General features: G+C 38.7%; 7 protein-coding genes across 11 annotated transcripts; 3 read left to right on the forward strand and 4 right to left on the reverse strand.

The window, feature by feature from the left end:
- The first annotated feature begins 1,762 nt into the window (after window positions 1-1,762).
- Window positions 1,763-4,067, forward strand: LOC9327333. The gene is made up of 6 exons (XM_021014799.1): window positions 1,763-1,936; window positions 2,039-2,124; window positions 2,225-3,094; window positions 3,175-3,399; window positions 3,477-3,604; window positions 3,689-4,067. Exons 1-6 carry the CDS (start codon window positions 1,919-1,921, stop codon window positions 3,748-3,750), a joined length of 1,389 nt encoding a protein of 462 aa, XP_020870458.1. The 5' UTR covers window positions 1,763-1,918; the 3' UTR covers window positions 3,751-4,067.
- A 6,981-nt stretch (window positions 4,068-11,048) lies between these two features.
- LOC9327334 (serine carboxypeptidase-like 44) lies at window positions 11,049-14,451 on the forward strand. The gene is made up of 9 exons (XM_002891226.2): window positions 11,049-11,590; window positions 11,883-11,990; window positions 12,090-12,182; window positions 12,293-12,474; window positions 12,555-12,833; window positions 13,153-13,286; window positions 13,361-13,453; window positions 13,553-13,670; window positions 14,059-14,451. The coding sequence occupies exons 1-9, from the start codon at window positions 11,326-11,328 to the stop codon at window positions 14,224-14,226; spliced, it is 1,440 nt and encodes a 479-aa protein (XP_002891272.1). The 5' UTR covers window positions 11,049-11,325; the 3' UTR covers window positions 14,227-14,451.
- Window positions 14,452-23,373: 8,922 nt separating this feature from the next.
- LOC110225070 lies at window positions 23,374-24,528 on the reverse strand. Its single transcript, XM_021013759.1, has 2 exons — window positions 23,718-24,528; window positions 23,374-23,625 (listed from the first exon to the last, which is right to left on the reverse strand). Exons 1-2 carry the CDS (start codon window positions 24,148-24,150, stop codon window positions 23,600-23,602), a joined length of 459 nt encoding a protein of 152 aa, XP_020869418.1. The 5' UTR covers window positions 24,151-24,528; the 3' UTR covers window positions 23,374-23,599.
- Window positions 24,529-25,799: 1,271 nt separating this feature from the next.
- On the forward strand, window positions 25,800-28,597 carry LOC110224547 (meiosis-specific protein ASY2-like). The gene is made up of 5 exons (XM_021010741.1): window positions 25,800-26,547; window positions 26,625-27,359; window positions 27,404-27,564; window positions 27,644-28,322; window positions 28,419-28,597. Exons 1-5 carry the CDS (start codon window positions 25,935-25,937, stop codon window positions 28,595-28,597), a joined length of 2,367 nt encoding a protein of 788 aa, XP_020866400.1. The 5' UTR covers window positions 25,800-25,934.
- A 21,686-nt stretch (window positions 28,598-50,283) lies between these two features.
- Window positions 50,284-59,114, reverse strand: LOC110225374. Of its 5 annotated transcripts, XM_021014948.1 has the most exons (14): window positions 59,039-59,114; window positions 58,134-58,193; window positions 57,951-57,955; window positions 57,767-57,777; window positions 57,385-57,389; window positions 53,075-53,657; window positions 52,787-52,990; window positions 52,624-52,713; window positions 52,429-52,545; window positions 52,099-52,338; window positions 51,968-52,012; window positions 51,586-51,885; window positions 50,571-51,497; window positions 50,284-50,486 (listed from the first exon to the last, which is right to left on the reverse strand). In XM_021014948.1, the coding sequence occupies exons 6-13, from the start codon at window positions 53,645-53,647 to the stop codon at window positions 50,772-50,774; spliced, it is 2,295 nt and encodes a 764-aa protein (XP_020870607.1). In that variant the 5' UTR covers window positions 53,648-53,657; window positions 57,385-57,389; window positions 57,767-57,777; window positions 57,951-57,955; window positions 58,134-58,193; window positions 59,039-59,114; the 3' UTR covers window positions 50,284-50,486; window positions 50,571-50,771. The 5 variants fall into 5 exon arrangements, with proteins under 5 accessions (XP_020870607.1, XP_020870606.1, XP_020870608.1 ...); XM_021014947.1 differs by lacking the exon at window positions 57,385-57,389 and having other exon boundaries at window positions 57,767-57,771; window positions 57,951-58,009; XM_021014949.1 differs by lacking the exons at window positions 57,951-57,955; window positions 58,134-58,193; window positions 59,039-59,114 and having other exon boundaries at window positions 57,385-57,394; window positions 57,767-57,944.
- Window positions 54,708-55,652, reverse strand: LOC110224433. The gene is made up of 3 exons (XM_021010494.1): window positions 55,301-55,652; window positions 54,802-55,200; window positions 54,708-54,731 (listed from the first exon to the last, which is right to left on the reverse strand). Exons 1-3 carry the CDS (start codon window positions 55,625-55,627, stop codon window positions 54,708-54,710), a joined length of 750 nt encoding a protein of 249 aa, XP_020866153.1. The 5' UTR covers window positions 55,628-55,652.
- Window positions 56,160-56,836, reverse strand: LOC110225375. Its single transcript, XM_021014952.1, has 2 exons — window positions 56,753-56,836; window positions 56,160-56,717 (listed from the first exon to the last, which is right to left on the reverse strand). Exons 1-2 carry the CDS (start codon window positions 56,794-56,796, stop codon window positions 56,234-56,236), a joined length of 528 nt encoding a protein of 175 aa, XP_020870611.1. The 5' UTR covers window positions 56,797-56,836; the 3' UTR covers window positions 56,160-56,233.
- Window positions 59,115-60,948: the final 1,834 nt, after the last annotated feature.

The raw sequence follows: 60,948 nt of genomic DNA on the forward strand, positions 1-60,948 counted from the left end.
TTTATATCATAACTTTCTATTTTATACATTTTATTATAGTCTCGTGTTTTCATAATAATATATGTATTTAGGTTGAATTTTTCATTAAATATCATATCAAAGATACTTTGGACAGTCTCATATCATATCAAAGATACTTTGGACAGTCTCATATCTTTATCATAATTTTTTTGTCAACGGGCCACAACTGACCGACACATTAGCCAAATCCCGACATTTGTAGAGATCGGGAATCGATCAATGGTATGATGGTGTATGTTCTCAGTGGACTTATCATTTGCCACTGGACTACGATCACTTTCACATCTTTATCATAAAATTTTGTTTACTTAAAACTTTTATTACAGTTTAGTCATATATTTTGAGATGTATTTATTTATTTTAAATATATTTTATATCTATTATCACACAACCGTATATTAGAAATGAATTGCATCTTTTACTAACATGGGTTTATTTATCAGACATTAATTATCAGTTTTATATTCACTTATATTGGAAATATATAATTATATTCATAAAAATATGTTAAATTTTACATAATATTTCAAACATTCCAATTCATTATCATAGTAATTTAATAAAAAAAAAACGCAATTAACTAAATTTTAATAATAAAATATTTATTTAAAATGAATTTCCCTCGCTTTCATGGGTTTTACAATCTAATTCAAAAAACAAAATTCTCAAGGTTTTTTTTGTTTTGTTAAAAAGTTTCTCAATTTTTGATTGAATGTAAGTGAGAGACATCAATTTAAATCATAAGATTATTGTATTCAAATGAATAAAATATCTTGTAATTGAATTATCCAATCTTTGGTTACACACATTTCCAACCCTTAAAAGGTTTTATATAAAAAAACTAACTAAATCACTTAATAAACATGAAAGCGAAAAATGAGGAAATGTTTAAAAATTTCAAACTTTCACTGGGATGTGGGAGAGGCGATTGTGGCCGAAGACGGAGATAGTTTAAGAGCTCCGAAGTTAATCACTGCATTTGAATCCCCTGAGATTTGAATTTCGGATGACTTGTTTTCAAACTTTTAACATTTTCTCATTGAAATTTTCAGTAAAGATTATAACTTTATCACTCAATTCTCCTCTCAATTTTGACAGTTAATATGTTTTGGGAATTTAGATACCGACTGATATATTAATATGTATGTTTGGGAATTTGGTATTAATAATAATTTTTTCATTGAATTTGATTTATTAATGATTTAATATATTTTTAAGATATTATTATTGTTTAGTTACTATTCATCATAATGATACATTTTATTCATTCTTTACATTCTTTTTTTTTCATTCCTCAAAAATTGCTTGCCCCATTCCGTATTGTCTTTTTTGTTCTTTTAGTAATTACTAGTTGAATCTTACATGTGTAAGCCAAATTTATTTTCTCAATTTTTTTATTAAAAGTACCATGAACCATATTTATAGGAAATTTAACTACAGGTACGATAAGCAATATTTTATTTTCAAAAATTTTATGTTATTAAAAATATTTCATACCTTGAATGATTTAAGGAGGTATGAAAATGATCATCCAGTTAAAATATAAAAATATATATACAAAAATATATATTATATATGCTATTTCAGATGATTTCAAATATGATTTTTTCAGATCCAAATAAAAATACTTTGATAAAATTCAGTTTTACATTTAGCAATAACCAACATTTACTCTATTTACTATTTAAAAAAAAATGGAAGATGCAGCAACCCAATATTTTAACTGGGTGGGTGAAAATTATACAGCGTAATCGGAATGTTGGTTAATATGGGCCGAACATAAAAAGCCCAAATTTGTTCTAAACCCTAAACCGGAGCAAAATCGTTAGCTCATGATATCTCTTCCTTCTTCTTCTTCTTCCTCTGATCCTTGCAAAAGCTCACACTACTCTCTCTAATGTCTTTACATATCAAGGTACATAAGCTCTATTGCTTACTTTTGATGCCAAATTTCACTCAGGGCTGCTTTAAATCTGGAAAATTTTGATCTTTTATAAAGAAAGCTTTTTTATTTCAGGCACCTGTTTGTCAAACTTGTGGCGACATTGGTTTTGAAGAAGCACTAGTCTTTTGTGACTCTTGTAAGATTGAGTCTATTCACCGGTGAGTTGGGTTCTCGATTTTCCCCTGTGGTTTGATTGAATTTGTGAATACAATTTTGTTTTTCATTATAAGTTTCGGTGTTGTTGTTGTTGTTGTTCAGCTATTGTATAGGCATAACACCGACTCCTTTTACGGAATACATAACTTGGATTTGTGAGGACTGTGATGCGAGTGACAGTGATTCTTATTGCAATGAAGTTGATCAAACTGCTAAGCTTACACATATCTTGAAGAAGAAGAAGAAGAAAAAGAAGAAGAGGAGAAATCGCACTCCACTGGTTTTAGCTGAGGACAATGGGCTCCAGGATGCTACCAATGTTGAACCTGTGGAGGGTTCTTTTTCACCAATTCAAGAAACAGTGGGATCTAAGAGAGAAGAAAGCTCAGGTAGCAGAAAGCCTCATGAATTGACTGGTTTAGATGGAGATAGAGCATCTGTTTCGGAGGCGGATAAGTCATCTAGTGTACCAGATCATAGCTCTTGTACCAGCAAAAGGAAAGAAGTTGATCAGACTGGACATAACTTGGAGAAGAGTGAGAAAAAGAAGAAGAAGAAGAAGAAAAAGAGCAGCAATCATTCACCACCGGTTTTAGCTGTCGAGGAACATGAGATTCGGGATACTACGAATGTTGAACATGTGGGGGTGTCTTCTTCTTCACCAACTAAAGAAATGATGGAGTCTAAGAGACAAGAAAACTCAGATAGTAGAAAACCTCATGAATTGACTGGTTTAGTTGGAGATAGAGCATCTGTTTCGGAGACCGCCAATTCATCTAGTGTGCCTGATTATAATTCTTGTGTCACCAAAAAAAGAAAATTAAGTTCTGGAAGCATACCGGTTGCTGAAAATAGACAGTTAGCTGATGGGAATAGTTCTTGCAAAGTGGCTGAATCAAATACGCCTCAAACGACTGAGAGGTTGTCATCTAGGCATTATAGAGCACAACCTATCAAAATACCGATATGGAGGTAAAGAAAAAAATGCTCTTTAGTTGTATCGCTTTGCATCATCGCTTGCTTGAATTCTGATCTGCTTTGTCAATTTCTAGGGGATTGATGTCTGTTAAAGGAGGAAACAACTGTATCATGGATGGAATTGTTGCTCATGTATCAAGCTTAGCATGTCCTAAAGTCCATGAAACGGCGAGTTCATTAAAGGGCTCCCTCTCTGCTGAAGTACTTCCCAGGTTGGAAGTATGGCCAAAAACCTTTCTTAAGAATGGAGGACCTAAGGATGAAAGTATTGCTCTGTTTTTCTTCCCTTCCAGTGAAAGGTATACATGAAACACTGATTTTGTTTTCTCTCCCTATGCTATAAAAGTGTCTGACCATTTTTGTTTTCGGTTTCCAGTAATGATGAAAAGGTTTTCAATTCCCTTGTTGATAAAATGAAGACGAATGATTCCGCGATGAGATTTGTGCTTAATGATGCAGAACTTCTACTGTTCACCTCTTATATGTTACCAAAGGATTCTTGGAGTAAGTCAATGGAATTTGTTTATCTGTAATCATTCATTATTCGCATGAATCGGTAAAGCTAAGAAGGGTGATTATCGTTTGCAGCTTTTAACTCGAAGTATTACCTGTGGGGCGTCTTCAAGCCCAGACAGACTTCTCGACATTAGTCACTCTAGACTCGCTACCTTTAACAGTCTCTGATTCAAGGTTAACACGAGATGGAAGTAGGACTTGCAGGATTCTCCTTCAACCTTTTTGAGTATATGTTAGTTCTATTTCGGGTTTTGGTTGTCCGATTGTTGATAGTTAGCCAGATGCTGTATAGAATCGAACCAACTTGGCATCCTTGATAGCATATCTTTGTCTTTTGGTGGATTTGTGTGACCGATTTCTAAAATCTGCGGTCATATTATATGATTCATGCCACTTTTTGCCCCAACCTCATAATGTATTCCCGCTTTATTTCAATAAATGACCTTAAAAATATTCAAGCCCCTAGTTTCTTCAATTGAATTTTACTTAGATTCAATTACAATTCCGATTTAGCTACATAAACCTTTTACACGTAAATTAACATGATCTCATAAATCGCTTTGCAATTCTTTATCATCTCCTGTGTAGGTAAATTTAATTCTTTTACACGTAATTTAATTATGAATGTGGTTCTTTTCCTTCTGGATTTAGATTTATCAATTAACTCAACTGAAATTATGGATTTTAAATATCCAGTTGTATTAGTTTCATGAATTAGCAAGTCATGTCATGTATAAACCACATTCATGTACTCACTTTGGCCAATATCCGGATCCAATTTGCCTCGACCAAGAATTTCATTACAATTTCAGCAACAAAATTACTAATACATATCTCTTGTTTCTTTCTATTTTATTTTTGAAGTATTAAATCTTCTCTGTTATTTCTATTTTTTTTTTTCGGTTTTAAAATCAGTTTCTTAATCAATATTGTATATACTAAGGGATTTGAATCCTTGATCTCAATAGTGCTACTTAATCGTTTGTGTTTTAAAATCGTTGATGGTTGGAAGATTTTTTTTTTTTTTTTGTTCAATATTGAAAGAGTTTTTCTTTCTCTAAATTTCTTTTTTACAGTTATTTTTTCCTCTTAATGTGATCTTTTTCTTCAATTGGATAAGTCGTTGGTGGTCCATAAATCTCAGCAAATGGGACTATAAATATGTTATACTTAAATTGTTTACAAATAAATAAAAATATATTAGTATATTCAATATTGTATATAACAAGAGTGTAGTGACGTATTTTAGAGAAACCCAGTTCATATCCATATTATAACAGAAATTTAATTTCATTATCTTGCAACAAACGAATGGTTGAAAGATTTTTTTTATAAGATTATCTATATTAGTATTTTTAAAGTACATTTTGTATTGGGTGCATAAAAAGTTTATCCGAATTTTTTTGATATCTGATCCGGTACAAAATTAACTTCAAATTTTTACACCGGACATTTTATATTTTTCTTTGGATCGGATTATAAGAAATTAAACTCTTACACTAGATATTTCCTATTTAACAATATAGATATTTAGAAGATTGAGTTAAGATTTAAAATTATGATTCTTCTATCATTTTGTTTGATTTTTGTTAACTGTTTTATATCATTATATAATACACAAAATTAAGAAAAATCTCAAAAAAAAATTCGGCATATATTGTGATTCGAAATTTAAAAAGCGGACATATATTACTCAATTAATAAAAATGTGTGTTTAACGTCTAACATCGACTAAAATATTTCAACAATGATTCAGAGTCATATTATAAATAAAATCAAAATAAAATCCGAATGAGAAGGGAGCTTAACTTAACAAGCATCCAAATTTAAAAGTTTGTATACGATTTAATTCGGTTTTTTAGTTAAACTGTTTAATTTTACCGAATATATTAAATTTTAAACTTTTATAATGTTTTTAATATTATAATTTATATATTTAAAATCAATAAAATTTTATAATATCTATATATACATTTTTTAAGTACATTTAGCAAATAAATCCTGAAGTTGAGAAATATTTACAATAGAATACCATTGTCATAAATGTTTATATATTACAAAATCTTTTCAAAAAAAATCTTTTAGAAACTGTGGCTTCCAAATATGGTAACAAATCGATTTTATTTTTAAATTTTCCTAAAACATCTCTACCAAATATAAACATTAATATATAATTCTTCTATCACTTTTATATGATCTTATAGTAATTTATTTTGAATTTATATAAAATACAAATAATTAATAAAATAATAGATTTTTTCTGCATATAATGTGATTCAAAATTTTAAAAACGGACATATATTACTCAATCGATGAAAAAAAGTATGTGTACAATGTCCCATATTGCTTAAAAGTTTGGACAATGGTTCAGAATCATACTATAAAAAGGATAAAAATGATTATAAATACAAAACGGAGTTATATGGTGGGACGGGTTTGAGTCGATATTAATACGTGAATGTATACCACGGGTGAAACCTAGAATTAAAAATAAAAATATAATTATATAATCTTAAATATTAAACAAACCAAACAATATTAACAAAAAAAAGTATAACTTAAATTTAAAATTTTTAGTTTAAAAAATCGACCCGCAATATACCGCAGGATAAATAGTTTTGATATAAAATAATATCAAATTATTATAATAGTCCATAATTATAAATACTTGCAAATATTAACACTATATCATTTGTACATCTACCAATCTTCATAATTAAATGAAGATTAATTACACATATTTCAACTATATTAATTATAATATAAAATAATTAAATGAGATTTTTTTTTTAAATATTAATTTAAAAATACAATAAATTATAAATTATTATATAAAATATATAAAATACAATTTTGCCCCGCGGTATACCGTAGGTTAAATTCTAGTTATGAATATTTGAACATAACAAAAAAAATTAAAATAACACAGACGGGTTATATTGCAAGCATGTATGGCTGGATGAATTTAAATCAACATTAATAAAAATTTAAATATCATTAATCCACCTTTTTAATACGGGTTAAATTCTCATTTTATTATTTTTTAACACCATCAATATTAGACAAATCGAATCAGTCTGATTTTGATAAGATTATAATTACATAATAATAATTATAAACTATACAATATAAATATCTTATAAAATGATACAATTTGTAAATTTTTATATATAATAAATAAATATTGACTTTTAAAATCATTACTTTTAAAAAACAAATCTTCTCGAGATGTAATGTTGATTAAAATTTAGTTATTAAATTGTATTGAAAGATATTTTTCCTCCTAAATTTCTACAAATGGTATCTTGTTCTTTTATTGGATAAGTCGTTGGTGATGCATAAATACTTATAAGATTGTAGTGACGTATTTAGGAAAACCCAGTTCAATGTAGGCGGTGATTGGCTAATTTAGTTTGCAACAAAAGAGATGATGATGTTAAAGGTTCCTTGGGAAACCAAATAGGATAATATTTGAAAGGCACGTGTATGTGAATTTCTGCTATATTACTTTTGCTTGGTTCTATACTGCAAGTCTGCAAGTTTGTTTACCTTTTTTTTTCCGTTTTGGTCGGCTGATAATTTACCTTAATCACTTTTCATTATTTTTTTCTTTACATTCTTACATGTTTGTGCCGGAAAAATCAAAATTTGAAATATTATATAACACAAATTGAATTCCCAAATATATAAAGAAAAAATAAGGCTCGTCACTCTATATGCAACGTATATCTCTATCATTTGCATTGTGATGTGACAAGTCTTAGTGACTAAACTTCTACAATCAAATTATTAATGTGAACACCTTTGTTAGGTGCATTATGATATGTCCAACCTTTACTAACAGAAACATCTATAAATCTATTTATTCAGTCTACCGAATAACTATCAGTTTTTCTTTTCTTTTTTTTTTTCTTTTTTTCTAATCGTTGATACACATCATAAGTGTATAATATTGTACAAGAAATCATCTTTTTCTCATGTAATTTCTTGAATCAAGATTGGAAAAAGTTGGTTGGGGGAATTCTGCAAAATGACTACACGTCGGACTTAAGGAGATCCTTACTATTCTTACTGGTTCGTCTCTCTCCAGTACACTGCAGTTCATAATGAAGTACGTTTTTTAGATCTCGATCCATGCCATATGGCGTGAACGTACCAGACGAAGACATGGTGAAATTGCAAGCTCTCCGTCAACACTCATTAAAGCTTATTAGAGTTCCACATTAGAAGTTAGTAAAAAAATTTGGATAATATATAAATGTTTGATAATCTTCTTCTTTTGAGCTAACTTTTAAATGTAGTTAGGTCAACACTAATATGGTATCAGAGTCAAGGCGCAGTCTTCTCAATTATAGGCTATCACCTGTAGATATCCAATCCTACAAATTTCACGCTTCAGACGTTAGTATTGAGCGTGAGAGAAGTATATTAGAATCTCATATTGAAAATTAATAAAAAAATTTGGATAATATATAATTAAGTGTGTCGCAATCTTCTTCTTTTGAATTAGCTTTTGGGTATGAGTTAAACGTAGACTAATAAATATAAGGTTCTTGAGTTGCATTGATGGTGGTGTAAGCGTGTTTCTGCTTTATTTGGAAATAACAGAATTTTGATGGGACTCATCTCTCATAAACGAGATTTCTTGCACCATAAGATCTCGTCTTTACATTCTCTTGAGTGCTTAACCCAACTCGCCGATGGTTGAATTATATATATATATATATATATATATATGACAATTTGTTTTTGTCAAACATATATATGACCATTTAGAGCATTCTCATCGGTAAATATCTAAAAAAGAGTATCTAATGAATAAAATATATTATTTTTGTTATGATTTTATTGTTTAAACAAAATTTAAAATATCTAAATAAATTAGACCAATAGAATTAATACATCTGGCAAAATGAAATTGTCACATTATTTCAGAGTTTCTCTCTCTCATTCCTTTTTTTCTATTTCTTTTATTATTTTAATTGTGAGAAACTGTGAGACATCTCCCCAATGGAGATGCTCTTAAGTTCGTTTTTTCCAACTATAAACATCACAAAATCATTATGTTAACAACATGTATTATATGAGTTTGAATATTGATGGTAACCCAATGATAACATTAGTACAAATCGAGGAACTATATATATTATGGTTTGTAAACCTATATATTAATTTTAATTAAGATTAATCAAGAACTAGAAATGAAAACAATGTATGAAAAAAGTTCTTTGGACATACAAACAGACAGTAAATTAAAATAAAGGTTGGAAAATAAAACATATAACTAAAGCACCATCGCAAGAAGAACCATTAACATAAAACTACCACAAAAGATAACCTCCCGAGTGATAGATTAAAAAATACATATATATATATATATATATATATTAAAATATACAGATCTGAGAACCAAACCGAACCCAACCTAAATCGAGAGATACATAGCCAAAACATAACCGACATAAATACCTGAACGAATCCTAGACTCCTATATCGAAAAATTTAAACCAAATGGATATTTGAAATACCCGAAATACAATTATACATCTAAAAATTATTAGTTATACTAAGATATGAAATAACTCAAATATCCAAAAATACAATTATAAATCCGAATATATTAATAATTGTTATACTAAAATAACTGAAATGTACAAAATAACTAAAATATATTAATCTGCATCTATTGCCCAAAAATATATATATATATATATACCAAAAGGTGTCGTGTAATGAAATTTGGACTCAATCGGTGGATGTGAGCGTGAGAAAGAAACGATTATGCGGCTATTTTAATATATTTTTTTCTTTATACCTTTTTAATTTATACTTCATGTTTTATGTTTAAAATAATTAATTCAAGTTCATAATTTTTCTTAACAAAAAAATTCTGCATGTATCATGATTTTGATTTTAAAAAATCATGGCATAAACTTGTAAGAAGAAAATTTCTTGTATGTTAAACTTTTTGTGTACATAGAATACAAATAAAACACTATACAATAAATTGTAATAGTATAGAGCGAGACATGGTGGTTAAGATTGTAGTGATTACTGTGGAGGTTATGGTGGTTGCGGTATAACCGAAGAGATAATATATAGGGGATAAAAAAAATCAATCTTAACGCAAGCGAAAGAAGAAAAACTTTATTTTTAAAAATATAATTTAGGAAATCCAAATAGTCGAGTTAAACGCACGTCAACAAAAAAACGTTATACTCTAAAGGGTATAAGTGTTCTAAAAAGCGGTCCCCGACTAGGCGCTAGGCTCTCATACGATGCCTAGATGACCGTCTTGACCGCCTAAAATTACATAGATTTTATTTAATGTATTTTTTCAATTTCCAATTAAGTTTTATCTCTATATATATATATATATATATATATATATAGTTATAAATATTTATATATTATTTAATATAAACATAAGTAAATGTTTTATCAAAGTTTTGTATATGATTTCATATTTTTAGTTTTTCTTATTGATATTTTATATAAATTTTATATATAATATCATATTTATAATGTTTTATGTTATAATGTCTAAACCACCTAAAAATCGCCTACGCCCCGATTAGGCGTTCTAGGCGCTAGGCACTAGATCACCGCCCGATTAGCGCCAAGCGTTTTCTTGAACACCGAATAACATATAGAACCCTAACAATCAAGTTAAACATATGTCAAAGAAAAAACGCTATAACCTAAAACATATAACACATAAAACCGACATAAATTATCGGCTAGCAAAATTATTGGATAGAAACGTTTTACCCTAAGAAATTATTGAACGCTATACCCTAGAATGGTTTGTGTTCTATATAGAGTGGCGAAAGTTTTCTTGTAAATTTGTTTTTCGATAATTAAAAATATTATTAGTTTTCTTTGTCCTAATCTGTAATTTTGTATAACTGAATCGAATGCTCATCCAAAATGTAATTTTCACCCACGTTGTATTTTTGCCAAAAATAACAAATTAACAATGACAAAAGCATGCAAATACAAATTCTGATAAACTGTAATCAAATTATTTATAGAATAGTATTTATTTCTTAACTGTGAAAGAATTAATGTAGAGTATGGTTTATATATATAATGATGTAAAATAAAATAATATTACGTTCTATATAATATATATATATATATATATATATATATTGTTCACATCGTTCTATATAGTATTAAACTTAATATTATTTATTCATTTTTCAAAAAAGTTGAATCTGTTTTTTAGTAGAATTTGCAAGTTTGATTCGAGTTTATTTTTTAAAATTTCCAAAGCAAATATGATAAGAGCTAGTGGGGAAATACTAAGAAAAAGGAAGAAAGTGAGAAGTAAGAAGTACACATATGTGGTGTGTGTACATGTGTTAGGGGATGAAGAGGGGAAGTCAATAATGCTTGCTCATGTTGCATCGAAGGAAAAATATAGATTATATATTACACAATATGAATATCAAAGCCAACTCATTTATGTGATTACTCTCTACATTATAATATCTTTTTGGTTATAGAATGCAATTGTCCATTATTTTATTTTACACGTTACTTAATTTAATTATTAGAGTGAAAAACTTTTATAGAAGTGGTTGTCTATAAATAACGTTACCAATACATGTACACAAGGCACAGAAACATAGAACGGAAGTTAAAACACAGAGAGCGAGCCTCCCCAATAAGAGAGAGAGATAGAGAGAGAGAGAGAGAGAGAAATGGCGGGAGGTAAGTGGCGGTTCCTAGAAGTAGCAGTCGTAGTAATGGTGTTGCAGTGGTGGTGGGGTTATAATGGTAATTTAGCTGAGGGATTTCCAATAGAAGATCTTGTGACAAAGCTGCCTGGACAACCGGAAGTGGCATTCAGACAATTCGCGGGTTATGTCGATATCGATGTCAAAGCTGGTCGGAGTCTCTTTTATTACTTCGTCGAAGCCGAGAAGCAACCCCACTCTAAACCTTTAACTCTTTGGCTCAATGGAGGTTTGATTACTGTCTAACGTTTTTCTTTAAAATTTGTTTTTTTCACCAATAAGATGCATTATACGGATTTGAACTCGGATAATGGCTATGTGACATCACTCAACAAAACTACGTACTTTTTGAGAAATGATCAAATATATATTTAGTTTATTTATATATATATATTTTGATGAATAAATTTTACATTCATTCAAAAATATATATATATATATATATATATTTATATATATTGCGAGTTAGAATTATAAAATTTATAAGGCCACCTCTAATAAAAACAGAGGAATTGTTGCAGGACCAGGCTGTTCTTCCATAGGAGGAGGAGCTTTTACAGAGTTGGGTCCATTTTACCCCATCGGAAATGGTCGTGGCCTCCGTAGAAATCCCAAATCTTGGAACAAAGGTCTCTCTCCCTCTCCACTAGTATCTCTTAGACTGAAAAATGTAAATTGTGTTTAACAATGACAAAGTTTGTGTTGTTACTTTAATTATTGTGAATTAGCCTCAAATCTATTGTTTGTGGATTCACCGGCTGGAGTAGGATGGTCTTATTCGAATACAACTTCTGATTACACCACTGGCGATGAATCCACTGGTATTACATAATATTTCAAATGATTAAATCATCTTTTGTCATTATTTAAAATTTTTAAATTAATAAAGGTTTTTAATAGACTTGTTCTTGAATGATGTTTTCAATAATAGCCAAGGATATGCTGGTGTTCATGTTAAGATGGTTAGAAAAATTTCCACAATTCAAGACTCGAAACCTCTTTCTCGCTGGCGAAAGCTATGCAGGACACTACATACCTCAATTAGCTGATGTGATACTTGAATACAACCAACAACGCACAAACAGATTCAAGTTCAATCTCAAAGGGATTGCAGTAAGCAATAAGAACAAAAAAAGTTCTATTCAAATCTCTGTTTTGCTCTGTTTTTGATTGATTCCTCTGCTTTTGATCAGATCGGGAATCCACTTTTGAAGCTTGACCGCGATATTCCAGCGATGTATGAGTTCTTCTGGTCACACGGGATGATATCTGATGAACTTGGCCTCACTATTATGAACCAATGCGACTTTGAAGATTACTCATTCACAGGTTCGCACAACATAAGCAAATCTTGCGAAGCCGTGGTGAGTCAAGCCGGAACCATCATCACTCAATATGTCAATTACTACGACATCCTTCTCGATATCTGCTACCCCTCCCTCTTCGAGCAAGAGCTCAGGCTCAAGAAAATGGTAAGAAAAAAAAAAGGAAACGAGTAGTTTGCCCCCAAGACTTCTACTATGTTGGTTGCATTTACATTTAATAATTTATATCATTACTTTTTTCCAAACATAACCACAAATTCTAATGAATTAATTCAAGGCTGAAAATATATTTTATTTCAAAATAATTTTGATTATTTTTTCACATGAAAATGGTAAAGCCGGCATTTCAAATGGATAAAGATATATCACCTAATGGTTTCTGCTAGTACCATATATGCGCAATCAAATATGTTCAAACTTCATAATGTTGTTGACAAAAAAAAAACGCTTCAAAAATGATTTTCAGGGTACAAAGATGAGTTTTGGGGTGGACGTGTGCATGAGTTATGAAGAGCAATTGTATTTAACTCTTCCTGAGGTTCAAAAGGCTCTCCATGCTAATCGAACTCAACTGCCATATCAATGGTCTATGTGTAGCAGGTATAGAATAACTTGAACCATCTCTAATGTTATATATCTCATAATTTATTTAAGATTATGTTTCATCCTCACAGCCTCTTGAAATACAATTACACTGACGGGAACACCAATATGCTTCCAATTCTTAAGAGAATCGTGAAGAGCAAAGTCCATGTTTGGGTCTTCAGGTATTGATTCCATTTTATACCCTTTCTTAATTTATTCTTCTACTTTTGCAATTTGGTGGTAAACATACAAATTTTTTTTGTTTAAATGAAAACATGCAGTGGGGATCAAGATTCTGTAATTCCACTTCTTGGTTCAAGGACTTTGGTAAAAGAACTTGCAGATGATCTCAACTTCAATACCACAGTTCCCTATGGAGCTTGGTTTGACAAAGGACAGGTTTGTTCCACAGAAAACATTAAGTATGCTCTGCCCTTGGTTTGAGCATTCGGTATTTTTCGCTTGGTTTCGATTTCATTGGCTTTCGATTTGGTTTTATGAAAAGTAGGTTTGGTTCGGGTTTTTTTTCGTATAAAAGTGGAAAAATAATCTAAATAAAGTTATGTATGTAATTTAAACTAAGTTTTATATGTTATGTATAATGAAATTTATTTTTTGGTATACAGTTTAGTTTATAATGAATCTTTTGATAGACTAAATTTGTTTTGATTTTGACTTCGTTTAGGTGTAAGAAAATTACTACCGTTGTTTTCAATTTAAATTTTTTTAGTTTGTTCGGTTATGTACTTATGTCTACCCCTAATTGTAAACTTATTGACGTTACAAGGTTGGCGGATGGGTAATAGAGTATGGGAATCTAGTGACATTCGCAACGGTGAGAGGAGCGGCTCATATGGTACCGTACTCGCAGCCTTCACGAGCTTTGCATTTGTTCACCAGCTTTGTGCTTGGCCGGAGATTGCCACACAAATCGCCTCCTGCTCTTCATGATTGAAGAGGAAGGCTTATATTTCTTATTGTTTTCGTTGGTAATTTTTCTTCTGTCTTTTCTTTAGAGATCGGTTTCGTTGTTTCAGTTAAAAGCAATTATTTGAATAATATCATTATGATATATGTGTTGTAGTGTCCTATATATATTCTACAAAAGAAACACTAAGATATGAAAGATATCACAATGCTCTTTAGTTTGAAAAATTATTATCGGAAGTGTAGGAGCGTAAAATGCGAAATTTATTGATAACTGATACAAGACTCGGTGGTGAGACTTATATCGGGATAGAGATGGTGGCTTCACAAGCTGGCGGTCGCTTCTCTCTTGTGAAGGATTGATGATCGATGATGTAGATCTGACACGATGGCGGTCGCTTCTCTCGTGTGGGATCGAAATAGAGGAAAGTGATGGCGGATTGAAGTACACCACAGAGATGTGATTGGTCTATGATACAGTACACGAACTCAGCCTTGGTGAATCACACACACAAGACAAAGAACAAGCTTATTCTCTTAAGAACACTTAAAGAGAAGAAGTAAGAAAATTCGGGTTCTTTATTGATAATCAAAGGTGAAAATCGTACAACTGCTGCAGGGGGACTTTATAAGAGTCCTTCAGCTAGCCCTAGGGCCGAAAATAAATGCAAAAACACAAAAAAGGAAGCAAATAAAAGCAAAACACAAAAACCATTGTTTTTAGAAAGAAAATAACTAAATAAGGAAACTACTTAAACTCTCTTGAGGAGCACGCTTTGATGACGAGTCTAGCTGTTGTGTGGGCTTATTGGACCTGCAAAGATAGTATAAATTGAATAAAACTTACCGGGATGCGTTTTAGGCCCAATAGACGTTCTCTGAGTCACTTCCTGTAGTACTCGCTGACCTACTTCAGGAGTCATATCTTGTGCTCGTTTACTTGTTGGTTTCTTGAAGTAGGGGCCTTCCTGGAGTTCCTCTTGAGTATCTTGATCAGTGTCTTGGAGCTCTTCCACGTCCTTGGTGTCTTGGAGCTCTTCCACGTCCTTGGTGTCTTGGTCTTGATCTTGACTCTCTTGATCACTCTCGGAAGTGAAGCTTGTCTCGTACGTCTCCTGCAGCTCTAAAGTCTTCTCTTGGCTTCTAGGGGCTTCTGGACCTGTCACAGAAGATTTCATACCTTGGGGAGTAGTTCGTTCAAGACTCATTTGGGTGAAAGCTTCAGCAAGCTCTTCTTCGGTTATTGGATCATATCCGGTTTGGGGTGCTACGGACCAGTTTACTTCCTCCTGCTCTAAGGAGCTTAGAATGTCTTGCACAACTAAATTGAACCTTTTCTTGAGTTTTTTAGACTTTGAACGTGTCATGGGACCTTCTCGGACTTCTGGTACAGGATGTAGTGTAGGATGTAGTACAAGATGTAGTTCAGCAGTTTGGTTAAAGTCGATGTCCGCATCATTCCCTCCCTCTTCAGAAGGTTTTGTCCTCAAAAATGAATCTCCTGGATCATAAGCAGACAAGTCAACGACATTAAACGTATGGGAAATTCTTACCTCACTCGGTAGCTCAAGACGATAGGCATTATCGTTGATCTTCTCAAGGATCTTGAATGGACCGTCGCCTCTTGGTGCTAGCTTCGATGCTCTCTGCGTTGGAAACCTCTCAGGTCGCATATGTAGCCAGACCCAATCCCCTGGTTCAAATAACATTTCCTTCCTTCCCCGATCAGCTTTGCGTTTGTTGTCGGCATTTTTCTTTTCCAAGTTGTCTTTGGCCTTGTCATGTAACTTCTTGATGATTTCTCCACGTCTTAAACCATCTTGGCAAACCTGTTCTTTCTGAGGCAAGGGTACTAAATCCAGTGGCGACAAGCGGTTAATTCCATAGACTATCTCAAAAGGAGATAGTTTTGTAGCCGAGTGAACCGCACGATTATAAGCAAACTCGATAAAAGGAATGCAATCAAGCCATGTACTCATATTTTTACCGAGAGTAGCTCTAAGTAAGGTTGAGAGAGTTCGGTTTACCACTTCGGTTTGTCCATCCGTTTGAGGATGACAAGTTGTAGAGAATAGAAGCTTGGTACCTAACTTTCTCCAAAGGGTCCTCCAAAAGTGACTCAAGAACTTGGTGTCACGATCAGAGACTATGGTCCTTGGAATTCCATGGAGGCGCACTACTTCCTTGAAGAACAAATCTGCGGTTTGAGTCGCATCATTGGTCTTGTCACACGGGATGAAGTGTGCCATCTTGGAGAACCGGTCCACAACAACAAAGATTGAATCCTTGTGTCTAATCTTGGGCAATCCTAAGACAAATTCCATAGAAACATCTACCCAAGGGGCGTTAGGAATAGGTAAGGGTAACACTACAAGAAATATCTACATTGTTAGCAAGAGAAAAAAGCTATTATATGTCATCAATAGCGTTTTCATAAATGCTGTCTTATGCCCCTGTTATGGTAGACCCTCCATATACGATGACGTTTTTAACATGCTATAATAGACCCCCACATACGATAGCATTTTCATATTATAGCATTATTCAAATGCTATAATATACTTTATTATAACACACGTTTAGTGCTGTTTTATATAATGTCGGAACATTTTTTTCGTTATATAAATAAATTTTATATTGGAACCCAATTTTGTAAAATTTACTTAATTTGACAAACACGTCATATTATATATAACTTTTATATTTTATAAATCATCAACAAGTAATATTACATTAACCAATTAGCCAAACAAGTCTTACATAACATCATATCAAATCTTATACTATCATTATAAGTCTTAAACAAAATAGAACTAACATCATATGGACAGAGACAAACTTCGATCTCTTCAATTTCTTCTCCTCTATCTATTTCGCCTCATCAAAAGGAGAACGCATAAAACTTTGATTTGAACAATTGTTCCTATTAGCACTCCCGTCGATAGGCTACATGAAACAAAAGAACAAGGGGACAAAAGACACCATCTTAGAAGCCTTATTCACTAAGATGAAAAAAGAAATCGACACATGGGAATACATCTACCAAACATACACATATGTATACTACGTACTTGGTTAGCTTGGACATAATCATGATAGCCTTAGAATTAAGGTAATATGGAGTTTAAAACTTGAAAAAACGTCTTACCACTTAAGCTCCTACAACCACATGCAAGCTCCTTCTCCTAAACTATTTATTCTGCAAAACCAAAAACCAAATTAATAAATCGAGAAGAAGGTTGATTTGCAGATGGGAAGAGTAAGTATCTTAGTAAGTATCACCAACAAACAATTTATTCTGAAAAAATTAGCTTAATGAAGTTAAGAATCAGATTATACTGCAATAAATACACATTACAGTCCCATTAGAATATATACCGAGGAATAAAAAAAAGGGAGATTAAGAAAATACATACCCATTCCAAAGGCAGGAAGTTCGACATCATTGTACTGCTGCATATACCTCTAAACAAATCCAATCAACAAAAACTCAGTTACATCAATCATCCTAGACACAAGTAATAACCACAAACACCTAATTCCGAAACCAACACACCATGAGAATAAGCTAAAATAGGATGATCAAACTTGCAGCTATCTCCAAATTTACTTGTTCTTGTTTGCATATAGTGGGTACAATCTTTCTCTCTTGAAAATAAATTTGGGGTGATAAATGTGGGAGATACTAAAGCAGAAACCAAAATATAGCATCAAGAATCAATTGTATCTTTAGTTAAACTTACAATAAGAAAATACGGTTTGCATATAGTCATTTCTCAATGTCTATTGGAAACCATAGATTTACAACAAAACATAAATTATCAATCAATTCTGCAAAATCACAAGTGTTCCACTAAAAACATTGAGGTCAAATTTAAAAACAATTGTCTTTAGGAAATTCTAAAGTAACAAAGACTTAATCAAGAACACTACAATAAGCTATATAGGTTATAGATGTAACTCGATCTAAATAACTAAGCATCCCCTTAGAGATGATTCTAACTTTCAAGTTTTGCGTTGTCCAAACTCAAAACAAAGCAATTGGTCAAACCAATGCAACCTAGATTTCAGCTAACGAGAAAGCATAGAGGAAGACAAAGCAACATCCTTGTGCTTGACCAAATGTAAATCAAAATCTATACTAGGAAAAGTTAAGCTAGAGACCATGATTAAAGCTGATTTTTTTATGCTGCAATTGAAGAAACAATCATTTCCGCTACAGAACTAGAGAATCACGATGAGCAGATGAACTAGAATACAAGCCATTTGCCTATAGATCCTCTCGATCGAAAGAGATTGTTCAAGTCCAGAAATTTGAAAGCTTAGAATACGAGTCACATATCAATCGAATTAAACTATGTACCTTTGTGAGATTGACGTAAAAGAACAATGGTTTCTTGGTGTTTGAAACCTGAATCCGATTTTACTTCTGGGAATCAACGGCCAAGTTCATGTTGTTCACTCCATCGGTGATCTCTTCCATGGTTGCTAATTCGGATCCGTAACCCTAACTTTTTCCGAGGTAAGGGGATGACGAGTAAACAAAATTAACAAGAGACATATACGACGAGGAGAATCAGCGACGACATCGGCGGCTAGGGTTTAGAGATGAGAGGAGACGATTCTTCAGGATGGTGACGAATCACCTGAGACTGGAGGAAAGATGAACGAATGGAGGCAAAATGAGGCTGGCGAAGAGTTTCGTGGAGTCTATGGCGGATTGGAAGAGATCTAGGTTTTTTTGTCGTGGAGTCTATGGGTAATTTTTTTTTGGCTTTGGTATATATGATGGCACTAAAATTTTTTAGATCTGATATATATAACTCTTAAAGTGGATTTTTTCCTAGAAGTATTGGCATAATAAATGATTTTAGCTTTTCGTTTAGTAATTTTTTTATCTTAGCGTTATTTCAATGCTATTATATAGTAATCAAAATAAAACATTCATCTTTTATAGCAGTGACGGAAAATGAGCTATCTTCTTGTGCTATCAATGTTGATATTTCTTGTAGTGTAAGTAAAGACCATGAGGATGTAACCTGGATTTGGCTTTGTGGCAAACAATGCAACGGGCACAAAATCTCTCAACGTCTTTCTTGAGGTGGGGCCAGAAGAAATGTTCCATTACTACGGCCAAAGTCTTGTCAACACCAAAATGACCCATCAAACCTCCACCATGCGCTTCACTAAGTATCAAGTCTCGCATAGAACCTTGAGGGATGCACAACCGCTTGTCCTTGAATAGAAACCCATCTTCCAAGTAGAATGCTTTGTAAAGTCCTTTGCCATGATCTTTGTAGCACTCTCCTAGTTCTGGATCATCCTTATACATCTCCTTGATATGCTCAAATCCCATCACCTTAGCTTCCATAGTAGCTATAAGGGCATATCTCCTCGACAAAGCGTCAGCTACCACGTTCTCCTTTCCCTTCTTGTACTTTATCACATATGGAAACGTCTCAATGAACTCCAACCATTTGGCATGTCTTCTCTTAAGCGAAGTCTGACCCTTAAGATGCTTGAGAGTCTCATGATCGGTATGGATGATGAATTCCTTGGACAACAAGTAATGTTGTAATTCAATGCAGCTCCACTTAGTTTCTCACTAAAGAAAGCTACGGGTCTCCTCCTCTGATGTAGTACAGCTCCAATTCCCAAACCTGATGCATCACACTCTACTTCGAACATAACTTCAAAATCTAGTAAGGCTAAGACCGGTGCTTGTGTGAGCCTCTCCTTCAATGTGTTGAAAGATTTATCTTGAGCTTCTCCCCATGTGAAAGACACATTTTTTTTATCACAGCAGTCATTGGCGCAGCCACTGTACTAAAATCTCTGACGAACCTTCTGTAGAAACTTGCTAGTCCATGAAAGCTACGAACGTGTCCAATAGATGTTGGAGTAGGCCATTCACGGATTGCCTTGATCTTCTCCTCATCTACCTGTAGGCCATGTTTACTTACTACAAAACCTAAGAACACACACTTGTCAGTACAAAAGGTGCACTTCTTCAGGTTAGCATAAAGGCCTTCCTTCCGAAGCGTTTTTAAAATCAACTCTAAATGTTGAACGTGATCAGAATAGAACTTACTGTAAATAAGTATGTCATCAAAGTAAACAACAACAAATTTACCAATAAATAACCTTAGAACCTGGTTCATTAAACGCATGAAGGTACTTGGTGCGTTAGTCAGCCCGAATGGCATAACAAGCCACTCATAGAGACCTTGCTTGGTTTTGAAGGCTGTCTTCCACTCGTCTCCTTCTCTCATTCTAACTTGATGATAGCCACTCCTTAAGTCAACTTTGGAGAAGATGGTTGCACCACTAAGCTCATCCAACATGTCGTCTAGTCTCGGGATGGGGTGTCGGTACTTGATGGTGATATTGTTGATGGCACGACAGTCTACACACATCCTCCATGTACCGTCCTTCTTTGGAACTAATAGGACAGGTACCGCACACGGGCTGAGACTCTCTCTGATGTATCCTTTTTCCATTAGATCACGCACTTGCTTTTCTAGCTCCTTCGATTCCTCCGGATTCATCCTATAGGCTGGTTTGCTAGGTAAAGCAGAACCTGGAACGAGATCGATCTGATGCTCTATGCCACGAATAGGAGGTAGCCCTGGTGGAGTCTCCTCCAGAAATATGTCTTTGTATTGATCTAGTACAGCTTGTACCTCAGCGGGTAACTCGATGTCACCTAAACCTGTACTAAGACATTCTTTGAAAACCATTAGTAGCACGGTGCCATTGGCACTCATGGTTTTACAAACATCATTAGAGCTTAAGTAAAGACTAGAATTCCTTACCTCTTCCTCTTGTTCATGTGAATTTGTAATTCATGAACTTCTGAGGGACTTAGGGGGGCAAGGTTATACTTACGGTCCTTGTAGGTGAAAGAATAATGGTTGGTACGTCCATTATGACATGTAGCTCGGTCAAATTGCCATGGTCTTCCAAGGAGAAGATGGCCGGCTCTCATTGGCACTACGTCACAAACGACTTGATCTTGATATTTTCCCACGCTGAATGATACAGTCACTTGTTCAGCAATTTTTAGCTCGGTGTCGTCATTGAGCCATCTAAGCTTGTATGGTCTCGGATGCTTTGTTTTCTGAAGACCTAACCTGTCTACCATGTACTTGCTAGCAACATTAGTACAATAACCTCCATCAATAATTAAGTTACATACCTTGTTCTTGATGGTGCATCTAGTGTGGAAGATGTTTTCTCGTTGCACCTTCTCTTCGGGGTTGACAAACATACTCAATGTCCTACGGATGACAAGGAGTTCTCCTACATCCGGGTACTCAACGTCCTCATCATGTTCATCTGAACCCTCCTCTTGCTCATCTTGTGACTCGTAGTCACCACTAGAAGTGAGAATCATCACCCTTTGGTTCGGACATTCTCTCGCCATGGGTCCCCTACCTTGACATTTGAAACAAGTAATGTCACGAGAACGAGATTGATTAGTACTAGGGAACTTACCTGGTTTAGGCTTAGAGGTTTTAGGCGCCTCATTAGACTTGTTCTTGAACTTAGAATCATTGTCTACGGCTTTGCCTTTATCCAAGGTTCGGTTGTTGCTTGTATTCCAAGGCGTGTTGTTTCTGAACGGTTGCTTAAGGATGTCTTACGCCTGATTTGTTGCTCCACTTGTACAGCTAAGTGTAACAACTCGGGGAGTCCATTGTATTTAGCTCTCTCCACCTTCCTTTGAATCCTCTCTTGTAGTCCGTCTATGAATTGAGCCATGAGAGATTCGTCGGATTCTTCTATCTCCAAGGAGTTCATGAGCTTCTCAAACTCCTCAAAGTACTCTTCCATGGTCCTTGTTCCCTGAGAAAACTTTCTAAAACGTTTTTGTAAGTCTCTATGATAATGATCAGGGATATACCTCAACCTTAAGAGGTATTTCATGTCTCCCCAATTGCTTATGGGATCAAATCTTTGTCTCCTCCGGTCAGCTACTGTCCTATCCCACCAAGACAAAGCATTTTCGGTGAGCTGAGCGGCTGCTAAGGCCACCTTTCGAGCTTCTCCATATCAATAGCAATCGAATATGTATTCCATCCGTCTCTCCCAGTCCATGTACGCCTCTGGATTTGATTTTCCTACAAAAGTAGGAGGTATTAGTTTGATATCTCGGTTCTGCTCACGGGGCTCCACTCTCCGTGCATGGTTCCTCATCAATGGATCTTCTCTCCGTTGATGTTGACGTCTCACAGGATCGGGTGGTGGATCATCATCATCATCCAAGTCAGGAAACTCGTCCGCCTCTTCGCGGGCATTCCTTTGAGCCTGATCCGGTCTAACTTCAACCCTGGGTTGGGGCTGCTCCAAACGGCCTAGCCTTTGCCCTAATCCTCTTATCTCCGCCATCATAGTAGCCATCATTTGCATCATGGCGTTTTGAGGTATAGCTGCTTCGTCTCCCATAGTGTATGCCTAAAAGTGATCTGCACTTAGACAAAAACAACAAAGGAATCAACGTACCACAAGAATTGAAAGGAACAAGTCGTAAACAAGAAAGCTAAAACTTGCTGACGCACTTCCTGAGGTACTTCTTGACTCACTTGCTAATACAGAACGAAATTTAATAACTAAACTTTTTTTTTTTAATATTATCAAATTAAAACAAATAATTGACAGGTAATACCAATGCAACAAAAACTGAAAGCAATTTTTTTTTTTTTATGAAGAAAATAGTACGCAAAATGAATTAAACAATTAATGGAAACAAACTATGATTTTTTTTTTTTTTTAATTAAATAAACAGAAACTGAACTAGTACAGAAACTGATTCAGAAACTAATGCAGAATATAAAGGAAACAATAGAACCTGGCAAGGGTAGAGCAAACCAATGCTCTGATACCAGATGATACAAGACTCGGTGGTGAGACTTATATCGGGATAGAGATGGTGGCTTCACAAGCTGGCGGTCGCTTCTCTCTTGTGAAGGATTGATGGTCGATGATGTAGATCTGACACGATGGCGGTCGCTTCTCTCGTGTGGGATCGAAATAGAGGAAAGTGATGGCGGATTGAAGTACACCACAGAGATGTGATTGGTCTCTGATACAGTACACGAACTCAGCCTTGGTGAATCACACACACAAGACAAAGAACAAGCTTATTCTCTTAAGAACACTTAAAGAGAAGAAGTAAGAAAATTCGGGTTCTTTATTGATAATCAAAGGTGAAAATCGTACAACTGCTGCAGGGGGACTTTATAAGAGTCCTTCAGCTAGCCTAGGGCCGAAAATAAATGCAAATACACAAAAAAGGAAGCAAATAAAAGCAAAAAACAAAAACCATTGTTTTTAGAAAGAAAATAACTAAATAAGGAAACTACTTAAACTCTCTTGAGGAGCACGCTTTGATGACGAGTCTAGCCGTTGTGTGGGCTTATTGGACCTGCAAAGATAGTATAAATTGAATAAACTTACCGGGATGCGTTTTAGGCCCAATAGACGTTCTCTGAGTCACTTCCTGTAGTACTCGCTGACCTACTTCAGGAGTCATATCTTGTGCTCGTTTACTTGTTGGTTTCTTGAAGTAGGGGCCTTCCTGGAGTTCCTCTTGAGTATCTTGATCAGTGTCTTGGAGCTCTTCCACGTCCTTGGTGTCTTGGTCTTGATCTTGACTCTCTTGATCACTCTCGGAAGTGAAGCTTGTCTCGTACGTCTCCTGCAGCTCTAAAGTCTTCTCTTGGATTCTAGGGGCTTCTGGACCTGTCACAGAAGATTTCATACCTTGGGGAGTAGTTCGTTCAAGACTCATTTGGGTGAAAGCTTCAGCAAGCTCTTCTTCGGCTATTGGATCATATCCGGTTTGGGGTGCTACGGACCAGTTTACTTCCTCCTGCTCTAAGGAGCTTAGAATGTCTTGCACAGCTAAATTGAACCTTTTCTTGAGTTGTTTAGACTTTGAACGTGTCATGGGACCTTCTCGGACTTCTGGTACAGGATGTAGTGTAGGATGTAGTACAAGATGTAGTTCAGCAGTTTGGTTAAAGTCGATGTCCGCATCAATAACATAAACGAATTACAACAGTAATTTAAAGACGTAACTTAAATAATATAAATCATGGAGGCAAGATATGATTTTTTTTTTTCTTAATTCAATAAATCGGCCGTAAGTACTTTCGGACAATCCCGATTTATGAATCACAGGATACAAACGATCACGAACTAATACTCGAGTACATGAGTGATATACTTAAGCAAACTTGATCTACGATATACTCTCGAAACTACTAAACTAAGAACTTACTTTTAAGAAGCAAGAGAGAGGCGTGATTTTAGAACTGAGAGTGATTTCTGTTTGAGAGCTTGAGAAATAATGAGAGGCTAGGTCTCTTTATATAGTATAAGGAGGTAGGCTTTGAGAGAATATTCTTCGAGTATTCCCCAAGTTACTTGGAGTGAATCCCAAGTTACTTGGAGTGAATCCCAAGTTACTTGGAGTGAATCCCAAGTTACTTGGAATGAACTCCAAGTTTTTGCCAAGGAGATAGGCTTTGAGAGAATATTCTCAGAGTGTTCCCTAAGTTACTTGGAGTGAACCCCAACTCCAAATCAATAAAAGAGGGGTTGTTGTTGTTGTCACGGTTGCAAAATAAAGTAAACAAGAAAGCGAGAGAAAATGTAAGTGAATAAATAAGACAAGCGTTGGGAATTCAAGGGATCGCAGGGGGTTCAATGATCTTTCTAACTAGAAAGTAACTTTATGGGAAACGTAAACACTTGAGATCAAGATTTAGGTCATGAATTTAACTACATGCATTAAGGGAAAGCTTAACTAGAAAGAATACAATGTGTGGATGTCGGAATTCACACACTCAAGTATTTTTATTAGTAGGAAAGATTATTCTTGAGGGACAAAAAATAAGAACGTAAAAGGCTTATGAATTGCTACAAAAAATTGCTATCGTATTTCTTGTTCAAGAGAGAGATCCCCCTTACATGGCCATTGGCCTTTATATTTATACATAGAAAAACGACATTAAAATGAGTAATTAAGTACAATTATTCCTTCTTAAATGTGTCCGTTTTGATTCTTTGACTTTAATGCTCAACGTTTGAATTTGAGTTGACTCTGATCTTCATGGGCCTCGCCTTTTGGCCCAAGTGTCCTTGAACCGACTTACCCGTGTCTTCTACACCGAACTCATGTTAAAGTGCAGCCATTTCGGATTCTCGAAGTGGTGACAACCACTTCGATCGTTCCTTCGGCTCATGGGTCCAATGGGCTTTATCCTTTATGGGCCATTATCTTGACTACGTGGTAATCTTTGGTTGGTCTCGGACTTCTGGTGCGGGATCCGACACCAACAATTAGCCCCCCAAGTTCTTCGACGTGCTATTCCAATTCGGAGGAATTTAAATGCTTTAATGACCAAAGATTGCGTTCCGAGGAATCTTCTGATTTTTTTTTTTCCCGCCAAGATCCCATCAGTCCTTTAATTTCGGTGCTACCCATATTTAGTTGCGTGACATCTGTCGCCATTATGACCGTATATCGATTATTTACTATTAAAGCGGGAAAAAACCTTCCCACTTCTTCCACGATTGCCAAGACGGTTCCATCATTATCACCTAGCTTGCGTGAGGTAACCTTCTTTTTCATTCTTACTTTTACTCTTGATCTTTGTGGTTAAAACTCCTTCTACTTCTCTCTCCAAATTTTCTTTTTCCCGAAACTTGAATTTTTCATTCTTCCCAATGACTTCCGATTCCGATAGACCCGAGTCTCCGTCTTTCGATGAGAGGCGTTCTAGCAATGATGAGTGCACCCGCCCTAATGATATTGCCGGTCCGCACTATAGATCCACCTGCACCCTTCAATCCCTCGAACGATTGAGGGAGCTCTGCCGAATCCCACCGGGAATTATGGCGGAGGCGCAGATAGCTGATCCTACGGAGTCCCCAGAGTGCCACCGCGACGACTACTTCTTTGTATACGAGATCTATTTTAAAGGTTGCGGGCTGACCTTTCCCCTTCCCGAAGCCCTAGTTCGATACCTAGCGGCTCTTGAAATTGCTCTTCCTCAATTAACCCCTAATCTTCTTCGTACCATCCTCGGAATTATAACAATCGCGGCGGAGGCCGGATATGTTATCGGAGTCACTGAACTAAATGAGCTTCTAAGCGTAAGAAGTTCATCGAAGAAGACGGGGTACTTCTCAGCGTATCTGAATGCTAATAGAAACATCATCTCGCACCTTCCGAACAAGGATGAAAATTGGCACCATCCTTGGTTTCTGATTAAGAAAACTCCCGCTTCGATTGGAAATCTTGCAGATTTACTCCCATCAAAGTGGTCTGCGAAGCCTGGTAGAGATTAGGTCGCATATATCTTTTTCGGTTGTTTTATTATCTTTATTGACTAAAACTGTTGTTTCATTTCGCAGCTTTCATCGCTTCCACTCTCCCATCTGAAGGGTTCATCGAATTCTTCAAGATAATTCTCGAAGGGGAAACCCTTTGGAATTCTTTCACTCTTGAACGATTCCTAGAAGCTAACCACAGACTCAGGATGAGTCCACCGGGTCAACTTCACCAACTTCCGCCTCCTCCCTCAACTCAGGGGATGTCATCTCGGGCCCTTGCGGCCAAGCGTAAGGTGCTTTCCAAGCCGATAGCTGAGGCTTGTGAGGGGAAGAAAAAGTTTCTCGCGACTTCTATAGATAAGAAGGACTACAGTAGGACCCTGCTGGTTGATGATGGCAGCACCAAAGGAGCCAGATCCGTTGCTTCTTTTAGATTAACTCCTCGTCGTGATCGTCGTGACTCGCGTTCTCCTCGGAGGGACCGATGTCCTCGCCGTGATTCACCTTGTCCTCCCCGAGATGATTTTAGCAACGAACCACTTAAGAACTTGGTTCGCAGGAAGAGAGACAAGTCCTCTCGTAGTGATTCTTCCCCGCGAAGGGAGAAGTCAAGGGCCCGGACTGACCGTTCACCTCGATCATCCCCTCCTACTGAACCAATGAGTCCTCCACGACCGGTTGATATGTCTTCCTCTTCCCAGCCTGACAGCGAAAAGACTGCCCGGAGCGCATCTCCAAAAAAGGGAGATTCTGAATCTCGAGATTCTTCCTCGAGGTTAAAGCCTGCTCTTGTCCCTCAAGTCAAATCGCTTTCAGGTTTGGTGATTTACATAGTCTTAAAAGTTTTTGTCTCTATTCAGATTCCAATTTTTACAACTCTTCCTCCTTCGCAGCTATGGAGAAGGAAGGCAGCGTTTTCCGATGCTTCAAGACCCGATCGGGTTCGATCTTGCCAGACTTCAACAAGTGGCGCCCTGCGATTCGTGAACGCTATTTGCTTCATGCTTATCATTCATCTCGGGTTAGTTCCGCTTTATTTTTCCGATTGTGCTGCCGTTCATCGAAATGCCTCACCATCTCGATTTCATGCATAATGGCAGGCTAACGGTGAGCTTAATGACATGATTGAACATTATGAGGGGCTGGTCCTTGGTCGGGAAAAGGAGATTGACGCGTGGAAGAAAAAACTTTCTGCTCTTGAGGCTGAACTAAGCTCTTCTACCGGCTCCAAGCACGATCTGGAGGACAAGGTCGACAGTCTAACATCCGAGCTGGCGAAGATTAAGGGGGAGCTGCAGGACCAATACGACCAAAATTTGAAACTCCAGGATGAGCTTTCTGGTGTTCAGGGTAGGCTTTACGAATCCGAATCAACCGCCGATACCCTGAATAACCAACTCATTGAGCTTAACGCGAAGTACAAGGCGATTGCCAAATTGCGTGATTCCGAGTTGGCAAGGTTGGCTTCGAAAGCCAGAAAGGAGGTTAAGGGACGCGGGATGGAGTTGATCCAAGGAGCCATCCGCTTCATTCAATCCGAGAAAGCTAGGTCAGACCTGGAATCAGATATCAAGGAGCATGAGGGCAATCTGATTTTGTTGGATCAAATCCATGAAACAGATTTCTCCGAGGTAGAAGAGAGGACCGAACTATCGGCTAATCTTTCTGAAAAGCGGAGTCGCTTGGCAGCTCTTCCTACTTCGACCTTCAACCCGCAGGACTTCGAGGAATTCTTCACTGAATCGCCTCCTATAAGTGAATCGGGTCTAGACTGGGCAGGTAACGCTTGGCTCCTGACTCTTACTACCTTTTCCTCACTTTATGTTTTGTTTTTTTTTTTTTTTTTTTTAAATTGACTGGAACCGTCCTTCCTAGGCCCAAGTGAGACGGAAGATGTCATCCCACCCGAAGTTCCTGTGACATCGGAGGTCACCCCGGAGGATGGTTGTACTGTGGAGGGCGGACCAGGAGTGCCATCTGACCAAGCACCAGCTAAGGAGGCGAATGAAACTCCAACTGTCGAGCCGGAGTCCGAGGTGGCTGTTACTCCGTAGTGGTTGCGTCCACTTTAAATTGGGAATTATCCCATTAATTTTAAAACTTAATTTCGAACTTGTTTTTGCCTAAGGAGGCTTTATTATTTCTTTTGAACAAGATATTTGCCTGAGGAGGCTTTTAAACCTTTCTAGGTTTTGACCCCAAGGGGGGTTTGGTTAAAATTATGTGCGGGTTTGCAAAGTCCGCTTTTAACCCTTTGTGGCCTTGTGGTTATGCTTTCGAGATTTTTAGGCTGATCAGACCTTTCTCTTTAGAATGCGAGAACTGAGCTCGGCTTAAAGCGAGTTCCCCACTTCGGGTTTAGTCAACTCGATAAATTTATTGGGCTTGGGCCTTAGAAACTTTTGTAGTTAATGCGACAGTTGCTCTTTCCCTTCTTATTTCTTAAAAGTAGGAAAACGGCTCGTCTTTAATGCAAAAGCTGCCTTTTCTTTATTTCCAAAAATGGTTTAAACCACTCGGGCATACTACCATTATTGGATTTATGGTTCCAAGACAAACTCTAAACCATTATAAATAAAAGCTTACCTACCTCTAAGCTTTCTTTAGATACAATTTTAGAATCTTACTTGAGAAATATTACGAGAATGGAAAACGAAAAAGTAGCCCCCATTGATCCCGGCAGCCCACTCTTCTTGTCCGGCGACGGCTTTGAACCGGCCGGCGTTCTTTTCCCTCACGCCGTCTTTCACTTTCCTTCGAAGGAGAAGAAAGAGGCTTGCGACTTTATTGATAAGGTTTATATCTGTCGTCTTCGATTAAAAACTTTTTGTTTCATCTTATTCATTCATCTTTATGCTACGTTGCCGAAAAACACTGTCGCTTGTGTGAAGAGAGGCAGCGGCTGGGCCTCAAAAGGCAAACGCTCGAGGCTCGCATCGCTCGGGTGGAGAGGATGATACGAGCTTTGGAAAGTGATCCCTTTCAATGGGAATGGCGGAACTTTGATTCTGTCGCTGAGATCCCGAAGATGCTCCGGATGTATCTCCGCGCTAAAGGAGTCCCGGGTCCCGTGAATGCCCCGGTCTATGCCGTTCCATCTGACAGCGAAGAAGAAGACGAGGAGGAGGCCAGCACCTGTCGAAAACGCGTTCGAGATTGTCCCGAAGTGGATGCCAAGAACAAGGCGTCCACTTCGAAAGTTAAACCGGCAATGAAGGAGCTTGTTCCCGAGCCTCTTCCATAAATGTTCTCTAACTTCTTTACTTATTTTGAACTCGTAATGGGCTTCGGCCCCTTTTTTATTTATGGAAGCATTTGCGATTTTCCTTATTCTTCAAATATTCTCGGAGATGCGTCTTTTAATGCAGGATCGGTTTAAAGGCATAAATCTCTCCGCGAATCACTCCATTATTAGGATAGAATCCGCAGCTTACTAGGAATATGATACTCTTATAAATTATAGCCTCAACTTCTCTTTTCTCCTTACCACTCTTTTTCATTTTAGCAGGTATGGAGTTCAACCTTTGATGTTCAGAATCTATGCCCGACTTCTCCAGGATCGGAATGATACACGAAGATGCCCGAAATGAGCCAAATAGGAGGCCTCTTCCACTTCGCAGCTTCTTAAGATCCCAGATCCGAGCTCCATGTGCTTTGATCAGGGATCTCCCAATCAGAGACCAAGGAACAGCGATGGCGTTCATAGAGGCACTTGCGCTTCAACATCGGAAGCTTACGTTGGAAAAGAGGAGACTCCGGAAGAAGATTAACCGGATGAAACGCAGGCTTACTACGGTGTCAAGAGATCTTCACATCCTTGAATCTCACCCTGGAGAATGGGTCGAGCTCGGACTCGAATTCCGGACTGCATGATGCCAATCCTCGACCTTGCTGGTCAAGGAGTTGAAGTGTTCTGCTCGTCACCAAGATCTCCATAACCCGAGGTGTTCGATGAGGGACATTCCATCTTTTTTTTTTGTTTGAATAAACGCTCTATTTCCAATCCCTTGTATGTTCGCATAGCCGAACCTTTATTTGCTTCATTTGTTCGCACAGTCGAACCTTTACCTTTAATACAGAAATAAAACAAATTTTTATTAATAGCTGAACTCGTTTCCGAGCTGCCTACGTACCCATTTCGGGATCAAGCCACACCGTAGTTCATGTACATATAAAATGCATGTAGCTTTAAATATAAAACTTCTTTAGGTTGATCACATTCCAAGGTCGCTTGACTGGCCTGTCTTCTAAGTCTTTCAATCTGTAGACACCGTTCCGAACCACTTCAGTAATAATGTAAGGTCCTTCCCAATTAATACCAAGTTTACCGGCACCTTCTTCTTTTCTATTGTCAAAGACGCGCCTTAACACATAATCTCCTACGAAGAACGACCTACTTTTGACTTTAGAGTTGTAATATCGGGCTGCTGCCTGCTGGTAGTTTTGAATCCGAATCAAAGCTTGATCACGCCTTTCATTTATGGTATCTAGTGAATCATTAAGCATTGCTGAATTTTCTTCCTCATTTAACGGTGCTTCTGTTCGGCGAAGTCCGGGCACGTTGAGTTTAGCTGGTACTACTACCTCCATGCCATAAACCAAAGAGAATGGAGTTTCTCCGGTAGGTCGCCTAGGGGTTGTACGATAGGCCCATAGGACGGGTTGGAGTTCTTCGTACCATCCTCCCTTTAGATGATTGATGTCTCTATATTTTACCGCTTTTAAGCACACTTTTCTCGTGCATTTAGCTAAGTTTCATCTCTTTTTCATTGCATCCATAGTCCTTTTCATATCATTTTCATCACTTAGTACGATTTGCATTGCATGGCATAGCATATTGCATATTGGATGTGTTTCAGGTATTTGGAGCTTATTTGGCACTTAATGGATGCAAAGAAGAGAATTGATGATTCAGAGCCAGTCTGAAGTCCCTCAAAGATCGACTCAGATGGAAGTCTTGCATTGCGATTTAGTTTCAGAGCTCTTCATACAAGTTATAGGAAATTGAGTTACCTTTCGAACGGAGGTGATTTCAAGCGAATCAGAGCTTTGATGCAAGAGTTATGGTGGTTTTAATGGAGACATATGCAGAAAACTGGTTGGACTCGACAGGAGGTCGAGCAGGCGCTCAGAAACCACCAAGGGTTGGACTCGACCACACCAACTCGACGTGAGGTCGAGTAGGACACCATCAAGGAGCACCCTTTGAAGAATCACTCCCCCTCGACCACATGGACTCGACGACACGTCGAGTAGGACGTCAGGAAGCTGTCTGGACACAGACTCGACCACGCAGGCTCGACGTCACGTCGAGTTGGACCACCCACCGACTTCTTATTTTGTCTTGTAGCCAAATTAGGGAAACCTAGTATTCCTATAAATAGGGGTACACCCTTTTATCCAGCGGATATTCTTTTTACCCAGCAGATATTCTTTTGTTCTCTCATAAACCCTAGTTTTTGTAATCGTTTTTCCTATTGATCCTTTGAGTTTTTGCATTTCTTTTCTTCATCAAAGTTGTAGATCTGTCTCTTATCTATAACATACTTGCTTTTCAATGATTTCTGGGTTTGAAACATTTTCTGGGTTTTTATGCATGATGTTCTTCAGTGTTCTTGAGTAGTGGATTAGGGTTCTTGAGGATGGGTTAGATTAGGTGTGGAATCCTTAGTATATTTAGGTGGTTAAGTGTAGAATTGCTTGATTTCCCTTCTGGTTTAGTAGATCTTAATGCTATTTCCTCTCTGATCAATTGGAAGTTGATCTTAGACATTTCCACACCCAAAAGGTGTTTGATGAAATGTCTGAACCAACTACTCTAGAGATTTGCATACTCTAGCCCAAGAGATTGGATGTTTAGAATGCTTATTGAATCTATTAGATTGAATCTTAATGCCTGCTAGGTTATATTTCTTCAATGAGAATTGAGTATGAAAGTGATTTAGCTTGAGAATCTCTGTCACGAGAGTGGATTGATTTGTATTCGAATCTATTGTCTAGGGATAGCTTGATTGAGTTTGTTAACCACCTAGATAGACTAAGGAGACTGCTATAATCGATTACCCCATTCCTCAAGACCTTTTCTCTCTATTGATTGTTTAAATCTTGTTTCTGTTAGCTTTTGTGTTCTACTCGACCAGTTAGGCCTAGAGCGTTTCTCTGCATTGTTAGGTTGTTAGTTTCTTTTCCAAAGCTTATGCATGATAGTTTCTGGTCTTTAGTTTACTTCTTGTTCTTGCTTACTTGTTGTTTAGTTCTCTTTTTATGCTTTTAAATTCGGTATTTGCATGTTAAATTGGTTGCTTAGGATCAATAGAAACACACAAAACCCTTTCACAATTGGCTTGACTTATTTGCTTTCTGTGCATATCTTAAATGCTTGCAGTCACACTGAGATTGGATTGATAACCTAATATACTACAATGGCATGTGTATTAGGGATTGTTACTTGATAGAGAGACAAAATCTTGCTATCAATTTGGCGCCGTTGCCAGTCTTGTGTTGCATTGTTCCATTTAAGATTTCAGAAACGTTTAAGATCAAGTTCTTTCTTTACTTTGGTTACTAACTCTTCATTTCATCTGCTTGTTTTTGTGCTCCAGGTACCATCTCGACCTCACGTCGAGACTGCCACTTCGAGTCTGACCACTCTGCATGCAAACTCGATCTAAAGGCTCCAACAACCTCATCAGCTATAAAGACAACATCAACCAGTTAGCTCGTGAGTTAAGAGAAGGTGGAGCCCGAGACAACTGTGAACCGCACAATCCAGTAGCCATAGAACCACAAGATCAAGATAATCAAGGAGTTGGTATACCACGGAACATTGGTGATGGTGATGCACCACGCAACCATCAACAGAGACAGGGCATCGTTCCACCTCCTGTCCAGAACAACAATTTCGAGATCAAGAGTGGATTGATCTCAATGATTCAAGGTAACAAGTTTCATGGGTTGCCTCTGGAAGACCCCTTGGATCACTTGGATAATTTTGATAGGCTCTGCAGCCTCACCAAAATCAATGGTGTTAGTGAAGACAGCTTCAAGCTACGTCTGTTTCCCTTCTCGCTGGGAGACAAAGCACACCACTGGGAGAAGACACTACCTGCTGGCTCCATCACATCTTGGGATGATTGCAAGAAGGCATTCTTAACAAAGTTCTTCTCCAATTCAAGAACTGCACGTCTACGGAATGAAATCTCCAGTTTTACTCAAAAGCAGTCTGAATCCATTTGTGAGGCCTGGGAGAGATTCAAAGGCTACACTATACAGTATCCACACCATGGTTTCAAGAAGGCTTCACTACTCAGCACACTCTACAGGGGAGTTTTGCCCAAGATCAGAATGTTGCTAGACACTGCCTCTAATGGGAATTTCTTGAATAAGGATGTTGAGGAAGGCTGGGAATTGATAGAGAACTTAGCTCTATCTGATGGTAACTATAACGAGGATTTTGATCGCTCCAACAGAGGTATTGGAGATCCGGATGCAAAGCATACTAAGGAGATGGTTCAGGCTCTCAACGACAAGCTGGATAAACTTCTGCTTACTACCCAGAAACCAGTCCACTATATCTCTGAAGAAGAGCACTATCAAATCCAAGAGGGGGAGAACACTCAGGCTGCAGAAGTCAGCTACATTCAGAACCAAGGTGGCTACAACAAGGGCTACAACCCCTACACGCCTGCTCATCCTAATCTATCTTACCGGAGCACGAATGTTGCAAACCCTCAAGATCAGGTTTACCCTCAGCAACAACAGAACCAGTCCAAGCCATTCCTACCGTACAATCAAGGATTTGTCCCAAAGCAGCAGTTTAGTGGCGGTTATCAACAATATAATCCACCACCCGGTTTTACACAGCAACCCCAGCCAGCTCCACCTGCCCAAGATCAAGACATGAAGCAAATGCTTCAGCAGATTCTACACGGCCAAGTAGCTGGTGATAAGAAGATGGCTGAGATTCAAAACAAGCTTGAGGCTCTAAACTCCAAGGTGAAGTACATGGAAAGCCAAGCTGCTTCTACTTCTGCACCTACACACCCCAGACAACTACCCGGGAAAGCTATTCAGAATCCAAAGGAGTACGGTCATGTTAATGCTATTCACCTTCGCAGTGGTCGAGAGCTGCAAACTCGACCTAGCATAGCTCCTGTCACTGAGGACAGTGAGATTCAAGAGGGGGAGGATTTCATTCAGCATGAAACTCAAGTCGATGACACCACTAAGCTCGACCAAGATGCTGTACCTCGTGATCAAGTCCAGAGCCCCCAGATCAAAGAACCAGTTGGTGATAAGAGTAAGAAGAAAGCTTTCGTTCCACCACCCTACAAGCCCAAAATACCATTCCCAGGAAGATTCAAGAGGGATATCATTGAGAAGTACAGAGCCATGTTTGCTAAACACATCAAGGAGATTGAATTAATGATGCCTCTCATTGATGCTTTCATGCTGATTCCGGATTCTCACAAGTACTTCAAAGACATGGTAATGGAGAGAATTAAGGAAGTGCAAGGGATGGAGAGTCATGAGTGCAGTGAAATCATCCAAACGAAGATTATTCCCAAGAAATTGGGAGATCCTGGTTCGTTTACTTTACCTTGCTCTCTAGGCACTTTGGCCTTCAGTAACTGCCTCTGCGATCTAGGTGCTTTTAAAAGTCTCATGCCTCTCTCCGTGGCCAAGAGACTGGGTTTCAGCAAGTATAAACCTTGCAACATCTCCTTGATCCTGGCTGATGAGTCTGTCAGATTTCCTCATGGGTTATTAGAAGATTTGCCTATTAAGATTGGAAATGCTGAAATCCCTACAGACTTCATAGTGCTAGAAATGGATGAACCAAAAGATCCTTTAATCTTAGGAAGGCCCTTCTTAGCCACTGCTGGAGCTGTCATTGATGTTAAGAATGGGAAGATTGATCTTAATCTGGGAAATGATTTCACAATGAAGTTTGACATCAATGATGCCACGAGGAAGCCAACAATTGAAGGACAGACCTTCGTAGTTAAGGTAATGGATTGCCTAGCTGATGAACAGCTAGAGGAGGTTGCTGAGGAAGATCACCAAAAAACTTCTTTGACTAAGAGTGGTGAAGCAGGATATCTTCTCACTGAAACCTTGAGATGTGGTAAGTCACTAGATTCACACAAGGAAGTAGTAGGGTCAGAGGTCTTTAAAGGCTTGATTGGGTCAAAAACAGTGGTTAAGACAGCATATGAAGCAAGCTCAACACATGCTCAACCAGCTGACTCGAGTATACATTTGACCAAGCCTACAACTCGTCTGGAGAACTCTAGCTCGACCAAACATCGTGATAAGCTGCTAGAGTCTAGCAATTCTGCTCCAGATGGCTGGTTAGAACTCAAGGAGAGGTCCAAATGGCAGGATAAAGCCATAAGGGAGCTAACAGGCACTGTGAGAGAGCTGAATGATCAAATCAAGAAGCTACATGGGATAGCCAACCAAAAACCACTCCCAATCAAGGACGTCCCAACTGATGAAGCATCCACTCTGGTCAGCAAAAAGGTGAGTGAATTCACTTCAGCATGGTCTATAGAAGAAGACTATCCAGTTGCTCAACAAGAAGCTTACTATGAGAAAAGGGCCATTGAGTACTCCACTGCAGATTTGTCAAGAGAGCCTGCTAAGCCAGATGATTCATCCACCTGCAGAACAGATGAGACCTCATTTGCTCTCTACAATCCACCCTAAGCTCATTCAGTGTGAGAAGTCAAGCTAAAGACTTTAAACAAGCTCACTTGGGAGGAAGTCCCATGACTATCCTTGTAAATATTAGTTATTTCCTTGTTATTTTTGATGTGTTTTTGTAGTGTTTGTGATTTTCAGGAATTAATCGAATTGGAGTCAGAGGAATAGAGAAGGAGCAGACTCGATGTGCCCTACTCGACTACAAGTCGAGCTTGCCCCTTGGTGTCACTCCAAACCAAAACCGAAGCCCTACTCGACGTACCTGCTCGATGAGATGTCGAGTTAGCCCATGAAGCCCACCAGTACCAGGTTAATCACCTCCTTCTTCACCCATCCATGAGGTAACAACTCCAATTCACCATTGTATATACCACATTTCATTTTGTTTCTCTGTTGGTTTGCCCTGAGTACTCTCTTCCAAATGCTTGTTACACAGAGGACTGTGTAATTTAAGTTTGGGGGAGGGCTCAGGGAGTATTTGACATTTTGTTTTGTTTTCTTATTTCAAATTTTGCATCAATGCATCTAAGGCATAGAAAAACCATAAAAATTTGAAATTTTTCGAAAATGATTTCACAAAAACAGAGTGTTCATATAGCTTGCATTGTCATTTTAGGATTGTTTTAGTATGCTTTCATTTAGGACTGCTGCATCATGCATTTGCATTGGAGATTATGATGATTATAACCTTGTAAATATGCTTATTCACTAAGTAGAACTCAGTGCCCAGGTTGTTAGTTCTCTAATGCATAATCGACTGAACTTGAAGTAAGACCGCACCATCTTTTGAATTCAACGCTTGACTTTCTTGTTTTTAGTCGAAACTCGCTTTGATCTGATGTCATTCCCTATCTATTTGAACTTGAATTTTGACTTATAATTATCATGCTGTGCATTGTGCTATGAACTCATGGATACCTTAAAATACTTGGACTTTCTTTTACCTTTTGATCACTCTTGCTAGTCCAAGTAGCTGACTCCCATCTTTGGAGCAGTTATTCCCCACCCTTAGCCTTAACCTTCTTTCAAGCCATTTATCATTTGTGTGTGAATGTGAGGCCTTATTCCGATTGAGCTTGGTAGAAAGTGTTAGGTCTGTAACGACAAGGATAGTATCTCATGTAGTTCTGGTTCACGTTATCTGGACCAGATAGGACTAGGTGGGTGCTTAATTCTGGGATTGGGTTGTGTTTAAAAGAAAGAAAAGGTTGTTTTCATCATTGAAAGAAAAGGAAAGGGAAAAGAGTCCTAAGGAGAAGTAGCTAAAGTAAGAGAAGTCTAGTAAAGGATTTGGGTGTGCTAAAGTAAAGTAAAAAGGGTTCTGTAAATAGCTTAAAGAGATTGGGCAAAAGCCTTGTGTTTATAAGAAGAAAGAAAAGGGAACCCTAGTTGTTAAAGAATCCTAATCCGCTAGACAGAGCAAAGTAAGAAAGCTTCTCCTAGGTTAGAAAAGCAAAGAAAAGAAAGAAATGATGTGAGTAAAAGTCTGTAACTGTTTGGAGTGCAAAAGGGGTAGAGTTAAGTTCATATTCTGGGATTAGAAATAGGACCTCCATTTGAGTTAATTACATTCTGGGTAGATGGGGTCTTATCCTTGTATGCATAACTTGATACTCACCTTTAGCATTCTACTAAAGCTCAATCATTCTTGAGAGATCCCCTGTTACGATTTAAGCCAGATCTTTAAGGGACCTTTGCCCTTAAGCCAAATGTGTTCTTATCCAATGCATAGTATGATTCACGGTTCCTACTTAATCAATGTTAAAGGCAATGTGCTGATTTGAATGCTTGAATTGATTAAGGCAGAAGTTAGGTTGAGATGTGAAGGAGATGGCTAATGTTTTTAAGTAGAGATCAGTCAACCTTGCATTCTAGAATTAGCAACCTGGACATTGAATTCACTTACTCTATATGCATGTTTTGGTTATGAGTCTCCACTTTCAAACCTCTTCTCCAGCTTAGTTATATTTGTTTGCTTGAGGGCAAGCAAGAGCTAAGTTTGGGGGAGTTGATGTCTCTATATTTTACCGCTTTTAAGCACACTTTTCTTGTGCATTTAGCTAAGTTTCATCTCTTTTTCATTGCATCCATAGTCCTTTTCATATCATTTTCATCACTTAGTACGATTTGCATTGCATGGCATAGCATATTGCATATTGGATGTGTTTCAGGTATTTGGAGCTTATTTGGCACTTAATGGATGCAAAGAAGAGAATTGATGATTCAGAGCCAGTCTGAAGTCCCTCAAAGATCGACTCAGATGGAAGTCTTGAATTGCGATTTAGCTTCAGAGCTCTTCATACAAGTTATAGGAAATTGAGTTACCTTTCCAACGGAGGTGATTTCAAGCGAATCAGAGCTTTGATGCAAGAGTTATGGTGGTTTTAATGGAGACATATGCAGAAAACTGGTTGGACTCGACAGGAGGTCGAGCAGGCGCTCAGAAACCACCAAGGGTTGGACTCGACCACACCAACTCGACGTGAGGTCAAGTAGGACACCATCAAGGAGCACCCTTTGAAGAATCACTCCCCCTCGACCACATGGACTCGACGACACGTTGAGTAGGACGTCAGGAAGCTGTCTGGACACAGACTCGACCACGCAGGCTCGACGTCACGTCGAGTTGGACCACCCACCGACTTCTTATTTTGTCTTGTAGCCAAATTAGGGCAACCTAGTATTCCTATAAATAGGGGTACACCCTTTTATCCAGCGGATATTCTTTTTACCCAGCAGATATTCCTTTGTTCTCTCATAAACCCTAGTTTTTGTAATCGTTTTTCCTGTTGATCCTTTGAGTTTTTGCATTTCTTTTCTTCATCAAAGTTGTAGATCTGTCTCTTATCTATAACATACTTGCTTTTCAATTATTTCTGGGTTTGAAACGTTTTCTGGGTTTTTATGCATGATGTTCTTCAGTGTTCTTGAGTAGTGGATTAGGGTTCTTGAGGATGGGTTAGATTAGGTGTGGAATCCTTAGTATATTTAGGTGGTTAAGTGTAGAATTGCTTGATTTCCCTTCTGGTTTAGTAGATCTTAATGCTATTTCCTCTCTGATCAATTGGAAGTTGATCTCAGACATTTCCACACCCAAAAGGTGTTTGATGAAATGTCTGAACCAACTACTCCAGAGATTTGCATACTCTAGCCCAAGAGATTGGATGTTTAGAATGCTTATTGACTCTATTAGATTGAATCTTAATGCCTGCTAGGTTATATTTCTTCAATGAGAATTGAGTATGAAAGTGATTTAGCTTGAAAATCTCTGTCACGAGAGTGGATTGATTTGTATTCGAATCTATTGTCTAGGGATAGCTTGATTGAGTTTGTTAACCACCTAGATAGACTAAGGAGACTGCTATAATCGATTACCCCATTCCTCAAGACCTTTTCTGTGAGACCCCGTCCCGGACGTCTCGGCGTCCAGCGACCATGGTCACACGTTCGTGCCTCTTCCCGACCGAACCTCCATATTTTTCGCGATTTAACATAGAATTGCCTTTACGAGGCTTACTTCTGTAATCGCTTTCTTAGTACCCAGCGGAAGTCTTTCTACCCTTGGTTTAATTCCAACCAACCCTTGTACCGGTTTGATCATCTTTGTCCCTTAGACTTTAGATCGATCATTAACTCGGCCAAGTCATGCAATTTGTTCGCTAACCATTCTAAGTCTAACGATTGCATATTCTTTGTATCCCTAATCCAACGGCCAATTCCCAAACGTCTATCTTAACTAATAAGTTAGATGCGTTTACATACCTTGGCCTACATGCGGATTTGATTCCTCTTCGATCCGTCTATTGATCCTTCTCTTAGCCCTCTCGTCGCCTTATTCCATTCGTACAACGATTCTTAACCAATCGTGTATTGATGGACCAATCTCTATCGTTACTTAGCCATTCATCCAACCAACCCCACTGGTCTAAGTCCCTACGATAGAGATTGGGGATCGTACGTTTTCCTTGGTTCACGGTGGCCAAATCAAGCTCTTGGCTCATTGGTCCATCCGTCCTCCAAACGTACACCCCTTCGGTTTCATGGTGGACGATCAAGCCCTCGGCTTATCGAACCATCCATGTTTCTGATCCGATCGTTTATCACTACGACCGCCCACGGTCTACTAACCGTTTACCCGTACGGTCCATGGTGGTCATAACGCCTTCGGCTTACCGATCCATCCATGCGATCCGAACAATATCATTATCACACCCAAGGGTCCGTGGATTCACCCATCGGATTATCGTAGGCTAGCCCATGAAATCATTCGTCCGTCGGCCTTTGGTTTGCTCGCGGGTCCAATATCCGTTTTGTCCACCGGTTCTCACCGTGGACTTTCCCATTGGTTATCCGTCGAGTCACCATTGGTGTTACCGATTCCTAATCGGTTTCACCATCGGCCATGGCGATTGATACATGAAGGCGGCCGCGATATTAGATCCTTACATGGTGAACCACGTCACTTACCCATTCTCGATGCTTACTCCCTTTACCGATGAGATTGCATCCATGGGCGACCCTTGGGTGTGTTCGGTTGCACTTATCCTCGTGCTTCTTCGAACACCTTTCCCTTATACGCCTTCCCGATTAACTTCCCGTTAACCATATCATCTATCGGACTATCTTTGGATTCGTCAATACTTCCATATTGACAATCTTAGATTTGCCGATCCATTTCCTTTTTGTGTCCTTCCCTCGACGATATGATTCATAGAACGGACGATCCATCGACCCCATAATCGAGCTATCGACCCCATAATCGAGCTATCGACCCGAACCATCAATCAAGTCGTCAAACCCTTCAGCGGTTCCCATCGAATCCTCGATCATGTAATCCGCCATGTTCCCTCGACAAGATCTCCGATACGTACCCTCGGTCATCCCGCCGATCGGTACGATCGATCAATCCGCCGATCTAAACCTTTATCCCTTTATCCGATCGTACACCTATCCGGTCATACGTCGATCCGACTTTTTGACATGACGATCGATCCGCCTATCCCGGTCGATCGATCCGTCTGTGCGATGGTCTATCCGGATCCGTCTTCTTCTTCGATCCAAACCATCCGTACGACGAGCAGTTTGTCTGATCCGCTCCGTCTCTAAGACGATCGGTCCATCGCATCCATCCCTCAATACATTCTATCGAACCGTTGGATCGGGAGGTAGCATGCGCATCAGTTCGGTCGAGGCTCCGAGAATCCATTCCAATTCCAGAGATACTCGCCGAGCCGCACCCCCTTTCCGACCAACACTTCGTAGAGTGTTTTGGGACCCCGTTTGGGTTGTGATGGTGATTATGAAGTGTATGTGGATTGATTGTGAAGCCCTTGGACGTCCTCCCTTATATAGGGGCCGAATGGGTGTGTTTCCGAAACATCACATCCATTCGTTGCACCCTTTCGAAAGGTTGCGTCTTTCCGATCGTAACCGTTCGGCCTTATCCACCCTTTGGCCAACGGTAACCGTTCGTCGGTAACCGCTCGACCTTACACCTCTTCATCCCGAGCTACCACAGTCCACCAGCTCGAGTGTCAGCTGACCGGACCACCCAGCTGGGTTAGTACTCGATTAGTTCACCGAGCTCGGTTGAGCTGTCGGTCAGCTCACCTAGCTGAGCTAGCTAGTCATGCAGCTGGTTTAGCTCACCTAGCTGAGCTAGCTAGTTCATCCAGCTTGTCCAGCTCACCTAGCTGGTTTAGCTCGAACGTTCTTTCGCGTTCTTTCCGGCTAAGTCTTTTGGTCCGTTTTCTTGGCCTTGACTACGCCATTCCCAATCTTTCCGTGATCATTTCTCCATGATCACTAGATTATCCTGATGTCGTCTATGTCATCTACCCTTTTCATGACTTAAACGTTTCATTCCTTCCTTGGGTTAGCTTATTCATTGGTCTTTCTCGACCATGATCTAGTTTTTCCTAAAACAAACCGGCCCCCCTTTAGGATCGCGGGACGCGGGTGTTACAAGTCTACCCCCCTTAAAATGAATTCGTCCTCGAATTCGGCGGGTGTTAGAGTTTTGTTACTCCTTAACGTTTCCCCATCTTTAGTCTTCCCAAGACTTTAGATTCCATACTTGACCAAATATCTATTTCCGAGTTTGATCAAGTTTCCCCGATCTTGGTCTTTTCCGACACACGATCAAATTTCTAGATCTTGGTCCTTTCTTGGACTCGATCAAATTCTCGATCTCTGTCCTTTCTCGGACTCGATCCATTTTTCCGATCTTGGTCCATTTCTCGGACTCAATCAAATGTAACCCGTCCAAGTCTAATTCCGACTAGAACAAATTTCTGACCTTGGTCCAACCCGGACTTGGCCAATATTTCCCAACCTTTGTCCTTTGCGGACACGGTCACTATTCCCGACCTTGGTCCTTTTCGGACACGGTCATTATTCCCGACCTTGGTCCTTTTCGGACACGGTCATTATTCCCGACCTTGGTCCTTTTCGGACACGGTCATTATTCCTGACCTTGGTCCTTTATGGACTCGGTCTATAATTTCCCGACCTTGGTCCACACCGGACTCGGTCACTTTTCCCGACCTTGGTCCACACCGGACTCGGTCAATAATTTCCCGACCTTGGTCCACATCGGACTTAGTCATTTTTCCGAATAGAACAATACCTTTTTCCTCGTTATATTAACTCATTTGACTACAAGGCTCGTATCTTGGTGCCCGATCATGCTTTGGGTAACCTTTCCTCAAGCACATCAATCCCATTCACCTCAACTTCCTTATCCGCCAAACACTTAGCCTAACTTTTTCAACTTTATGATCAGCCCTTCTCTCCGAATAATTATCCACTTGATACACGTGTAGTTCTTGCCCCTTGGGTAATCATCTTGGCTTAACCAATTCATCTTGGCAAACTCTTTTGGTTTCCAAGCATGTAATCGCGTTCTTGCCTCAATTCCCTTCCGGCTCACCAACACTACTGTTCAAGTTCATAATTCGGTTTCCCGAGGACTCAATCATTTAAGTTACACCTTTAGTAGTCATTTACCATGACATTTTCCCGAGCACTTATCCATCCTAGGATCAAGCATGCTCTGATACCAACTTGTGAGACCCCGTCCCGGACGTCTCGGCGTCCAGCGACCATGGTCACACGTTCGTGCCTCTTCCCGACCGAACCTCCATATTTTTCGCGATTTAACATAGAATTGCCTTTACGAGGCTTACTTCTGTAATCGCTTTCTTAGTACCCAGCGGAAGTCTTTCTACCCTTGGTTTAATTCCAACCAACCCTTGTACCGGTTTGATCATCTTTGTCCCTTAGACTTTAGATCGATCATTAACTCGGCCAAGTCATGCAATTTGTTCGCTAACCATTCTAAGTCTAACGATTGCATATTCTTTGTATCCCTAATCCAACGGCCAATTCCCAAACGTCTATCTTAACTAATAAGTTAGATGCGTTTACATACCTTGGCCTACATGCGGATTTGATTCCTCTTCGATCCGTCTATTGATCCTTCTCTTAGCCCTCTCGTCGCCTTATTCCATTCGTACAACGATTCTTAACCAATCGTGTATTGATGGACCAATCTCTATCGTTACTTAGCCATTCATCCAACCAACCCCACTGGTCTAAGTCCCTACGATAGAGATTGGGGATCATACGTTTTCCTTGGTTCACGGTGGCCAAATCAAGCTCTTGGCTCATTGGTCCATCCGTCCTCCAAACGTACACCCCTTCGGTTTCATGGTGGACGATCAAGCCCTCGGCTTATCGAACCATCCATGTTTCTGATCCGATCGTTTATCACTACGACCGCCCACGGTCTACTAACCGTTTACCCGTACGGTCCATGGTGGTCATAACGCCTTCGGCTTACCGATCCATCCATGCGATCCGAACAATATCATTATCACACCCAAGGGTCCGTGGATTCACCCATCGGATTATCGTAGGCTAGCCCATGAAATCATTCGTCCGTCGGCCTTTGGTTTGCTCGCGGGTCCAATATCCGTTTTGTCCACCGGTTCTCACCGTGGACTTTCCCATTGGTTATCCGTCGAGTCACCATTGGTGTTACCGATTCCTAATCGGTTTCACCATCGGCCATGGCGATTGATACATGAAGGCGGCCGCGATATTAGATCCTTACATGGTGAACCACGTCACTTACCCATTCTCGATGCTTACTCCCTTTACCGATGAGATTGCATCCATGGGCGACCCTTGGGTGTGTTCGGTTGCACTTATCCTCGTGCTTCTTCGAACACCTTTCCCTTATACGCCTTCCCGATTAACTTCCCGTTAACCATATCATCTATCGGACTATCTTTGGATTCGTCAATACTTCCATATTGACAATCTTAGATTTGCCGATCCATTTCCTTTTTGTGTCCTTCCCTCGACGATATGATTCATAGAACGGACGATCCATCGACCCCATAATCGAGCTATCGACCCCATAATCGAGCTATCGACCCGAACCATCAATCAAGTCGTCAAACCCTTCAGCGGTTCCCATCGAATCCTCGATCATGTAATCCGCCATGTTCCCTCGACAAGATCTCCGATACGTACCCTCGGTCATCCCGCCGATCGGTACGATCGATCAATCCGCCGATCTAAACCTTTATCCCTTTATCCGATCGTACACCTATCCGGTCATACGTCGATCCGACTTTTTGACATGACGATCGATCCGCCTATCCCGGTCGATCGATCCGTCTGTGCGATGGTCTATCCGGATCCGTCTTCTTCTTCGATCCAAACCATCCGTACGACGAGCAGTTTGTCTGATCCGCTCCGTCTCTAAGACGATCGGTCCATCGCATCCATCCCTCAATACATTCTATCGAACCGTTGGATCGGGAGGTAGCATGCGCATCAGTTCGGTCGAGGCTCCGAGAATCCATTCCGATTCCAGAGATACTCGCCGAGCCGCACCCCCTTTCCGACCAACACTTCGTAGAGTGTTTTGGGACCCCGTTTGGGTTGTGATGGTGATTGTGAAGTGTATGTGGATTGATTGTGAAGCCCTTGGACGTCCTCCCTTATATAGGGGCCGAATGGGTGTGTTTCCGAAACATCACATCCATTCGTTGCACCCTTTCGAAAGGTTGCGTCTTTCCGATCGTAACCGTTCGGCCTTATCCACCCTTTGGCCAACGGTAACCGTTCGTCGGTAACCGCTCGACCTTACACCTCTTCATCCCGAGCTACCACAGTCCACCAGCTCGAGTGTCAGCTGACCGGACCACCCAGCTGGGTTAGTACTCGATCAGTTCACCGAGCTCGGTTGAGCTGTCGGTCAGCTCACCTAGCTGAGCTAGCTAGTCATGCAGCTGGTTTAGCTCACCTAGCTGAGCTAGCTAGTTCATCCAGCTTGTCCAGCTCACCTAGCTGGTTTAGCTCGAACGTTCTTTCGCGTTCTTTCCGGCTAAGTCTTTTGGTCCGTTTTCTTGGCCTTGACTACGCCATTCCCAATCTTTCCGTGATCATTTCTCCATGATCACTAGATTATCCTGATGTCGTCTATGTCATCTACCCTTTTCATGACTTAAACGTTTCATTCCTTCCTTGGGTTAGCTTATTCATTGGTCTTTCTCGACCATGATCTAGTTTTTCCTAAAACAAACCGGCCCCCCTTTAGGATCGCGGGACGTGGGTGTTACATTTTCTCTCTATTGATTGTTTAAATCTTGTTTCTGTTAGCTTTTGTGTTCTACTCGACCAGTTAGGCCTAGAGCGTTTCTCTGCATTGTTAGGTTGTTAGTTTCTTTTCCAAAGCTTATGCATGATAGTTTCTGGTCTTTAGTTTACTTCTTGTTCTTGCTTACTTGCTGTTTAGTTCTCTTTTTATGCTTTTAAATTCGGTATTTGCATGATAAATTGGTTGCTTAGGATCAATAGAAACACACAAAACCCTTTCACAATTGGCTTGACTTATTTGCTTTCTGTGCATATCTTAAATGCTTGCAGTCACACTGAGATTGGATTGATAACCTAATATACTACAATGGCATGTGTATTAGGGATTGATACTTGTTAGAGAGACAAAATCTTGCTATCAATGATTCAAACGTTTCTTGAGATTGCTCAATATCGTCTTGTTCGCGGCTTCAGCTTGCCGTTTCCTTGCGGATATCGTGGAGTCAAGTAACTGACTTTGATTCCCTAGTCCGCACAAAAGGCATCAAACTCTTGTGAAATGAATTGTGGCCCGTTATTGGTGACTATTTCATACGGAACTTCATGTCGACATATAATATTCTTCCAAATGAAAGTCTTTACCGCCGAATCCTTGATGCCAACATATGCCTCAGCTTCAATCCATTTCGAAAAGTAGTCCGTCAAGACCAAAAGGTATTGTACACCTCGAGTTGATCTGTGCAATGGTCCAATGATGTCCATTGACCACCTCATAAACGGGTACGGGGCGGAGATGGAAGAGAATAACTCCGAAGGTTGATGGATCAATGGTGCATGGAGTTGGCAGCGCTTACATTTTTGGGCAAATTTAACACAATCCGTGATCATAGTGGGCCAATAATATCCCATTCTTTTAACTTTAAAAGCCATAGCTCTTCCTGATGAATGACTCCCACATAATCCTTCATGCACTTCGCTCATGACGATTTCGACTTCGGGCCCAAAAATGCATAATAGGTAAGGGTCACTGACACCTCGTCTATATAACGCATCCTTTGATAGACAAAATTTCGCGCTAACGATTTTCATTTTCCTGGCCTGCCACTTATTCTTTGGGAGCTCACCTGTCATGATGTAGTCCTTTATTGGCTCCCTCCAGTCAGCCCCCCAGTCTTTAGCCGGAATTTGGTCAACCTTGTGAAATACTCGTGGCTATGGCTCGGGATATTCGTTTGGTTCAAGAACATCCTCCTCGATTAACGGCTCGGTTTCTAATATTGTTTCTGGAATCACATCTTTGGCTAAGACAACAGGTTCCTTGTTAGATGTATTTGATCCCTTTGACTTCCTCCGTTTGTTGGGTGGCGGTTCGATCTCTGGTTCGCCACGGTCACGTGCCGCTGCTCGAGACCTTGTAACGACGAGGGTTTCTTTGTTGTCTTGAATGCTTCGCTCCGAAATGCATTCCACTGGAATAACTCTTTTCAACTCAGGATCTGATGTTGACGCCAATGCGGCAAGTGCATCCGTAGTTGTATTCTCTCCCCGAGGTATGCGGATTAATTCAAATTTCGAGAAATTTTTAGATAGATCCTTCACCACTTCGAGGTACGCTTCCATTCTTGAGTCTTTGGCTTCATAGTCTCCATTAAACTGGTTAACTACTAATTGCGAATCACAATAAGCCACTATTTCCTTAGCCCCAACTCCTTGTGCCAATCGAAGTCCGGCAATCAGGGCTTCATATTCTGCCTCATTATTGGATGCATTGAATAACAATCGGAATGACTGTTCTAGAATTTCTGATGTTGGAGACTCCAACTTGATTCCCACTCCGGATCCTTGTTTTGTTGAAGACCCATCTACATGTAATTTCCAAGTTTGGTTCTCCGATTGCTCTATCGTTCCAGGTATTGGTAGCTCGGTCAAGAAGTCTGCTAAAACCTGAGCCTTCATACTGATCCGGCTTTTGAATTCTATATCGTACTCGCTTGATTCCACCGCCATTTCGCCAAACGTCCGGACTGACTTGGACTATGAAGTATTGTTCGGAGTGGTTGGTTGGTTAATACTTCAACCGGATGGGATTGAAAATATGGGCGCAGCTTCCGAGCCGAAGTCACCACCGCGAGTGCAAGTTTTTCCATCATTGTGTATCTGGTTTCCGGATCCATCATTGACTTGCTTACGTAGTAAATTAGTTTCTGCTCCCCGCGGTCTTCCCGAACCAAGACTCCACTAACCGCGTGGTTTGAAACCGACACGTATAAATAAAGTTTTTCATCCACTTCTGGTTTGGACAGTATAGGTGGAGTGGTTAAGTATGCCTTAAGCTGCCCAAAAGCTTCTTCACACTTCTCATCCTAAAGGAATCCTTTGTTCCCTTTTAGAATTTGGTAGAAAGGTAACGACTTATCTGTTGATCTCGAGATAAAACGATTCAAAGCCGCAATCCACCCAGTCAACCGTTGTACTTCTTTGAAGTTTCTTGGAGATAGCATGTTTAGAAAGGCGTTAATTTGATTTGGATTGGCTTCAATCCCTCTTTCTGTCACGATATAGCCAAGAAATTCTCCGGATGGGACTCCAAATGTGCACTTCGCCGGGTTCAGCTTCATTTGATATTTATTGAGAATATCAAAACATTCCTCTAAATGCTTAACGTGATCCTCTTTCTTTAACGATTTAACCAACATATCATCTATGTAGACTTCCATTGTTTTCCCGAGATGATTATGGAACATTTTGTTAACCAACCGTTGATAAGTTGGTCCTGCATTTTTCAAACCAAAAGGCATTACCTTGTAACAATAGATACCTCTATCAGTGATAAATGACGTTTTTTCTTGGTCTTCGGGGTTCATCATTATTTGATTATAACCCGAGAAGGCGTCCATGAATGTTAACAGCTCGTTCCTAGCGGTGGACTCTACAAGTCGATCTATATGTGGGAGCTAGAAACTGTCTTTGGGACATGCTTTATTGAGGTCTGTGAAGTCGATGCAAACCCTATCTTTCCCATTCTTTTTCTTGACAACGACAGTGTTTGCTACCCATTCCGGATATTGCACTTCTCTTATGGACCCTATCTTCAAAAGTTTATCCACTTCGTCATTTACTATTTTTGCTCGCTCCACTCCAAGCTTTCTTCTTTTTTGTTTCACCGGTTTGAAGCTTGGATCCACGTTTAGTTCATGACAAATTATACTTGGATTTATGCCAGGCATGTCCGCTGCTGACCATGCAAACATGTTTTGTTTTTCCTTAAGAGTTCGATCTTCTTGGTAGGAACGGTGATTGCCGGCTTCTCTTGCTTATTTCTTTTGGCAAAATTTTCTCTCTCGTCCTCTACCTCCATCCAGTTGTTTGCGCGGAAGAGTGCATCCTGAATTGTGTCTGGTTTATGAAGTATTAAATCTTCTTTAAATCTTGAATCATGTCGCAATCCTTTTCGTAAGGCAGATAAAGCTGATTGTTGTGAGATTCTTGGGAGCTTTGACAGCACTCCTTTGAATTTGGTGATGAAAACTCGAAGTGATTCATTTGATCCTTGTGATAAGTTCCAAAAATCGGCATCCGAAACGCTTTTATCCATAAGGATGGAATATTGCTTTAAGAATACAGCTGATAGCTCGTCGAAATTGCTGATCGAACCTGGCTCTAATTGGGTGAACCACATTAAAGCTTGGCCGCATAGATTTTAGGAAAAAAGCTTGCAGTAACCTGCATCCTCATCAGCTTCGTCCAATTCGACTCTTCCAGCAGCGATCAGAAAAGCTGCGAGATAGCTCTTTGGATCCTCCAATCCGCTGTAAGGGTCTAACTTGAGCTTCCGGGAATCTTTAATTCTCAAACTCGCAATTCGCGAGATGAAAGGTGTTCTCCTAGCTTCTTCAATGACTCGATTGATATCCGGCTCCGAACTTGTATCCTGATGGAACTTTGACTTCATTTCTTTTAGTTCTTGGCTAACCTTCCTCATAGTCTCGAACTGGTCGAGGCACTACAAGAAAAATTTACATTCTTAGCGCGGAAAAAATGCTATCATAGGTAATACATAGCGAAATAACAACTGCTATGATTTCGGCAGCTATGGTAGATGTCCCACCTACGATAGCATTAATTTTGTCTGCTATAGTATGTTCATATACAATAGCACTTTGTTAGTGTTATTATTTACGTTTTCATAGCAATAATTTATTGCCATTATTTAGTTGTTCATAGCAATTTATGAATTTTTTCAATTTTTTTTGATAATTCAAATTGGGTGCTATAATAGATCACTATACAATAGCAAATATTTGTTGCGTTAATTCATGTTTTCATAGTGCCATCTTTAAAAATATAACATGCTATCATATGTAATATATACTTATATATATATATATATATATATATATATATATATAACCTGTAAATATAAAATGAAACCATTTATAACATCTCAAAAACATTCCAACATACTTAAAACACTTCCGCATCATACCAAACACAATTCCGAATCCAACATACCAAAAACAATTCCAAATCCAACATACCAAACATTAAACATTCTGAATCCAAAATACATAAAGACTAGTCTTAACCTAAATTAAGCTAGCTGGACCAAAGTTGCTTCATCCCCTGCAATTAATAATGGACATTCTCTTATATCAGTTTTGCACCTGAAAAACCAAAAACACAATCATCAAAATAAAAAATACTTACCTCAGTTGGACGATAGTCAATACATGACCAAGTTATCAGTTGGCCATGTGATAAATGAACCAAGTGCATCTTTCATATACTCAATCTCATATGATGTCCTCCAAATGGCTGCATCATCTACCTGGACTATATCTACCAAAACTTGCGCAGCATTAAGACCCAAAGGAGCACAGTGTACACGTCTCTCTGGATCAGTTGAAATCACCCGTCCTTCAGCAACAACTTGCTTCCTTTCTTTAATATCCAGTAACATACACTTCTGATTTTCCTGTATAGCTCCTTTTTCCGCTGACAAGTTGACCATATTAACCAATTACTACAGTAAAATGAGACAAAACCATAATCAACTTTAGAACATATAAAATAAGTTACCGGAGATCTTCGAAGAGGCCGGGACGGTGCAGCTGTTTGAGTTTCCACTGCATTAGATTTTGGAACTGTTGTTGGAGACTTCTCACATGATGCTGAGATTGGTTGCATATGCGACTTAGAACCTGTTGCTGCGGATTTTTTACTTGCCGATGCTGATCTTCCATGAGCTGGTTGCGATTTAGAACCTGTTGCTGTGGATTTTTGACTTGATGATGCTGATTTTCCATGAGCTGTTTGAGTAGATGCATAATTCTGAATAGGAGATAACCGGCCTGTTCCATCTGGGTTGTTTTCGAAGACAACTTTGTTGAAAGGCCATGCTACAAAGGACATTAAACAGTCTTCTATGTATGTAACATCCATTGTAGGCCTCCATATGAATGTATTGGCTTCATGTACCACATCAACAAACACTTTTACAGCCTTTGGTCCGAGTGAAAGTCCATTCACCAAAGCTTTACGATCTTGCGTGGTCCAACGGCCTTCAGCAACAACTACATCATCGTTAGACAGATCAAGTAGTTTGCATTTGTTCAAAGAATTGGCTCTTGTGCCCTGTTAAACGCATAAAACAATGTCAGAATTTTAAATAATCAACAATCTGTATAAACTTATTAATTAATGAACAAGTTAGAAACTTTACTAGTGGTGCCATGTCTTCTTCCTGAACCCCCTGTTCTAGACTAACACACTTCGTGGCAGGCCATGCAATCATATGCCCAACAGATTCTTCAATTGTTGACATTCCCATAGCATTTCTCCAAAGGAATGCTTCTGGTACCGTGGCAGTCTCAACCAAAACTTTATAATCTAAAGGACCTAAACGTGTCCCATTCACAACATCCTCTGGATCAGTAGATATAATACGTCCCTCAGCAACATTCGCATCATCACCAGCCCAGTCAATCAAAATACACTTTGGTTGTGCTTTCTTGTTAACACTCTATGCAGATTTAGAGCAGAAAAAAACAAGTCAGACTTTATAGTTATAAAGAAATCAATTTCATGGATTATTAATCACTTACCCCTGCAGCAGATCTAGAGTTTTCACCAACTTCAGTTTCTTGTCCCTGTGACATGCCAGAAAAAATATTAACTTTTAATTTATGTTACAACCCAACAGCTTAATGTACAAAAAAATACAAAAGTGCATTACCTGGTTCTGCAGTTTACCAAGTTTATTTTCTAGCTCATTAACCTTGTCCTGGAGATGAATTTGTTTCTTTTCCATTTCAACCATACACTTGTGATTAACTTCGAAACAAGCTAATTTCGTCTTAGTCATATTTCTCCCCATTGCCCTCATTCGACCGGGATTATCAGGTCCTAATAGTTCGACAAGTGTATCTTGTCCTTCATTTGTTTCAACAGAATTAACAAGTTCAGCTGCCTTTTTCTGCAAATTTAGTTACATATCAAAAACAATTCCAAAAATCTAAATCTATACTGAAAACCAAATTCACGATGTACATAACTTATAACTTACAATTTTTTCAGCTGCATCAGTATTCACTGGTGTCCCATCCTTTCTAGTACGCGATCTCACCCACACATCAGTTCTTGTCACATCAGAAGGATCTGATTTCTCTCGTCTCTCTTCTTTCTAAACAAATAAAAGAATAGATCATTCAAAATACTTGTTAAACTGATGAGAATTAATAATCCAAAGCATTTGGCGTACCAAGTCTTCAGCTAGTCTAACCATTCCTTTGCGACTACAAGTGTGTGGAATCTGTAGGCTCTTCCTTTTCTTATAGCTATCACTCACAACCTAACACATGATTATAGATATGTCATATTATTCATAAACAAACATAAAGCTTACTTACTTCAGAAAATAATACCTTAAACTCAGGACTAGTTTTGAGCTTGACAAATTTACGCCAAGCAGCTTCAGTAACATTCTTAGGTCGCAGATCCATCCTATCTTTCAAAGTCGTAGCTTCATTAACTTCCCTAACCACTCGTGACTTGTGTGACCTCCACAAATTTCCCATCTGTTCAATCAATGCTTTCTTTTGGTAATCTTCTTCTACTTCAAACCTTGACTGCAATCAATCAAGGTTTTAAGAAAAAAACATTTCAACCTGGAAAGATTAAGTAAGTAGATGTCAAATTACAGAAAAGTTTACCTTGACAGACATCCAGAGCATTGTCTTCATATCCTGAGGGACTTTTGGCCAACTTTCAATGGATACAGGAACGTGTTCTCGCACAATTATACCAAGATACGTTGACAACTTAACAGACCCATGACCATAATGTTCTCCCATGAAAGTGAAGTTAACCTTTAATCTGCTATTTGGATTCCTGGCGATGTCTCTCAATCTTGTTGGTCCTCGCTTTCTCTTACGTGTAGGTTTAGCTACATGATCGTGCTCGTTAGTCCCATCATTAACTCCTGGCTGATCTTCTACAGGCTGCTCTTCTGAAGGATGCTGAGCCTGCTCTTCTAAAGGCTGAGCTTCTACAGGCTGCTCTTCTGAAGGATTCTGATCCTGCTCTTCTAAAGGCTGAGCTTCTACAGGCTGCTCTTCTGAAGGATGCTGATCCTGCTCTTCTAAAGGCTGAACTCCTTCTAGACGCTGGTTGTGTTGTAACTTATGATCAGGTTGTGGCGGGTTTATTGTACCCAAGAATTCTGGCTCTTCAGAATCTTTCTTCTTTTTTCTCCCTCCACGGTTTGTTACTTTCTTTGGTCCCATGTCAACTCACCTGAAATAAATGAAAGAAAATAGGGTTAATTAAACAATTACGAAGCAGTCATCAGATATATAGCAAATGGAAACACAAATACAAATCAAACAATTACCAAGCAGTCAACAGACGTAGCAAATAAAACAAGAATGTGAATGCCAAACAAACACAACTAAAAATAAAATAATTACCAAGTAGTCATCAGACATAGCAAATAAAACAACAACAATGTAAATGACAAACAGACTCCATTTCAGACAAATATGCCTTCACAATCAGTTCGGGCATTTTCAGATTCATCCATGTGAACATCCATGTCCACATTTGCTGGTAATGGTCCAATGTCTGCAATTCCATCATCCAAATCTTTATTATATCTTCTTGAAGGACTTGCATAACAACATGCCAACTTGATTCTGCGTCTTCCCTTAAGTAAAACACCTGCTTTGCTTGCGATGCTAATATATATGGATCTTTTAAAAAAGAGACTTGACTATGATTCATGTTAACTAGTGTGAAACCATCTTCTATCTTAGCTCCATTACCCATTACTGCCCAGTGACACCGGAAGAGAGGAACATAAAAAACATTATAATCTAATAGTATGATGTCTATCACTCTGCCGTAGTAAGATACCAAATCAACCACTTGTGAAGTATCTTTCGCACTAGCCCTACAGACTGTTGTTGCCTCATAGAAAACCCCACTATTCTGATTTTTCCTATCAACTAAACTTGTATGAAACCGTTGACCATTCACTATGTAACCTGTATATGACCGTGCCATATAACGTGGACCGTAAGCCAACCATTTTAGAACTTCTCCATGTCTGTCTGAATCAATTGGTATCTACGAGAAATAAAATATAACAAATCAGACACATACACATAAACACATGAAATAACAACAGAAAATAGTAGATTTGATGTAACTTGCCTGCTGTTTTAACCAAGATGCAAAATTCTCATAATGCATAGCCCATAAAACTGATGCATCACGTCGGCATCTTCCATTGGTGTCTTGTAGATGCTGAAGGTGCTCACTTGTACAATATTAATAATAAGAAGCTTAATCAGATACTTTATCATAAAACTGTAAATAATAATAGAACAAGAACTGTATAGAACTTACTCGATATAAGGTTCAGACCTGTGATTAATACGTGGTAGTCATGTGATTTCAGACCTTTAAGTGCAACTGGAAGGAGTTGTTGCATTAATACGTGGTAGTCATGTGATTTCAGACCTGTCACTTTACATTCGTCTACAGATACGCCTTTTGCTATGTTTGAGCAGTATCCATCTGGTCCTTTGAAATCAACAAGACGACTACATAAATTTTTTTTCTCTTTCTTCGATAGAGACCAAGGAGCTGCAGGTAGATATGTTCTTTTCCCTTGAATCCTAGGGTGCAAATCCTTTCTAATACCAAGATGCTCCAGATCTTTACGGGCATTTAGACCATCCTTTGATTTCTTACAATGTAACACAGTAGAAAGAATACTTGCAGCCACATTCCTTTCTACATGCATAACATCTAAGTTATGCCTCACAGGAAGATCCTATAAAATACATAGAACAAATACAATAATTAACTCTAACGTTAAACAAAGTTTAATGAATAAAATTTGAAAATTAAATAATATCGAAGTTTAAACATACCTCCCAATACGGTAACTTGAAAAATATAGACCTTTTCTTCCATCTTGATAACTCATCCTCATCTACATTTACTTCATCTTCTTCATCATCTTCCGACTCACTTGATAACTCCTCGTCATCAGACTCCATACCATTAGACTCAGTCTTTTTTCTCTTGCGTCCAGATCGTTTCAGATTTCCAAAGTCATTTTTGAAATTTTTCAGGTTTTGAGAAATTTCTTTTCCAGTCAATATTCTTCCCTTTATCCCTGGTTCAGTTTTTCCATCAAACCATGACTTCTTTAATCTGAAACTATGCGTTGCTGGCAGTCTCTTCCGATGGCACATATACACATGTTTTCGGCTGAACTTCAACCACACACTGTCTGTATTTTTGCCACATAATGGACATGCCATCTGACCCTTTACTTTGCAGCCTGCAAGATTCCCATAAGCCGGGAAGTCACTAATCGTCCAAAGCAGCATTGCCTTAAGATTAAAAGTTGATTTACTAAATGCATCATATGTCGTCTCTCCATTGTTCCACAGATGAATTAGATCATCTATGAGCGGCTCTAAGTATACATCAATGCTGTTACCAGGCTGTTGTGGTCCAGGTATCAACAATGTAAGCATGATGTTCTCCTTCTTCATGCATAAGTCTGGTGGCAAATTATAGTTTACTAGCAAAACAGGCCAGCAACTATAGTTGTTGTTCTTCATGTCGAATGGATTAAATCCATCCGTTGAAAGACCAAGCCGCACATTTCTTTCTTCAGCTGCAAAGGAAGGATATTTCGCATTCATCTGATCCCATGTTACTGAATCCACAGGGTGGCGGAGTTTCCCATCGTTGCTCTCGTTACTATGATGCCACCTCAAGTCCTTAGCCATCTCCTCAGATCTAAACATTCTTTTCAGCCGTGGGATTATTGGAAAGTAGCGTAACACTTTCTATGGAACACCTTTCTTTACTTCACCATTAACCGTGTTCGTCTTCCATCTAGAAGCTTTGCATTTAGGACAATTCTCGAGATCCTTGTACTTCTTTCTGAATAAGCAGCAATCATTAACACAAGCATCAATCTTCTGGTAGCCCATATCAAATGACTTAAAAAATTTCTTCACATCATATAGTGATGTATGTAGCACATTGTCCTCCGGTAGCATCCCCGATAGTGTCTCCAAAAGATCATTGAAACTCTTGTCAGACCACCCATTTTGTGTCTTAAGTCTGAATAGGGACACAATTGCCGAGAGTTTACTGTGATTCACACAACTTGGATATAAGGGTGATGCAGCATCTGCAAGCTTTGCAAAGAAGTCATCTTCTTTCTTGTTCTCACAATCTGCGGTCTCATCAGGTTCATCATCTCCAACAAAGTCGTCATCCATGAACTCAGCAGCTTGATATAACCCATATATCTCATCCATTTGACTGAATTTACTGTCACCTTCAACCCCAGAATTTAACTCTCCATGATGATACCAATCAGACCGCCGCTTATAATCCTCATCCATACCTCTTCTAACAAGATGGTCAACTACAACACTTCCTATGTGACGATCTATATTACGACAGTCGATGCAAGGACATACAATCATATCACCATCTACCAAAGCCGCAGACACAACTCTTACAAAATCTGAAGCCCCTCTTTGATAAGCTGGATCAGCTCTTCATTTAAGAATGAAGAGAAAAAAAATAAAAAAGAAAGAAATAAAAAAAATCTACAAACCCCTATTGAAAACTTAACATCTATATAATTAAATTTAATACCTGCAAAGATGCACCCAATCTTTGTCCAGCATTATATGATATAAGCTTAATTTAAAACCTTTAGTATCCTTAACATCATATAAGAACAGAGTTATTGAAAAAATCAGACACATCAAAAAATAACTTTGTACTTTAAAACAATTCAGACACAAATATACCTACGTTCTTTTAGAGCTAGAGAGAAACAACCATATCACATATATTAAAACAATATAAACAAACTCAAAACAAAACAGTATGTTTGAAACAACCTAACAGCATTAACAACAAACCAACCAGACAAAAATAAACAAACAAAAGAGACAAAAAGAAAGAAGCTACTAACCTGTCCTGTCAATGGAGATAAATAAAATCATTAAACTTCCATCAATGCACTCAGCAACACTTGCAAAACATAATTGGAGAAAGAGTATAAGTTTTAAAAGTCATATTACAGTTTGATCTTAAAACGATTTATATAGTCAAAGTAATGAAACTGCAGTACAAAGACTCATCATAAGAGACAAAGAAAGAAGCTATTAACATGTCCTGTGATTAGAGATAAAGAAAAGCTTCAAAATTCCTTTAGTGCACTCAGCAACACTTGCAAAACATAATTAGAGAAAGAGTTTAAGTTTTAAAAGTCATTAAAAACGATTTATATAGTCAAAGTAATGAAACTGTAGTACAAAGACTCATCATAAGAGACAAAGAAAGAAGCTATTAACCTGTCCTGTGATTAGAGATAAAGAAAACCTTCAAAATTCCTTTAGTGCACTCAGCAACACTTGCAAAACATAATTAGAGAAAGAGTTTAAGTTTTAAAAGTCATTAAAAACGATTTATATAGTCAAAGTAATGAAACTGCAGTACAAAGACTCATCATAAGAGACAAAGAAAGAAGCTATTAACCTGTCCTGTGATTAGAGATAAAGAAAACCTTCAAAATTCCTTTAGTGCACTCAGCAACACTTGCAAAACATAATTAGAGAAAGAGTTTAAGTTTTAAAAGTCATAAAAACGAGTTATATATTCAGAGTAATGAAACTGCAATACAAATAATCATCATAAGAGACAAAGATAGAAGCTCTTAACCTGTACTGTGATTGGAGATAAAGAACAGCTTCAAAATTCCTTTATTGCACTGATCAACACCTGCAAAACATAAGTAGAGAAAGAGTATAAGATATTACTGTTTGATCTCATATAAAAACGATATATATATATTCAAACTTTCATATACAAAACCAAAGTAATGAAATATCCAAGATACACAACCAAACTATAATCATCAAAACATGTTCTTAACTTATATACACAACCTATATGTAAAATGGTGGAGAAGCTTTGCTCGGATACAGAAAATAAAACTCATATCTCAAACAGACTCATAGCGTGTTTTACGAGCTTTTTAACAAGAAACTCAATTGGATTTGGTATGTCAATCAACCGGAGTCTGGTCTCAAAAGAAAACAATTTTCAATCACTCTTGTATCTCTTAATACTGACCAAGAATGTGTATTTCGACTAAACTAAAAAGTAAACCTTAAATTATACAGATTTAACAACTGGAGAAGGAAATAAGGGAAGTAAAGCAAGTTCTTTATGACAAAAAAGAACAAGAAACAGCAATGCTTGTTTGAACGGATCTTAAACAAATGTTCTAAAATCAGATACATAACCAAAATTTTTGTTCTTTCATTGCAAATGTTAACATACTAAGCTAAAACGAAATCGTAGAGACTTATAATGACCAAATCAAAACACATAAACAGATCTGAGCAAACACATAAACACATAAACAGACTTGAGCTAAACATGTTTGAGCAAACACATAAACACATAAACAAATCTCTTGCATGTCATAAAAAAAACCCGTTTATTGTTCCAATTTCATCAGGAAATCGAAACACATAAACAGATTTGAGCTCCAATTGAAGATTTAAGGGTTTCGACAATTGGGTAAAGTGAAAGAGAGAGAGAGAGTCGGATAAAATCACCTTCAATTGGATCAGCTCTTCTGAGATTAGATCCGGCGGTGTTTCAGAGAGCGGCGACGGCGAGAGATTCTGCCGGAATTGGCGACGGCGAGAGATTCCGCCGGAATTGGCGACGGCGATAGATTTGGAGATTTGAAGGTTTAAGGGTTTCGTTTCTCTAAGAGTTAAGAGAAGAAGAGAGTCGCGACAAAGTGTTAAGAGAAGAAGAAAGTTTTTGCTTTTTAGTAAATTTGGCTAAGTGTTTGGCGGTATAAGTGATTTTACTTCCCGCTTATTGAAACTCTATTATAGCGTTTATCAAATGCTATCATATGGTAAGCAAATTACAAACTCATCTTAGATAGCAAATGTGAAAATCGTGCTATTATTAGGTGCTATGAATGTACAGTTTTTTTGTAGTGAGGTTTTCCTGCTCGTATTGATCTGCAAGTTGAGCTTCATCTTCGAGCTGTGCCTCTCCATCCAATGGCTGAACTACATTATTAGTAGTACCAAGAGTTGTTTGTCCGCTGGTTTCATTTCGCGCAACGGAACTTGGCGAGTTGAGTATCCTCCTTCGGATTCCCACAGGATTTCCTGCACTTAAAGAGCGAACACGAGTTTGTATAGTATTGACGTTTTGACTAAGAGATACCTAGGATGTTTGCAACGTATCGACAGCCTTTTCCACATCCGAGAACTTTTTTGATATGTCCGACATGGTTTGCTGCATAGCTTTGAGGGTTTCGGCCAATGATGTCTCAACGGCGTCTCCTCCGGACATTGCTGCTTATCTCGGGAATGTAGTAAAGAAAAATCTGACCACTCAAGAATCCTCTATCCCCACAGGCGGCGCCAAAATGTGGATGTCGGATTCACACACTCAAGTATTTTTATTAGTAGGAAATATTATTCTTGAGGGACAAAAAATAAGAACGTAAAAGGCTTATGAATTGCTACAAAAAATTGCTATCGTATTTCTTGTTCAAGAGAGAGATCCCCCTTACATGGCCATTGGCCTTTATATTTATACATAGAAAAACGACATTAAAATGAGTAATTAAGTACAATTATTCCTTCTTAAATGTGTCCGTTTTGATTCTTTGACTTTAATGCTCAACGTTTGAATTTGAGTTGACTCTGATCTTCATGGGCCTCGCCTTTTGGCCCAAGTGTCCTTGAACCGACTTACCCGTGTCTTCTACACCGAACTCATGTTAAAGTGCAGCCACTTCGGATTCTCGAAGTGGTGACAACCACTTCGATCGTTCCTTCGGCTCATGGGTCCAATGGGCTTTATCCTTTATGGGCCATTATCTTGACTACGTGGTAATCTTTGGTTGGTCTCGGACTTCTGGTGCGGGATCCGACACCAACACAATGTAAACGATCAAACAAAACCTTAAGTATCGCCACCTAGCCGAATGATCATGCCACCCCCCCTTCCCCCCCCCCCCCCCCCTTTGATTAGCCCTTTTAACCCAACAAGAAAACTACTCTAGCATGGTTAAGGAACTCATCAAAGTTAGGTTTGATAAATTCATAAGAATAATATGAATAATAATTGAATAGAGTTCAGCGATTACTTTTTGAATGTCGAATACGAGAGGTAAGACTTCACCTTAATAGATCTTAGAGTAAAAAAGAGAAAAGAGAAGGGAATTGGTGTTCTTCAAAGCTTCAGATCAAAGAAGTGGTGTCTGCGGCTTATAGGGCTTCCGGCAAAAAAGAAGCACTCCTTGAAGACACGATGAAGGGACACCTAGGTTTAGGATTTAGAACAAGTATTTATAGGTCTTGAGGACCAAGGAATCGGTTCACGGGTAAAAGCGTCAATTTCCGTCGATTAGGTTAAGTGCAAGTCGAGATTCTGGACCGGGTGTGAGACTCTCCAACCGTGCTCCTCTTGAGGTTTCAGATCGGTTACAAGC

Source organism: Arabidopsis lyrata (genome assembly GCF_000004255.2).
Source record: "Arabidopsis lyrata subsp. lyrata unplaced genomic scaffold ARALYscaffold_1, whole genome shotgun sequence".
Classification (NCBI taxonomy): domain Eukaryota; kingdom Viridiplantae; phylum Streptophyta; class Magnoliopsida; order Brassicales; family Brassicaceae; genus Arabidopsis; species Arabidopsis lyrata.

Bases quoted from the DNA above. Each gene is read 5' to 3' on its own strand.
- LOC110224433 (XM_021010494.1), bottom strand. From the start codon at position 55,627: ATGTGCCATCGGAAGAGACTGCCAGCAACGCATAGTTTCAGATTAAAG. The intron at 55,201-55,300 runs GTATGTTTAAAC...TGTATTTTATAG, and splicing joins TCAAGTTACCGTATTGGGAG to GATCTTCCTGTGAGGCATAA. The intron at 54,732-54,801 runs GTATTAATCACA...TATTATTTACAG, and splicing joins TGAAATCACATGACTACCAC to TTTTATGATAAAGTATCTGA.
- LOC110224547 (XM_021010741.1), top strand. From the start codon at position 25,935: ATGACTTCCGATTCCGATAGACCCGAGTCTCCGTCTTTCGATGAGAGG. The intron at 26,548-26,624 runs GTAGAGATTAGG...TTCATTTCGCAG, and splicing joins AAAGTGGTCTGCGAAGCCTG to CTTTCATCGCTTCCACTCTC. The intron at 27,565-27,643 runs GTTAGTTCCGCT...GCATAATGGCAG, and splicing joins ATGCTTATCATTCATCTCGG to GCTAACGGTGAGCTTAATGA.
- LOC110225374 (XM_021014948.1), bottom strand. From the start codon at position 53,647: ATGGGACCAAAGAAAGTAACAAACCGTGGAGGGAGAAAAAAGAAGAAA. The intron at 52,991-53,074 runs GTAAACTTTTCT...GATTGATTGCAG, and splicing joins TGCTCTGGATGTCTGTCAAG to TCAAGGTTTGAAGTAGAAGA. The intron at 52,714-52,786 runs GTATTATTTTCT...ATCATGTGTTAG, and splicing joins AAACTAGTCCTGAGTTTAAG to GTTGTGAGTGATAGCTATAA.
- LOC110225375 (XM_021014952.1), bottom strand. From the start codon at position 56,796: ATGAGGATTATAAGCGGCGGTCTGATTGGTATCATCATGGAGAG. The intron at 56,718-56,752 runs TTAAATTCTGGG...CAGTAAATTCAG, and splicing joins ATTGGTATCATCATGGAGAG to TCAAATGGATGAGATATATG.
- LOC9327334 (XM_002891226.2), top strand. From the start codon at position 11,326: ATGGCGGGAGGTAAGTGGCGGTTCCTAGAAGTAGCAGTCGTAGTAATG. The intron at 11,991-12,089 runs GTCTCTCTCCCT...ATTGTGAATTAG, and splicing joins TCCCAAATCTTGGAACAAAG to CCTCAAATCTATTGTTTGTG. The intron at 13,287-13,360 runs GTATAGAATAAC...TCATCCTCACAG, and splicing joins CAATGGTCTATGTGTAGCAG to CCTCTTGAAATACAATTACA.
- LOC110225070 (XM_021013759.1), bottom strand. From the start codon at position 24,150: ATGACACGTTCAAAGTCTAAACAACTCAAGAAAAGGTTCAATTTAGCT. The intron at 23,626-23,717 runs GTCAGCGAGTAC...CTATCTTTGCAG, and splicing joins AGATATGACTCCTGAAGTAG to GTCCAATAAGCCCACACAAC.
- LOC9327333 (XM_021014799.1), top strand. The intron at 3,095-3,174 runs GTAAAGAAAAAA...GTCAATTTCTAG, and splicing joins ATCAAAATACCGATATGGAG to GGGATTGATGTCTGTTAAAG. The intron at 3,400-3,476 runs GTATACATGAAA...TTCGGTTTCCAG, and splicing joins TTCTTCCCTTCCAGTGAAAG to TAATGATGAAAAGGTTTTCA.